We start from the raw sequence: 72,089 nt of genomic DNA, 5'->3' as shown, positions 1-72,089 counted from the left end.
TCTAATTAGCTGTTGTGGTTTGCAATAAAGGTGTTGAGTGGCCGCTGTGCTCAGTCTCTAGCCCTCATTCAGCCCGCAACTCCCTTCCCCCACATGGCCTTCGACTACAATGTAGTTGGTGTCGCTTCTCTGAGTTGACCTTTCCCCAGAACGTGAGGCCAGCCTCGAAGCCATGGAGTCAACCTCCTGGTACTTATTTCTACAGTTCTTGGGTGTTAGTCTCCCACTCTGTTATTCTATATACCATAGATGAGTGCAATCTTTCTATGTCTGTCTCTCTCTATCTGACTCATTTCACTCAGCATGAAACTTTTCATGCCCATCCACTTAACTACAAAATTCTTGACCTGCTTTTTTCTAACAGCTGCATAGTATTCCATTGTATAGATGTACCAAAGTTTCCTCAACCAGTCATCCGTTCTGGGGCATTCGGGTTTTTTCCAGATTCTGGCTATTGTAAACAGTGCTGCGATGAACATACATGTGCAGATGTTGTTTCGATTGTACTTTTTTGCCTCTCTGGGATATATTCCCAGCAGTGGTATTGCTGGGTCAAATGGGAATTCAATATCTAATTTTTTGAGAGTCGTCCAAATTGTTTTCCAGAAGGGCTGAACCAGTCGGCATTCCCACCAGCAGTGAAGAAGGGCCCCTTTTTCCCCACATCCTCTCCAACAGCGGTTGCTTTTGTTCTTTTGGATGTGTGCTAGTCTCTGTGGTGTGAGGTGGTATCTCATGGTTGTTTTGATCTGCATCTCTCTGATGATTAGTGATGTAGAGCACTTTTTCATGTGCCTTTTGGCCATTCGTATTTCTTCCTTGGTAAAGTTTCTGTTCATTTCTTTGCCCCATTTTTTGATGGGGTTGGATGTTTTCTTCTTGTAGAGCTCAACCAGTGCTTTATATACCATTGATATCAACCCCTTATCTGATGGGTATTGTGTAAATATCCTTTCCCATTCTGTGGATAGTCTTTGGATTCTGGTCACTGTATCTCTTGCGGTGCAGAAGCTTTTTAGTTTAATGTAGTCCCATTTGTTGATCTCTGTTTTTACTAGATTGCTTAGTTCCGTGTCACCTTTGAAGATACCTTTATCTTCAATATCGTGGAGGGTTTCGCCGACCTTGTCTTCAATGTACCTTATGGTTTGTGGTCTAATGTTGAGGTCTTTAATCCATTTTGATCTGACTTTTGTGCATGGTGTCAGGTCAAGGTCTAAACCCATTTTTTTGCATGTGGTTGTCCAGTTGTGCCAGCACCATTTGTTAAAGAGGCTTTCCTTGCTCCACTTCACATCTCTTGCTCCCTTATCAAAGATTAGATGGTCATACATTTGGGGTTGTGTGTAGGGATATTCCACCCTGTTCCATTGGTCTACGGCTCTGCCTTTGTTCCAGTACCATGCTGTTTTAATTGTTACTGCTTTGTAGTAAAGTTTGAGGTTGGGGATGGTGATGCCTCCCATCATCTTTTTCCCAAGAATTGTTTTAGCTATCCTTGGACGTTTGTTATTCCATATGAATTTTAGGATTGCTTGATCCATTTCTTTGAAGAATGTCATGGGTATATTTATAGGGATCGCATTGAATCTGTATAATGCTTTAGGGAGTATTGCCATTTTGACAACATTGATTCTCCCTATCCACGAGCAGGGTATATGTTTCCATTTCCTCATGTCCTCTTTGATTTCATGGAGTAGCGTTATGTAGTTTTCTTTGTAAAGGTCTTTTACTTCCTTGGTTAAGCTGATTCCGAGGTACCTGATTTTCTGGGGCACGATTGTGAATGGGATTGCTTTTTTCATGTCCCTTTCCTCTGCCTCATTGTTTGCATATATGAAGGCCATGGATTTTTGGGTATTGATTTTGTAGCCTGCAACTTTACTGTATAAGTCTATTGTTTCTAAGAGTTTCTTAGTAGAGGTTTTAGGCTTCTCTAGATATAGTATCATGTCGTCTGCAAATAGTGAGAGTTTGATTTCTTCCCTTCCTATCTGGATGCCCTTAATCTCTTTTTCTTGTCTAATAGCTATCGCAAGTACTTCCAGTACTATATTGAAGAGGAGTGGTGAGAGTGGGCATCCTTGTCTTGTGCCCGATCTCAGAGGAAAGGCCCTTAGTTTTTCCCCGTTGAGGATAATGCTTGCCGTAGGCTTGTGATAGATGGCTTCGACTATCTTGAGGAAAGTTCCTCCAAACCCCATTTTGGCGAGGGTTTTCATCATGAAAGGATGTTGGATCTTGTCAAATGCTTTCTCTGCATCTATTGATATGATCATATGGTTTTTATCTTTACTTTTGTTGATATGCTGGATTATGTTGATTGATTTCCGAATGTTAAACCATCCTTGCATCCCTGGGATGAATCCCACTTGGTCGTGATGTATGATCTTTTTGATGAGTTGTTGGATCCTATTTTCTAGTATTTTGTTGAGGATCTTAGCATCGGTGTTCATCAGGGAAATTGGTCTGTAATTTTCTTTCTTAGTGGTGTCTTTGTTTGCTTTTGGTATTAGGGAGATATGTGCTTCATAGAAACTGTTTGGGAGAGTTCCTGTTTTTTCAATTTCCTGGAAAAGTTTGAGGAAAACAGGCAATAGGTCTTCTTTAAATGTTTGGAAGAATTCGCCAGTGAAACCATCTGGGCCTGGGCTTTTGTTTTTGGGGAGGTTTTTGATTACCGTTTCAATTTCCTTAACATTGATGGGTCTATTCAGGTATTCCAGGTCTTCTTTCTTCAGTCTTGGGAGATTGTAGGAATCAAGGAATCCATCCATTTCTTTTAGGTTCTCCTTTTTTGTGGCGTAAAGACTTTCAAAGTAGTCTCTAATGATCTTTTGAATCTCACTGGTTTCTGTTATGATGTCCCCCTTTTCATTTCTGATTCGATTTATTAGAGTTTTCTCTCTTTCTTTCTTTGTGAGACTTGCTAGCGGTTTATCAATCTTATTTATTTTCTCAAAGAACCAACTCTTTGTTTCATTGATCTTTCGGATTGTTTTTTTGGTTTTGATGTCATTAATTTCTGCTCTAATTTTTATTATTTCTTTCCTTCGGTCTGGTTTGGGGTCCTTTTTCTGGTCCTTTTCTAGGGTCTTGAGTCGTGAAGTCAAGCTATCTATGTGGGTCCTTTCTTCCTTCCTGAGGAATGCTTGGAGAGCTATAAATTTTCCCCTTAACACGGCTTTAGCTGTGTCCCATAGGTTTTGGTAGCTCGTGTCTTCATTCTCATTTGTTTCTAAGTATCTTTTGATTTCTTCCTTGATTTCCTTCTTGACCCACTCATTGTTCAACATGGAATTGTTTAATTTCCAGGTGTTTGATTTGATTTTCCGTATTTGTGGGTGGTTAGCTTCTATCTTCAGCGCATCGTGGTCTGAAAAGATGGTTGATACAATTTCTATTTTTCCGATTCGATTGAGGTATGTTCTGGGGCCCAGTACATGGTCTATTTTTGAAAATGTTCCATGTGCTCAGTGAGTGATTTAATAAGCAGTTCAGTCAACTGAACTTTGCATTTAAAGATCATAAGCTAATGCCCACTTCAGGAACAATAACTGGCAAGTTTGCGATTGTGCATTTTAATAAACATGCTAATGACCTATTTTCTTTAAGATTCATTGATTTTATTAACTTTGTTAGTGCTCAGGAGAATTAATGGTAATGATGGAAGGTTTGAGTCTTCAAAATTATGTGTGGATTTCAAATCTTAATTTATGTTTCATGGCAGTCAGGATATAATATCTTAACGATGTGAAATATCTTTTTATTGTTGTTTTAGATCACACACATTGGTTTTCAGGGCAGGCTTAGGGACCATGTGGGGTTTCCGGGATTGAACCCAGGTTGTCTGTGTGCAAAACAAGGACCCTATCCACTATATTATCACTCTGCCCCCTGGTATAATTTTTTTTTTTATCTCAAGTGAGGTCATGGATAGCCTGCTTCAATCCTTTTATCCTAGCAACATCAATCAGATCATGACTATGAAATTCCAGGATCACTCTTCACTCATACAACTTTATCCATTAGCTGCAGAATATATTTACAGGTATAATTATGCATTTTTCCCATCAGTGCAAGATGCCTAACATAAATAGGACATGAAAAAGTAGATTATATTTGTCATGGGAAAAAGTTGAAAAAATGCATAATTGTAGAGCAAAGCATTGTTGTTTTGACTTATACCACTCTGGATTATTGTCTATATGTATGTATGTAAAGTATAAAAATGAATTCATACTGCAAATGCAAGTTTGTAATTAATGCCTTTCACTTTGCAGTTTAGTACAAACACCTTTATAAATTTATGCTATTATTTTTAATGCTCTTAGAATATTCCATCACATCTTTATAATGGTATTAATTTAGAGAATCCTCCAGTGTTAGGTATTTTGTTCACATTTTCTCTGTTGTGAGCAATTCATTGATCATCTTAATACATACATCTGCGTATCCCTTTCTCATGCTGATTCAAAGGGCATGTGTGTTTACCAGGCTTTTCATATACTTGTCAAATACCTGTCTAAGACTATTGTATCAATTATATTCCAGCTGACAGTAAGTGAGTGTGCCAGTGCGAAGTTTTGTTTTAATTTTAATGAACCATTGATAGAAAAAATCAGGAATCTTCTTATTTTATTTTCTTTGTGTGCTTTTGAGTTTGATTTTTCCACACGGTAATTTTTTTCAAAAGACATATTCTCTTGTAAATTTTACCTTTCTCAGCTAAATTGTCTTTTTCTACTGGAACATCTTTTTCTTACTTTGTCTTTTTCTAGTCTGCTTTTACACCTTTTTAAAATTGATTTTTTGCTTCCAAGATCAGATATTATCAGGTGTGTTCAGGGTGGAATGGTTATGTACTTTACTTTACTGATTTTTAGGAGGTTTTGTGCTGAATGTTATCAGTTTCTTTGCCTTCCTTTCTTCATTTACAAACAGGTATTAAACTATATATACATTATAGAATTTTGTGGGAAATAAATGAGTTAGTTAATTAGCACATTTGAAGTGGTTAGAATATTGCCTTCCACAAAGCAAATCTGGAGCAAATTAATATGATTATAATGATACATATATCATTGTTTTCATAGCTTTGAGGGACAGGTAACTTTGATTCAAGGGCTATTGTTCATTTGAATACTTTTGTATCACTCTGTCATGATTTGGTTTCTGTTCATCTGTCTCCACTTTCAAGGTAGCTAAAATTAGTCTAATACCAGTTATGTCAGTTCGTTTGATATAAACAAATAACGAAAATTGGTATCAGGAAATTCAGGACTCTTTGAAAACTAGGTGAACACCAACCTCATGTTGGGATTGGCTTCTCTGATTGGGCTGTAGCTATTCCTTGATGCTCAGTTTTGGACATCTACCTTTTGCTTTCAACTTCATTGTCCCTTTATTCTTTCTCAAAACCATGGCACTATCAAGTTCTCTCACCAGTTCTATCTTCCATATTCCCTTCCCCAGCTAGATGGTTACCTGGCACAGAGTAAATGTGGAGTTTGGATTTGAAAATACCTTTTGGGTCACTCTGTCCGTGAGGGACCCTGCTGAGTGTTATCCCAGACTCATTCACCAAAACCAATATTTCTACCCAGTGTGCTTACAAGGAAATTCATGAAAGGGCCTTCTTTCTGGAGAATAAAATGGATTTGACGTTCCCCTAATTTTATGTGTCATTTTAAGTATCTCTCAGCAGTCTCATCAGGTTCAGTCTGAAGCCACTGACTTTATAAGTGGGGTATCTATGAAGAAACATGGTTTCAACTGAATAAAAAGGGTTTATGGTTTTGATCACACATTTACTGTGTATCCATGTTCACTGTAAACAAATAATAGTTCCCTTCAGAGTTAGAGGATGACGGCACCTTGTGTTTGATCAATACTGTTATGTGTAGTTACTGATTCCACCTCTGGCTCTGGCTCAGAATTCTGTGTTTCTTTCTACAATGTTATGAAGAAGGATAGTTTACAAAAAACTGGGATTCAGAAAGGTAGGTAATCTTCTTTCCCCCAAAGAACTTATCTCCTCCTACTCCTACTCTTTTCTTTTCCTCCTCCTCCTCCTCCTCCTCCTCCTCCTCCTCCTCCTCCTCCTCCTCCTCCTCCTCCTTTTCCTCCTCTTCCTTCTCCCTTCCACATCATGATTTATAATCCTGTTAATAATGAGCTTCAGGCATACATTGATCCCACTCCAAACTCACCACCAGTGTCAGGGTCACTCCATCACTCCACCCATATCCTAATGCTTTTCCCATCTTCCCATCTTTCCCATCTCCATCTAGTTTTCTTAACAATCATTTTTTAAAAAATGTTTAAGATAGGTAACTTGGCCTGTGACACAATAAATAACAAAGGGGTGGTTTTGTTCCTTCAAAGCTGAAAAGTCAATAAAATTTTTCATTATATTGTGATTAAAATTATGTTTTAAGGGCTTAATTTATGACGGTGGAGTGATTTCTGTTAATCTGGTGTCCCTTACGACTAGGATGTTAGCTATTGTAGTGCACTAGAGGGATCTCTTTCCATTAATATTAAGAATAAAATGACTGATAGTAGTATCTCTGCCCTAGTGTGCTCTAGTATGGCATGAATCATAATATTATCTTCAAATTGCAGAGTTTTGGACAAACTAGAAATGTAAAGATCCTTTTAATCACATTTTTCCCCCTCAGCTACTTAGATTTCAGACATTAAAGTTAGTTTCATTTTGGAACTTACATGCTTTAGCTTGAATTGCTTCTTCAGTGAATTAAGGAGATTTTTTTCATGATAAACTCCAGCTTCTTAAGTATTACTGTGCTTTTAAAAAATTAAGCTCATAAACCATTGGATGACAAAAAACATCTAGGTCTCTAGGAAAGAAACTGCTATTTTGTTTTGTTTTCTCAAAGAAATCCATCTATTAGCAAACTAATATTTAAGGCATTTTTCAGTTCTACACCTCAATCCCTCATCACCATTATGAATGAAGAGGGAACAAAATCCAATTTCAGGTGCCAGATGGGTACCACATGAATGGCAGTGATTTCAGCATAGGCTCTAATTAGAGCCCCTGAGCTCTGAACAGCTATAAAGTAATCCTGGGAATCATGGTGAAACACAGTGAGTTTTCTTGCATTTTAGGGTTCTCTGCTTGTCCTTTCTTTACACTCAGGGCCTTTTAAATTTGCTGAGGAATCTGCTTGCTTTTTAGAACTAGCAGCTGGGGGTGGGTTTACATGAACTTTTTCTTGGAAAAGTGACAGAGTTCATTCATTTCAAAAGATTCACTCAATGTATATTTAAAGAAGCAGTCTGAGGGAAAGGGATTTCAAAGCTCTGAATATAAGGTATATAAAATGTTCATTTGACCCTAAGGAAGGCCAAGGAAAAGTATGGATCTCCACACAAGAATTGATGAGTCAGTTCGGTAGTACTGTTGAGTGCCCCCCAAATTAGGCTCCTCTTAATCTGTGCCAATGCAACTGCAGGGAAGAAACCATTTTTAATATGTTATTTTTTATATTTTAATGCTCTTCAGCCTCAGTAAAATGTGAATCTTATTAGACAACAAGAAAACAAATATGGTGCTTTCTTGTTTAAGAAGAGTATTCCAGGTAAAATAAAGCTAACAGTTAAGGATCAACTTCTTTAAGCAGAGCCGCTTAGCAAGTGCTGACTCATCAGTCCATGTTCATCTGCACAGACTGCACAGAGTTGGTCCTGGGAGTTACATTTACCCTGGATTTGTGCTTGGCACCCAACAGTGTTAAATAACTTCCTTAAGACCACACAAAACAGAATTTGAATCCAGGTATGATTAATTCCCCGAATAGTACAATAATTTATCTTGCTTTTTGTCCCTCTCTGTGAGCAAACATCTTTAAAAGGAAGTGGAATTTTTTAAAATCTTAAAAATGAGATCATTTAAAATGGAGTGAGCTAAAACTCTCTCTATATGAATGAAAATGGCTGGAAAAGGAGGACACTCTCCTGGAGGGGTTGCCTTGATCGGGACTCCCACACAGAGTCCAGGTTTAGGACATGAGAAAGACTGTATTGCAAATGACACTCCCATGACAGAGAGATGGCATAATTTCTGCCTTCGTAGATCTAACTTCGCTGCTTTCCCAGTACTGACTATAATAAGTGGTAAAAGAATAAAATTCTTGAAAAGAAAAAAAAATGGATTTTTTTCCAGCTTCTTTTCTGTTATTTTCATTTCAGCCTATTATGAACTGCATTTTCCATCAATTAAAGTTTGTTCCATGGCACTCACCAACACAAGCAGGCACACACACTTTAAGCTGTCTGCATGCTAATGACACACTCACAGTGGGCTCATTTTCTTGAAGGACTCTAATGGGTTGTCAATTCCTAAGGGCCAAAGAACTCATTGGTTTGGGTTTTCATTTCTCTGCTTCCTTGGTAGTCTTAATTTCCTTGTTTATGTTTCTCTTAATTAACATTGAACTTTAATGCTTTGTCTTGTTTTTCTTTTGCTTGCAAAGGCTTTGGGCAGGGACTCCTTGGATAGCAAAACTTATTCAGGGAAGAATGTTACTTTGAAGATGCTGAGTTACTTTTTTCCAGGATAAAAGTGGTTTAGTTGAAATCTTATTAGAAAGCCTCTCACACACCTGCCTTAAACCAAGCACTGCAGATTACCCTGCATTGTGGCCCTTCATTTAAAAACTTGTCTTCTTTAAATTCTCATTGTGTCTTTTATCATTTTATCATTTAAAACATTGGCATTACTGCCCTTCCCTCCTTCCTGATGCACCCCCCCACCCCCCGTGGGAAGCACATTTGCCTTGCATGCAGTCAACCTGGGTTCAAACCTAGACATCCCATATGGTCCCCCAAGCACCCCCAGGAGTAATTCCTGAGTGTAGAGCCAGGAGTAACTGCTGAGCACTGATGGGTGTGACTTGAAAAGAAAAGAAAAAAACATTGGTATTACTAATAATGATAGATATAATACAAATTTTCTTTTTCTTTTCTCACTCAGAGTTGATCCCAGAAATGCTTGTCCTGAGACTTGATGATTCAGAGTTCAGTGCTTGGAGCTGTGCTTGGGGCAGGCAGATTGTATTTCAGCAGCCATGCAGTGCAGAGGATGGAACCCTGGCCTCTTGTATTGTTGGTAGACATGTGCTCAACTCCTAGAGATATTGCCACCAACCCTTATCACTTTTCTTAAAGGGGCTATTCACAATGTTAATTTTACAGGAAAAAAGTATTATTTTGATTATTAATTGATAAATTGAAGCAATCAAAGAACAAAGGAGTGTGGATCTCTACCAGGAGTACCCCCTGAGAGCAAACCCAGGAGTAAGCCCTGAGCACTTCTGGGTAGGGGCCCCCAATCAATCAATCAATCAATAATAAATATATAGGGATGTTGATTTTAAAAGAGAATTCAATGAATGTGACTCATGATGCTTATAGATGCTAAGTTTGCTTCTATGGTTTATATTGAGGAAGCTATATATGAGAATCCAGAATGTATGATAATAATATGTTTATTCTCTCTTCTCTGACCCCACTATCCACTCTCTGCCTGTCTTGCTTATCTCTCTCTCTCTGATATTTCTGTTGTCTTTATTGGAGAGATAGGATGGTTTGGATTATAGAAATGAGTTGTTCTCATGGGGCAGCGTGCTGAGGATGATCTGTGATGCATGATTTGCAGACAGTTTGTGTGATGTGTAATAAAACTCACAGTTTCCAATGACAGCATCCTATGATCATTTTTCAAATTTAAAGCTAGGCAGAGACCTTAACTTAAGTATCTGATATGAGACAAGCACTGAAAAGGGAAAAGAAAAACTGCTTCCATGCCTCAGAGAACTCCACCTGCTTTGTGGAGAGTGAGCCACTTCAACAAGAGACTTAGCTGGGAACATCTTGCTATGGGTTTGTTTTTCCTTATCATGACTCACTGGCTTTTGTCCCTCGGGCTCCCAATCCATTACTTAGAACTTAGTTGGGAATGATACACGAAGCATGCTCCTTCCATCTTGGGCTTCAGGCCAGCCAACGACACACCAAGATGTCCTATGATTCACAAAATAAAACTGTTCCAGTCACCTCCTACTGCCCGGGACTGGAAGGGCACCATAATGAGGCAGTGGGAGGGATGTGGTGAGGAAAATTCTAGAAAGAAAGCCTTTTTGATTTCCTTTCTAAGCCACTCATCCAATAGTGAGCTGTTTAATTTACAGGTATTTGATTTAGTTTTCTGTTTGTGTGTGTGATTTATTTCTAATTTTAGTGCACTGTGGTCTGAGAAGGTCGTTGATACAATCTCTATCTTCTTAATTTTATGGAGGTATGTTTTGTGACTCAGCATGTGGTCTATCTTGAAGAATGTTCCATGCACACTTGAAAATAATGTATATTCAGCTTTTTGAGGATGAAGTGTCCTGTATATATCTAAGTCCTTTTCTTCCATTTCTTCCCTCAGATGAACTATGTCCTTGCTAAGCTTGAGTCTGGTTGATCTATCAAGAGGTGATAAAGCGGTGTTGAAGTCTCCCACTAGTATTGTGTTGCTATTAATGTCTTTCTTAGAGTCTATGAGTAGTTGTTTTAAGTACTTTTCTGGTTCCTCATTAGGTGCATATATATAGTATTGTTAGTTCTTCCTGTTGTACAGACCCCTTTGTCAATAAGAAATGACCTTGACTATCTCTTGTGACCTTCTTCAGTCTGAAATCAATGTAGTCTGATACTAGGATGGCTACCTCAGCTTTTTTATGGGAGTTGTTCGCCTGCAGGATTGTTTTCTAGCCTTTGACTTTGAGCCTCTGTTTGCTCTGATTGTTGAAATTGAGCTTCCACAATATCACTTCTGGGCATATATCCTGAGGATGCAAAAGAGCACAGTAGAAATGACATCGGTACCGATATGTTCATTGCAACACTGTTCACAATAGCCAAAATCTGGAAACAACCCAAGTGCCCTAGAACAGATGACTGGTTAAAGAAACTTTGGTACATCTACACAATGGAATACTATACAGCTGTTAGGAGAGATCAAGTCATAAAATTTGCTTATAAATGGATAGACATGGAGAGTGTCATGCTAAGTGAAATGAGTCAGAAAGAGAGGGACAAACATAGAAGGACTGCACTCATTTGTGGAGTATAGAATAACATCACATGGGGCTGACACCCAAGGACAGTAGATACAAGGGCCAGGGGGATTGCCCAGAGCTGGAAGGCTGCTTCATGAGCGGAGGAGAGAAGGAAGATGGAATAGAAGACGGGATCGCTAAGAAAATGATGGCTGGAGGAATCAGTAGGGATGGGAGATGTGTGCCGAAAATAGATAATGGACCAATCATGATGACCTCTCAGTGTCTGTGTTGCAAACCATAATGCCAAAAAGTAGAGAGAGAGTATTGGGAGTATTGTCTGCCATGCAGGCAGGGGGAGGGTGGGAAAGGGGGGTATACCCGGATATTGGTGGTGGGGAATGTGCACTGGTGGAGGGATGAATGTTTGATCATTGTGTGATTGTAACCCAAACATGAAAGCTTGTAACTATCTCACAGTGATTCAATAAAATTTTTTTAAAAAGAAAACCTTGTATCTTTCCTTACTGCAGCAGGAAGTGAAAACCACAGCAAGATATTCACAATTATTCCAACCCCTATTACTGAGAAACCATGTAATTGTAAAAGTTCTCTGGCTTTCATTTAAGGTGAGAGTTGTGTTTTTGAGAGCTGTAATGATTTCAGGTAGGGAGAAGGGTCACAAATGGGATTCTGGGAAGAAATAGAATGTGTTTGCCACTAGACCACTTAACTGGTTTACTTAAAAGTCTAGCCAAAATGAGAGTTGAAAGAGTGGATATTGGGGCATTCTGTACCCATCAAAGTGAAGAATTAGCCATGGGAGTCGAATTCTGTGCCTTCATTTTACAAAATGTTAATTATTTTATAATTCATTTATAGTGAAATTGAAAGCGACTTTTGTTCTCTATGTGTTATCCTTTGTACATTATTTATTTAACAAGCATTTCAGAGTACTTTGGGGATGTGAAGGTCTATAGCCACAAGAACAGAAATCTGGCCAGATGTATAAAAGAGATGAGAGCTACTGCTTTCATGTTCCTTTACAAACTCTGCTTGGTGGGGGGTGAAAATCAGTATATGAAATGGCATTTGAATAACTTAAAGCAAAGTGCTCACAAGAGCAGAATAACTCAGAACAGGCTTTGAAGCCATTAGGAGTATGAATCATATGCTGTCTCCTCTGAGTCCCACGTCAGCTATTCTCGGTCTCTGTCAGAGCTTTAAGTGCATTTACTACTTGTCTATCTCCCCCACTAGTCTATGAGATCCTCGTGGTGAGAGATGTTTGTTATATTTATCTTTGCATCCCTGGATCTTAGCATAGAGCATTGCATACCACCAGTGCCTAGTAAATGTGTGCCGAATGAAAAAAAGGAACAGCTATTACCATGGGGGGGGGAGTGGCGGGGGGAGAAGAAGGGAATAGAATGATAGTTTTGTACAGAAATCAACTACAAAAAATATTTGATTCCTTTTATTCTAGAGATAAAATGTGTTTTCCTCTTCATAATTCTAGTCAAGGGAAATAGTTCGATTTGGCAAAATTCTGTAAAATGTACTGAGTCTATGTTTTGTTATGATTATATTTACAAATAGAAATGTTTCCTACCAGCCAAGGATAAAGAACCCGGAATGGCAGTGGCTCTAAGATACTGGTAAACAGATCCTTTAAGATAATTTGGTGAATGCACTGTTGGGCATACACCTGAGTATGGCTCCACCTAGGTCTGTGCTCTCAGGTTTTTTCAGAAGGTTTTATGGCAGGAGAGGGAGCAGACATTGGTTTAGACAGACAGTGGCAGCCTTGGGGTCCTGAAGATGTTGGGTAAAGTTTTAAACTTCCAGAAGGAACTTGGGTCATATTTTTATCCTCCTTTTCATGCCTTTGTTGTTGTTGTTGTTGAGTGTAATTGGTCCACACACCTGGCTTTGGTGCTCTCACTTTGCTGTGGTTTTTGCCTGAGGCTCATGTCAGGTTGCAATGCCCTGCTCTTGGTCTCAAGGTTATATTCCTCTAGTTGTGGTACTTGTTCTTAAATTGTCAGGTTTGCACACATGTGCTCTGTACTCACTAATTCGGTTTTACAATCTGAAAGTTTATTTTGGTTTTATTTAGTTGATTTCTTTGTTTAATTACTTTGTAGACTACACACATGTGACTGAAATCATGCAGTAGCATTCTCTGACTTACAGTCATACCCTTTTGGTTCACCCATGTTCCTGAAGGGAATTTTACCTTTGAAAAAACTTTTAATTGAGTGGCATCTTGTTGTGGATATATTCAACAACTTCTTTACTCAACTGTCAATGGCATTTGGGTTGTTTCTACTACTACTTGGTTATTGTAATTAATTCTCTAATGAATATGGGGTGCATGTATCTCTTTGGATTAGGGTCTTTGTGTTTTTTCAGCAAATAGAAGTGGGATTACTGAATGATATTTTTGAGTTTTAACTTGTGATAAAATCTCCATATTGCTCTTGTGAAGAGAACTATATTTGGCAATATGCATATGCAAGCTTTGTAGAGAAAGCAACCCAAGTGTAGAAGGCATAAAAATAATAAGTGTAAAACTAGACTGTTATGGATTTAAGGGTAGTGAGGCAGAGTAACGTGGTTAAAGTTTAATAATTATGTCAAATAAAATGATTGATAAAAGAATTATATTTACGTGGGAAAGAGTATAGATTTATGGAGAAATTTTTTTGTTTAAATAAGAAGAGAGACTATTTAGAGCCTGAGGGGAGCTAGTTAGAGTTAGAGCAAATTGTGCAGGAAGAGAGAGTAGGTAGAAGGCAAAACTCTACATGGGAAGAAAAATTTCCTTACCTTCTCTAGACGGTAAGGAAAAGTGAGATGGTGAATGAGAGTGAGAGTGAATGTAAGACAAGAAATTGAGGTTCAAATTTTGATGGCCTTCTCAGAAAGATATTATGAAGGATCTTTAAGTCAGCTTTTCTCTATGTTTTCCAACTGTGCGTCCTTCTGGACCTATTCCTTCCTATGATCCCCTATCCTATTGGTTGCCCTCCTACTGTCCTGTTGTGCACTCACCCCCCCTACCAACACATAGAATTTTCATCTGTAATCACCTTGAAATATTCTGGGAGGAGCACTCAGAGGGTCATATGGCTCCAAGTTGGGAAGTGCTGCTTTGAATAATTCTGGGGGCACAAGACTTACTGAAGTTAAACCTAAATGAAAAATCTATTGTTCATTTTTTTGTTTTTTAATTAATGTTCCAAAGTTATGACAGAAATTTTCCCTCGTTGTATTTTGTTCTAGTTTATGAAGAATATGAAAACATTTTATAGATTGGTTTCAACACTCTTCCCTTCTGATTTAATTCATTATTTGTATTTTCCTGAATTAATGTGTTTTGTATTTCTGGAAACTACTATATTGCAACCTCCACAACTGATTTTCTTGGTAAAATGGAACTTGAGGATTTTCTTTTGATATTTATCACCTCTGAGTCTGAAGGAAGAAGGGAGGTCAAATGACACTCAAATAGAGGATCAACAGGGCAACAAGAGAGGGAGTTTGATTGTATTGTTCCTTTTCAAGTAACCCTTTACTCAGTATATAGATCCCAGGAGGCAAAGTCTAACACCATGAAATAGCAAAGTTGGACATTCAAGAACAAGCATAATAAATAAACAAGCAATACAACATCTTGGATCAGTCATATGAAACAAAAATTCAGCACTTAGGAGGAATTCTGAAATAAAAAGAGATAGGGATATATATTTTTAGTAATTGTAATATTTGTTCAATCTGAGTTAGGTTTAATTTTTCCTCAAATGTTGAAAATTTTATATGAGAACTATAAACATACTCTCAATAAGAATTGTATCAAATACAATCAGTAAATTTTTCCCATATAATTTTTGTTTCTTTTCTGTTATCATACTAACCTTGAGACTACTACTATTTAGATTTTATGATTTAGAAATAAAATATCAATAAATATTGGTCAATCATGTCCCATAACTTTACAACACAGCAATTTTTATTCCCTCTCACTAAAATACCCAGAATCCCCGGCATAAAAAACTCAGTAAAAACTTTTCACAGAATCATGTTCTACATACAACTTCACTGTCATCCCATTGCTCATCAATTTGTTTGAGTGGGCACCAGTAACGTCTCCAGTGTGAGATTTGTTACTGTTTTAGGCATATCGAATACGCCATGGGTAGCTTGCTGGACTCTGCCATGCAGGCGAGATACTGTCAGTAGATACTTGCCAGGCTCTTCGAGAGGGTCAAAGGAATCAAACCGGAGTCAGCTGCATGCAAGGCAAATGCTCTACCCGCTACAACTTCAATCCGGATTCTTCTATGTATTATTATAGCAGAAGCATTTTTCATGCAATGAAAATACTTTGTAAAAATATTGTTGTAGAATATAAGAATTCTCATCTTGTTTAGTTATTCCCTTAGCATCTAATTGTTTCCAAATTTCTATTCTTGCCAATAGCATTGCTACAAACACCTCTTTGTATAAAGTGCTTTCCATATTTCAGGTTACTTCCTGAAATACTATAAAAATATTTCACACCATAATAGCTTTTGGTGTTTATCATCCCCCCCCAGAGCTCCCTTAAGATTGATTCTTCTTTGATGCAGATAAGCAATTAATGGAATGTGTATATCATGAAATATATACACCATTATCAGTTATTTTGCTTATGTATTTATTTATTTGGTTTGGGGCCATGCCCAGCTGTGCTTAAGGCTTATTCCTCATTTTGTGCTCAGCGATCATTCTTGGAGGGCTCAAGGGGCCATATGCGGTGCTGGGGTTCTAAACATAAGTGGTAGCTGGCAAGTGTCCCACCTGCTATACTATCACAAGGCTCTGTCAGTTCATTTTATTTTAATCTTTGGTAATTTGTAAGCAATATAAATAAATTTTGTAATTTTAATTTTCACTTGTTTGAACATTGGGATAGAATATTTACCCAATATATAATTTTATTTTCAACCTTGCATTACTATTAATTTTGAATTTAATTTTTGTTTGTTATGGAGTCACAAAGCCCATGGTGTTCATTCCTTACTCTTGGCTCTGGGCTTAGGGGTGAGTCTTGGAGATACTCAGGAGACCATATGCGGTGCTGGTGATCAATCCCAGGTCAGCCAAAAGTGCTTTACCCACTGTCCCATCTCTTGGCCAAAAAAAGATGTTTTTCTTATGGATTTATAATTTTATTTTAAAATGTTTCATTAAATACTGGCTAAACGTCCAATACTATGCTAAGCCTTGTGGATAAGAAAAAATTCAAAATGTATTGCTTTCAACACTTGGAATTTTTACTTTATAACTATATAAATTGTGGCAAGAAAAGGGTCTTAAGGTCAGAGAAGTAACAGGGGACTTTTGCCTTGCAAGTGGTGGACTGTTGCTAGTTCATTTTTCAGCACTGCATGGTACCCTGAGAACCACTGGGAGCAATCCCTGAACACTGCTGTGTGTACCTCACCCTGGCAATGCCCCCAAAGGAAAGACTTTAAAATATATTCGTCTTTCAACCCACAGAAGCAAGTATCTGAGAGAATAGAAACTCTGAGAGACTAGAAATATTTGTAACTTGAAACAGCAGTGGAAGTTGTGATTGGAAGGAGAGGATTTTGCTGGGTTCAGAAGAAAGGAGAATGCAACATTTTAAGAGCATAGTTAGATGTGGAAATAAATTAGCATGTGATAGGTGTTGAAGGGATTAGACTCTTCAGGTTTGGATGGACAGTTTGTGTTGGGGAAAAAATTGTGAATCAAGGTCAGATGAAATGTATAAAGCACATATCATTTTGCTCCTGTGGTTGAAACATATCGCTGTAGCTTTTCTGAGTTTAATGCAGAGGTCCTTGAAAGGGCCTCCAGAGCACTAGGTATAATCTGATTAGTCTTCTCCTTGAGTAGAGTATTCTGACTTTAGCAAAAATTGGATTTTTGAACTTGGCAGCACACACTGAAAGATGCATCTGGGTTGGCCTGTAAGCAAGTTTTAGGAAAATCGTTCATAGGCCACTGCATCTAAACCATCTTTTCTCCCTGGATTTGGAAAGCTTGACTGTGTTAGTAGCTAGATGGTGCTTGGGGGAGGGAAGACCCAGAGGTAGTGTGTAGACAATGATTTTACACAGATTAAGTGCATTTTCCTGTGTCATTTACACCACTTCTATAATAAACTTTCTACAGGTCAGATTCTGTAGCTTCAAAGGGAAGCTCAGTTAAAGATAGCTTTCACAGGGAACACGGGAGAAAAGAAGTCATTAAAAAGTATGAACCTCTGTATTTATGTGTAGAGCTAAAGCAAGTCCCTGTCTCTTAATTCACAACTTTGGGGGCATAAAAATAATCAGTGGCTTCCTTGCTCTGTTCTGCCCTAGACTTAGGAATCGGACACTGGGACTATGTCCCTGTTAATTCCTCTGTGCATGGGGTGGGAATTCCTTTGTGCAGCGGGCATGTGAAAATATTTGGCAATAACTCAAACATCCCCATGAAAAGTGTGCTTTTATCCCCTTAGTTACTGCTTTCTTTCACATTTGAGTGTTTAGTTTTGTATTGCTACCTCTTACTTTCTTTCCTGCACTGCTTTTGTTCACTAATCCTTTATAAATTGAGTTTATTTTCATTGTTATTCTTTCATGGTCCTTTATAATGAGCCAAATTTCATTTTAAAATATATCTGCCAATCTAGTCATTTTTTTCTTGTTAGATCAGAATCCAGTCAAGAAAGAGACTGCCCTTGGTTTTGATTTCATATCAATCTTATGAAGCCCTAGAAAGCCACATTTGATAGACTAAGTGGGGAAGAGAGTAAATTAGAGATAAATTTAATTGCTTATCTTTTTATTTTTCATAGGCAGTTGCACCCAAATGGTACTTTCCTCCTGAATCTAGAAAGTTCTGGGGTTATTTAAGAGATGACTACAATGCCTGCCACATACAAGATGCTCAGTGTTCTTTAAATTAATATGTTTGAATGGCTTCATGATTCACTAGTCACCACATAAACTGGATTAATGTTCAGAACAAAAAAAATAACTCCCAAAGCCATAAAGAATAGAAAATGTCTCTGAAGCATATAATACACTAAATAGCCTCTCTAATACTTTTGCATAATTTTTACTCTCTTTCACTTATATTTATGTCATCAGGAATTCACAATATATGACATTGAAGTAAAGAGAATTATCATATATTTGTGGGAAAATTTATAATTTCCAGAAAACTTTGAAATATTATCTAATTAATTTCCATAACAATCTCATGAAGTTGGCTCTGGAAATAGAATCTTCACTTTACAGAAAAGCAAAAGCGACTTGTGGGGAAAAAAAATGAGAAAGTCCTTTCCTGATACCATATACTGGTGTACATAACACAGTGACAGTAATAAAATGTATTTTCTGTCAATGTCCCAGTTCGGCACTTTTCCACTCTATAAACCCTTAATCTCTCGGAAAGAAGTGTCCTAATTCCTTTATCCTTGCAGTGAAGCGGGAAAATATATGCAGGTGCTGAACATTCTAGCGCTATCTATCTTTCAGATCTGTTTTCATTTTGATTTCTAAATCATTCTCCCTGCAGGAGCTGACTGTACCTTCCCCTTAATTAACTTTGATGTGGAAAGTCCTTTAGTAACAAAGTTCCACGGTGAGTGTTCCTTCTCTCACCTAGTTTTCTGTTTAGTGCACCTGGAGGGAAAAGCGTTTCTATTTCCTCACGATGAGGAAAGAATTTGTAAGAACAAAGATAACTGCCTTACTGAGAGTAAACCTTTTTGATCAAACAGTCTTTGGTGTAATCATAGCTTTAATATTTGCAGAGGTTACCACTTGTTGATAATTAAAAATGCGTCACTTTAAGCAACTGGCAATTGGCAGAGTACAAAAAAAAAACATGGACTTTGGAATCAGACAAATCAAGTTTGAATCCTGGTTCAGTATTTACTAGGCAATTTACTTAACTTCTTGGAACTGATTTCCTCTTTTATGCAATGGAGATAACATATTAACAACACACATCTCACGCTTTATTGGGAGAATTAAGATAGATGATACTCATTCTTACAGCAGAAAAGGGCAGAAGTTGTGGGTTGCGGGTCAGACTGGCACAGCGCCTCACCTCTTCAGTAACCCTCTCATTTCCTTCTCCCCACTCCTCCTGCCAGTACTCTATATACACATGGAAGCAGTTTTCTTTCTTTCTTTTTAATTAAAAAAAAAATAAAAATGGAATCATCGTGAGCTACAGTTACAAAGCTTTCATGTCAGGTTTCAGTCATACAATGATTGAACACCCATCCCTCCATCAGTGTACATTTTCCACCACCAATATCCCCAGTATCCCTCTCCCAGTTTATCTCACCCCTTCCCCTGCCTCTATGGCAGGCAATTTCCCTCTTTCTCTCTCTACTTATGGGCATTATGGTTTGCAATACAGATGAGAGGGCATCATGTTTGGTCTTTTATCTAGCTGCCTTCTCCCCCAGCTCATAAGGCAGGCTTCCAACCATGGAGCAATCTTCCTAGCCCTTGTCTCTACTGTCTTTGGGTGTTAGTCTCTTATTAAATATTTTATATTCCACAAATGAGTGCAGTCATTCTATGTCTGTCCCTCTCTTTTTCACTCATTTCACTTAGCATGATACTCTCCACTCCCATACAGTTAAAAGCAAATCTCATGACTTCATCTTTTCTAACAGCTGCATAGTATTCCATTGTATAGATGAACCAAAGTCTCTTTAACCAGTCATCTGTTCTTGGGCACTCAAGTTGTTTCCAGATTCTGGCTACTGTGAACAGGTGTCATTTCTACTGTGCTTTTTTTGCCCCATGGTGTCAATTCTGTTGCTTTTGGCCACTGGGGAATCCCAGCTGGAAATTAGGAGGCAGATGAATACAATTAGGCTTATGCATTTATCTGCTTCCTTTCCAGGTTACCTGTGGGGGAGGGGAGAGCAGGAATGCAGAGAATAATGACCATTATCTGGGTGCACACCCTGTGATTCCTCTCCTGGGTCTGGGGCCCTCACCTCTTCCCTTGTTGCCTTGGCCCTGAGGGTGGTTGACTTCATCTTTGATGCTTCTGCCCACTGTAACTTCTTTTGTGAATTTCTCTACCTACTCACTGTGAATCACCATGAGACACACAGTTACAAAGCTGTTCATGATGGTATTTCAGTCAGTGTCCAACACCCATCCCCCCACCAGGGTACACTTCCCACCACCAATAACCCAAGTTTTCCTCCCTCCCACTCCCAGCCTGCTTCTATGGCAGACACACACACACACTTTCTCTCTCTTTCTCTCTCTCTCTCTCAACCTCTCTGTCTCTGTCTCTGTCCCTCCCTCCCTTCCTCCCTCCTGTCTGGGCATTACAGTTTGCAATACAGATACTGGGAGGTTATCATATTTGTCCCGTTACCTATTTTCAGCACTCAGTTCTTATCTAGAGTGATCATTTCCAACTATCACTGCCATAGTGGTTTCTTTTCTATCCCAGTTGCCTTCTCCCCCAGCACCTACTCGCATCTGAGACCCTTCCTAAATCACCTCAAAGTGATTCTGTTACCTGCTTACTTCTGGGAACTATGCTGACGCATTATTCATGACTCTCTAGTTGAGAGAAGCTTATTTGCCTAAGTCTGTTTTATTTGTGGAATTTGGCACTTTTAAAGGAAAAATAGGAAAATTGTTGCCTGAATATTGAATATTTGGTGAATATTAAGACAAGAAAAAAGTAGTAATCATGGATGATGATGATTATGATGATAGTGATGATGATCTGGGAAAACCTTATAGAGTTTGAGCTGCAATAAGTGTCACCGAGAAGTTAAATTAAACCTAATACAAGTTGTTTCCAAGCTTCAGTCTCTTTTAGCAAAGCCATACGGCTTTCTTGGTATACAGACTGAGAATCATCCTCCTATTAGCAGCCATTTTTCAATTACATTTATTCCCATAGTCACATATCTAAAGTTTCTAAATTCCTCTAAAAACTGCCTCCTCATGACAATTTAAATGAAGTCAAAGCAAATTTGTTAAAAATCTGATGATCCCAGCAAACTTTTTCAAGTCAAATCCATCATTTCTTTGATTTGACAGATGAGTTCATTTAAAATCATTGAGTCACCAGCTCACTAGGGTCGGCTATTCTGTGGTTGTCCCTTAGGGCACTCATTAAATAGTGATGAATAATTAAATATTTTGGATGAGGTTTTGTCTAATAGTCTGTAACTTTTCCAAGACATTCAGCTAGAATATTTTTTCTTCATATGTATAGGATATTTAATCCATATTTATGTGACTTCTTTTTAAGTTTTAAATTGATCTAGCTTGAACAGAATGATTTCACACTTTTCAAGAATAAATGCAATGTTTTGCATATAATTAATTATTAAAGCTTACTAAATTCCTGAATGTATATGAGCTGAGAACTTTGGTTTTGTGATTCAGCTCTTTCCTCCAAGGTTATCCTGAAAAAAATAATTATATGTACTCCAAGATTCCATATTTATGCTGGATACATTTGACTGTGCATTTTTCTCAAGACTTAGGGAAGAATTTTCCTTGATCTCAGAATGCCATTTTGCTTCTCAATCCCCCTTGTTCCCATATTACATCTAGGAATATTCTTGCAATAATAAGGAACACCTTTGATTCTCACTTTATCTTGTAGTCATATGATCTCTGTTCTCCCTAAAAGTAGGTCCCATTGATTTTCATAAATCTGGAATAGCAACTTACATGTGCTCCAAAGCAATCTTTAAACCTGGAATATTCATTCTTCGTAGTTGAATGAGGATCTGTTTCCTGTGTGGGGGATAATTCTCCAGGGGGCCTACCAGACTGTTGTGTTCCCTAGTGTTCTCATCTCTTATTAAAAAATGTGAATTTTATATCATATATGTATATATGTATATAGTCTTTTTACTTGTACAGATAATTTAAATTTCTCTGTCCTTTGACATTTTCCTATTATTTTGGTAAAATTCACTCCTTGTAGAACTTGATCACTTGCTTACTCTTTTGTTTCTAAAGATTAAGGCTCAGAAACAAGTCTTTTGAAAAACTCAGAACAAATCTAAATGATAGTGTTCATAGTTATTACTATCAGTGTGCACCTCCAATGTCAATCTACATCTATAATGTCAGAATGTCTTGTGACATTATTCTCAAGCTGCTTTTCCTCATCCTTTTTCTCTGAGTGTGAATTCTTACCTAGGGCACGTCAGCCCCCATGAAAATATGCCCTATGAATATGTATATCATGTTTAGAGCTAGCTAATTAGAAATGAACACAGCATGTATAACTAGTCTGTTTACTCTTCCAAAGTTAAAACAAAGAATCCCTTTCTTAGTAGACACTAAGTAGACACTGGAAAATGAAGATTAGGTAAGGAAGGTATCCTCCATTTCAAGTGCAACTCTGGAATATTTTTTGATATAATAGCTATTACTTAACTATGTAGTTTATTCCTTCCAAACAATTCCTCCAACTTATTTGAACCAAGAGGACAGAGATTTTACTAAATTTCTGAAGTTATTGGAATGGAGTCAGTGTACTGTGGATAATTACTAACAACCAGGAGGTCATGATGGTTTAGGACATATGTAAGATTTCTTTCTAAAGATCAGAGGGGTGTTAAATAAAAGTAAGACTCCTCCAACTATAAAAAATGCTACCCTAGTGATCCCTAAATAGAAACTAAAGGCATCCTTAGTTGTACCAGCAAGAATCAGCACCAAAGAAGTGTGCATCTTCATTTTTTTATGTGTAGGTTGTGGCTACCATACCTTTTCCTTTTTTCAGTCACTAGAAATGTAGACTTAAATATTTAATGGAAAGCAGATGGTGCTGGAAATCTCTAACTTACATTTAACAAAAGCTGTTTGGGAACTGTTGCTTGTGTGTACTTTTAATGCTTTAAACACAGTACTGTTTTAGCCTGTGCTGATGAATAATTTAAGAATCACTGTCCTAGTCTAAGACAGCATTACGAAGTGCACGTGTTAATCATATACTTGATTAAACATTTCCTTCCCTTTCTGTTCAGCATGCCAGTTGGCTTTTGAGTGGGACAGTTGTTGCAGTGAGAGCAGTGACATTGGAGGCCACTATTGCCTGTTTGAATTACTTGAAACACCATCATGAAAAGAAATACCTGCGATTTACTTTCTCGGAGCAAAAGTGTAAGTACTTTGGATTTTCATTCTCTTTTCTGAAAATGTGTTCTTGCCACACTTACTGTTTTCTTTGGATTTGAATACTATCCTTTATGATCAGGAAACTCTTCGTTGTCATTTAGTACTCTACTTTACTGCAGTTTATTGGCAAACGAACCATCATTCGTCTATATAGTTTGGTTGTCACTCCCTGGAAGTTTTCTTTCAGTTAGTTTATATTCCTTAGCATTCACTCATCTAATCCTACTGGCCTGATATTGGACACTGGCTGTTCGAATGCATACTGAAAATAAGTGATTAAAATTTGAATCTGAAGAAATTCATCTTTAATATAAAACTTATGGGCATGTCTTGAAAGATAGTGAACTTCTACCACTTGGTACTTCAATCAATTACTTTCTGAAAGTTTATGTGCTCAGTGAAAAATGTAAATTCTGGATCAGAGAAACCTCTTCTTTATTGGTCATGTGTCTCTTGTCTCTTTATTCCGCCATTAAAAATGTTTTAAGTGAACATCTCATGATCTGAGAGAGGTTAAGAATCTTCCCTATTTCCTAGAGTTCTTTTGGTACCAAATTTGCAACAATTTTAAATTTTGTATTAATGTATGAAAGAAAGAGCACGCAATTCAAGGAACTCAAAGAAATTACTTAAAGCAGGGATGAAAGTAGACTATTAATTTTCATCAGGCAAGCTCTGCAAACATGTTCCTTTGTTCCTTTACCCAAGGGGAAAAGACATCCAAACAGATGTAGTTGTGACGTAGGAACATTCATTTGAAGGCATCAGAAAAACCACAAATGCAAACACATTTCTTTAGCATGAGAGCACTTTGTGTTATAACCAATGATTATATTGTGAGGACCCAGGGCTATTTTTCTTTCTTTCTATAGAATGTCATTAGTCTTTTTAGAGTGAGCATTGTGTGCGTATATAGAGAAGGAAGTATAGTGTGCCCAACAGGGTTTTCAAATAAATAAGGATGGACAAAGAAGTATGCTAGGAAGGAAACTAAACAAACTGAGGTAATGTCCAAATTCATTTCTTTCATTCATTGGTATTTGGTTGTATGGATAATAGCATAAAATAAAGGATCATGGCTTGGAGCCTAGAATTTCTTTTATCCTAATATAGAATTGGTCAGTGTAAACGGAAGTGACCTGTATACAATTACCAAACTGCAAACAAATTTTTCTCTTAACTTACTATAAATTAAATATGAAAGCAAACGATTCACATAATGCTTATTTTTCATTAAATTTCAAGACACATGATATAAAAATATCTCAAGATCAAAGGAAAACTAAAATAAAAGCATCTTATTAAACAACTTGCTTTTCTTGGTGGAAAATTTTCTAAAAGTGTATGATTAACTAAGTTGTGTTTTAAGGAAGTGTAAGTATTTAATGATACTGGGAAATTTCCTTTATGTATTTTTCTCAATGAATTATTTTTATTTAAGTGAAAAAACTATCACTTCCCATGTTAAGGGAGACTGAGTTGCCTATGTCCAAATGCCAGTAGTAGAGCTCTCATTTCACTGATATGTAGCTTCTTGAAAATCTACTGGCATAAAGTGTTTCCACTTAATTAATTGATTTTAAGCAGGAGATTACTATCTTTGGGGAGAAGAGAGATAGACTTTTAATTTTGTAAGAAGTTGGTATTTTAGAGTTTGAAAAGTTCAGTTTGCTCTGGTTTAATAATGACATCCTGTATCTTAAGTCTTTGCCATGATAGAATCCAATATTAAACACTTAGAAGTAAATGTTTCCTGTTTTGGTTGAGGAGAGATTAAGGAGTTAGTTTGATTTAGAATCTGGGAATGCTTTTCCTTGGCATTATGACATTTGAAAGTCCATTTTGAGTGTTAAAATGGGCTTCTCCCTGTTTCTCCTTCTCCTCCTCCTCTACTTTCTCCTTCTTCTGCACTTCTAACAATTCACAGCACATAAGGCTGAAGGGAAAAAAACAAATATCTTTATAAAATCACATTATTTATTTCTGAAAATTTAAATCAATGTTCATGTTTTTTTTAATTTATTTATTAGTGAGTCACAGTGAGGGTACAGTTACAGATTTATACATTTTCGTGTTCATGTTTCCCTCATACAAAGTTCGAGAACCCATCCCTTCACAAGTGCCCATTCTCCACCACAACAATGTTCATGTTTTATCTCCTTATATTTAAGAATTCCAGTAGTGTCCTTCCTAATGACCAAAGCATTGAGTTCTCAGTTTAGAAGGATACAATGAAATTTTCAGTTATAAATGTACACACATATAAAACATTTTACTTGAAGTAAACATTTTGCTAATTTGGGAGGATAATTTATAATGTGGTAGTAAATAAAAAAGGAAGGCACCAGACAAGTGAGGCATGGCCTCAAGTGGTTATTCCCCTTAAGTCTACTGTGAATTCGTAGATTGAATTTCTAGATTTAATCTGGGAATCACACAAATAAGTGTAAAATAATTTTCTGCTGTACCTCCTTCTAAGAAGCAAGAATACTTGAAGCTCTTCTCATATAGAATGGTCTCTAATCTTTCTCCATCCTAGAATGTAAAAATTCCTGAGGCCCATTATTTTGCTTATTTGTTTATCGCTGTATTCTTAGCATAGTTCAATTCACATGACAGAAAAGTATGTGTTGAAGGAATGAATTGGATTAATTAGCCATGATAACTGTGTCCTGAAGCAATGACAGCATGTAATAAACCTGGCTTGTTCAGGGGGGTCAGGGAAATCTTCATCTTGGAAAGATGACTGACAGCTATTAACTGAAGGATGAATTTGTCTAATGAACAAATATGAGTTGAAAAGTTTCAAAGTTAACCTGAGATACAATGAGTCTATGGTGATAGAGGGTGTGATAGCTTCTAAATTATGAACAAAGTCTAGCATAACTAACTCATGAGTGGCAATGATAGGGAGGATTGGATAAAAAAAATAAACACATTCAAGAGATATTTAGAAAGGGAAAGATGATAGGGATTTGGTAAGGTGTTAGATTTGTGTCAGGAAAGAAAATTCTAGTTTCCTTAATAGGGTGGATGTGGTCCATCCACTAAGCTTCAGACCCTGGTGAACAGCAAAGTGGGAAGGGGAAGGAGAAATCCTAACTCTAGGACTGTTGACTTTGGAATGTTTTTAGATGGAGGAGTTGGGAATTAATAAAATAAATTTTATTTAATTTTAATTCAAGAAAATTAAGCAAGCTTATTGAATCCACATGATAGGAAAATTAACTAAATATTTTGATTAATTATTGAATTTATACCTTCAACAGGCTGCTAGTAAAATATAGGAAAGAAAGATTTGCATGGAAATTAGAAAAGAATTCTGTAAGTTTTGCCCCAAGCTGCCTCTACCAGATCTACAGTTACATTTATATACTTTAAATTCTTAATTGTGTACTCAATATATCCTTTATAACTCAAATATGAGATAAGAAGTACTATAATGACACATTTCTAATTTTGCTTTCGTGTTTGAAAAGAAAGACGACATCTTTATTAACTAAAGTGCTTAAAAAGTCTCAAACACTTTCTCTTAGTTCATCATTTTTAAGTAAAACAATATCTATAGAGTTGCTTTAGTCTAGCTTCACAAGTCACAAATCACAAAAGCAGGGTTTTCCTCCCCATTCTTGAAGGTATAATGTACTACAAAAGTTCTATCTTAACTTTAATGTATGCTGAATTCGGGACTTGAAAAATATACTATTTTAAAGTTTTATAGCAATTTTTCCTAGCAATTCATAGTAAACCCAATAGCACCAACTGTATTCATCTAAAATAAATTAAAGTACTTTTGCAGTGGGTAGGGTGTTTGCCTTGCACGCAGCGGCCCGGGTTCTATTCCTCTGACCCTCTCGGAGAGCCCGGCAAGCTACTGAGAGTATTCCACTCGCATGACAGAGCTTGGCAAGCTACCCGTGGGGTATTCGATATGCCAAAAACAGTAACAATAAGTCTCACAATGGAGATGTTACTGGTGCCCACTCGAGCAAATAGATGAGCAACAGGATGACAGTGATACAGTGATACAGTTATTGTTACTTCATAAAAAAATATATAAATCAGACACCTGGTTTAGAGGGTGGTTCAGGACTAAAGTTTCTGACTTGCAAGCACAAGGTCATGTGTATAATCTTCCGTGCTGCCTCCTCATGCCCTGCACCACGTGGCCCCTCTCTTGTTTGTGATCTGCAGCCACATGCAATTTCCAGCTGCACTGTGGCCAGGTGTGTACCAACACTTCAAATTAAAGGGTGTGGAACTCAACAAGCACTGTAACTACAAAGGTGTGTAGTCCCCCCAACAAGCAAACATGTGAGTACTACGACTAAAGTGTGTGACCCATGAGGCGTAATGCAGCTGAGTGTCCCATGAGCACTCTGACGAGTGACCCCTGGAGAGCATCACAAGCAAATTGCTAAGTGTACTACAGAGGAGGTGCATGATCCCAGGTCATCGAAACAATATAAGCAGAAGGAAAGGTTTGGCAGAATATCAGTGAAATAGCATTTATGTCAGAATAAATTTATATTGCAGACTTATAACAAATAGATCTTAATTAAAATTTCTTAAATTTTTGAACGTATGTTATTATTTGGGGGGCAGGGAGAGTTTGGGCCATACCCAACAGTGCCCCTTCTGAACTTCCTGCTGTGTGGGTCTGGGATCATTTTTATTTGTGCTCAGGGGAACATACACAGTGCAGATTAGTGAATTCCAGTCAGCTGCATGCTGACCAAGTTTCTTACCCAATATACTTTCTCTCCAGCTTAACCACATATTATTAACACACTAAATATTTATACTTGGTATAGGGCTCACAAATTTACATGTGAAAATGAAAGAAATTCACAAATCAAAAAATTAAAAAATACAACTTGTGGTCCATTTATTGAGAATTTTATTTTTATTTTGGAAAACACCATGTTTCTAAGATCATAGTCTATTAAAAATAGGATACTAAAAGAAAATCACATGAATAACATCATAACATTTAAGAGATACTTGACTCAGATATGTTCTGTCTCTTTAAAAATTTAGTACTTTCCAGGTATAATGATTACAGATAAGAAGATACGGTAAAATCTTGAGGAGACTGGAGAGATAGTACAGAGAGTAAAGTACTTGCCTTACACATGATTGATCCAGTTTTGAACCCCAGCTCTCTATATTGTCCCCCTAGTCCTCAAGCAGTAATCCCTGTGGGCCAGGAGTAAACCCTGAGCACTGCTGGATGTGGCCCTAAAACTGAAAAAAGCAAAGAAGAAAGAAAAATTCTTGAGTTGGTAAATGACCTCTTCTTTGATGTATTCACCAACAGGAAATGTTATAGTGGAAGACTTCATATTTTATAATGTGAAGACTTCACCTATTTCTAAAGTTTCCAAGCCATGTCGTATTGGACTGGTGTTTCATTTTTTGCAGGTTTTAGCAACATTCTTGTATGACTACTGAGAGTTTTACATTTCTTGGAGAACTTAAGGTCATATCTGTTCTTTTAGGGTACTGTACTGTGTAAATACACCATAAGGGTAGAAAGTAAACAAGTTAGCACAGAAACAAGGTTTTGGTGCCCTAACATTTGAAACTGTCTTCACCATCTGTAGAGGATAGGGGAAATTTTTTCTTTTCTGACTTTGGCGTTAATAGGACTGAGCATCCTCAATTGTGCAACATTATAAATTTCTTTAAAATGTGGTATAAAGGCATCCTTTCTCAAAAACATTTTTAATAAAATGAAGTTCAATGAGTTGTAATTATAATAAAAACTTCATACTGGAAACAACACAAATAGAAAGAATGTTTCATTTTCATTTCCTAACTTGAATTAAAATGGGTCACAAGTTTCTCCACTTGAACTTCCCTTCTTCATCAAAAATATTTTCATAAAGTAATTTAATTTAATCTAGGGCAGTAATTAGTTACAAACATCTATTACAGTTTTCATTTTACTGACATAGCACAGAAATTTAGGGTGGAAAGAGACAAAGTAATTATAATAGAATATTCTCTCTAAAGCTGTCAGAAAATATTATGAAAAGCACTAGAGCAACAACTCTGTTTTTAATTAGGTTACTTTGCTATAGTGGTAAGACTACCCCAGCCCTTTACAGTTACCTGGGTTAACTTTATTGACTCTCCAGTTCAGTGGTTCAAATGGAAAGGAGTCATTTATGGTGCTCTCCAAATCTTGTTGGCAATTCAAGATTTTTGGGTATTTCTCCAATGATATATTGTCACTGTCATCCTGTTGCTCATCCATTTGCTCCAATGGGAACCAGTAACGTCTCCATTGTGAGACTTGTTGTTACTGTTTTTGGCATATCGAATACACCATGAATAGCTTGCCAGGGTCTGGCGTGCAGGCGAGATACCCTTGGTAGCTCGCCGAGCTCTCCGAGAGGGGTGGAGAAATCAAACCTCATTTGGCCGCATGCAAGGCAGTTGCCCTACCTGCTGTGCTATTTGACACAATATAATTTTTTTAGGCTAAATATTCACTTTAGTAGCTTGTACATCTGTTGATTATAATCTTAAAATAACAGCTTTACTATTCTTTGTGCTGAGAATAATAGTCTTAACCTCCCAATATTAGATTCTGGTATTTTTTAATAGTATAATGTGTTTCCATTGACCTGACTTTTTATTTTTAACTGTCTACCTGGCATAAAGGAGCCAGTATCATAAAACGAAATGATCTTGAATGTGAGTTTCAAAAAAAAAAAGAGAATTTTAAAAACATTAATTTATCTTTTATAGTTCTGTCTTTCAAATTTCAACTTTGTGTATATATTTGATAACTATACCGTAGTACCTAAGTGTATCCAGTAAATCAGTGCATGTATTAGGAAGATACATTTAAAATCTCTAATAATAGGGGTGCATATCAAATTGAGAGCATGGGTACAGTGAAAGGAGAATCATTTATGAATTTCAAAATCATAATTCAAGTTTTAAGATTCCCTATGGGTTAGAGATATTACATTATTCAAAATTTTCCCAGATTTAGTATAGAAAAAGTACATTATAATGAAGATGAAAATAACTGTCACATAATAGCTACTTTGTAAATTCCCTGTTGATATTTGTAGACTCTTTATTATATCTTTAGAACACTGAGAGTATATAGCAAAGAAATGAATCATATGTACTAAAATGTAAATGCTTGAAAATGAAGCAAGTTTCTCTCTCTAAATGGTTTCAACTACAGTTTCAATGATCATTTACTCAATCTTCATATCATGTACAGAAGACTCAGATATAAGATGGGTACATAGTTAAACCAATTGAGAGTTTTATTTGGTTTCTATGATTCTATGATTTTGAGTTATTATTTTTCTAATTTATAATAGAAGACTACCTCCCAAAGAATTAGGTCTTTGGATTTTGTCATGTCTTCATAATGTTAATAAAAAACAATTTCTAATAGAGTCATTGTGCAGTTGGCATTGCATTTCTCCAGGTATTCCAGCTTCCCCGCAGATTCCACAGTGCATGTTAAGTATATTCTGTACCTTGATTTTCCCATTCTTGAGTAAATTTAGTATGTCAGCAGGGATGGGGATGGCGGGGGAAGTGAGGGACTGGGGGTGGGGTGTTGTTCTTTTATCTGTTAAGGGCCATTGGATATTTATAACGTCATTCACATGCCACACAAGATATAGACATGCTATAAGCAATGAGAAGAATGCCCATTGGTTCTGTCATGTGTCAGGGCCAGATGCTAGGAATTTTGGGAATTTATAGGGTCTCAAGGCAGTCATTCTTCACTTCTGGAAAGGAAAGGTGTCCTGTGGAGATTTGGGTTCTATGTAGAACCCTGAATGACTGGGATAGACTAGATGTTGAACTTGTAATAGACTTGCTCAAGAATGAATGGAATAAACACAAATTATTCTCTAACATTAGAACTGCTTGAGTCTTTTTGAAGTTTTGTGATAATTCTAGAGCACTAGAAATATGCTCGGGGCTGGAGCAATAGCTCAGCGGGTAGGGCATTTGCCTTGCAGGCGGCCGACCCGGGTTCCAATTCCAGCATCCCATATCATCCCTGAGCACCACCAGGAGTGATTCCTGAGTGCATGAGCCAGGAATAATTCCTGTGCATTGCTGGATGTGACCCAAAAAGCAAAAAGCATATATATATGCTGTAGAAATGAAGTGTTATTTATTGAGGTAGAATTGGGTACACTATATATTATTTAAAATCTTCCTTCCCAAGAATTTATGGGAAACACTAAAAGAGGATTTACTGAAAATGTGACTTCAATGCATTGGAGGGTTCAAATGTTAACTTGAGCTGCCATAATCAAATATATGTTAAGTGGCTTAAGCAATAGAATTTTTTCCCTCATGGTTCTGGAGGCTGGGAATTTTAAAATCAAGGTACTGGTGAGATACCACTATTGCATCACACCAGGTGGCGAAAGATAGAGCAGAATTTTTGGTGTCACTTCTAACAATGATATCAATTTTATCATGAACATCATCTCCTAGAAGTTTCATTTCCAAGTATCATCACTTGTGAGGTATAGATTTTAACATATTCATTATGCCTATAATGAATGTTATATTCTGAAATGTTTAATGGGATAGTTTTAATTAATCACTGTAATGTTTATGCCCAAAGGATGGTGATTGATATTCTAGAGTTCACATGTTCTCTCAGTTAGATAAAATGGAAAATAATCTGGTCAACATTTTTTCCCTTAGCCCTACCTGCTGTGCTATCACTCCAGCCCCTCCTTTAATTTTCTATTTTCTAGATTTTATGTTAGGAAAATTCAGTGATGATATTTTGAGGTTATCATAATATTTTCATAGATCTAGGAGCTAATTTTAACTTAAAATTATCTTTTCTTTAATTACTCTTATTTTTCTTTTTATATATTTTGTTATTAATTAAGTCTATGCAGCAGACATAGGTATCTAAAGAAATTTATTTCTTCAATGGATTTAACAATGAGTTACTTTGCAGATTTTTATAAATTTCAGGTCTTATTTATTTTAAAAATTCCCCTGCTAGTATACTAACCAGATGTGGGAAATAAAGTTAGAGACAAAGAACGAGTGACTTGAACATTTCTCTAATTATAGTAATGTGTTTTAAAATTTGGGGCTATTTAAATATTAAACTGATATTCCCTGAGCTCATGTGTGTCTGTTTTTTAAAAAAATATAAATCTTTCCATCTGGATTCTGGACTGAATGAATTTTAATTATTTGTTTCTTTTTTTTTAATTCTAAGGTATCTTTTATTAAGTTCTCAATTTTCTAGAACTCAGTATCTTTATTGTCTACTAGTTTGGAGATATTTAATATGTCTTCTGCTTAATTGGGTTTGTTAGCTTCTTGATGAAATTGCCCTCTCTTTGACTTAGGATTCTTTCAGATGCTCTCCATTTGGATACAATTGTCACACACCAGATGTCTTTTAATTGATGCTCTCTGTTCTTTAGTTTTTGACAGAATTGTCACTTAGTATTTATTCGAAACTGAAAGCAAGTTCTGAATATTTGTAGGAATTCTCTGTAAAGTTCTTTGCATACTGAATTGAAAGCCCATCTAAACAGACTCTCAGTTTAAGTCCAGGTGCTGAACACTTACATAGAGGAATAGATGCAATTGGCTTTCTAGAATTGTTGTTTTCACATAGGGTTTGTATCTGTGACAGGGACAATCATGCCATCTAGGCCTGATGGCTCGAAGATTTGCATGCAATGGATAAGCTGGGAGATACCATTCATGCAGGTCACAGACTCATGGTCATATGACAAAGTTAATTAAGGGAGATCAATGGATATATAGGGGCAGAAAGAAATGCATTATGTGCAGATCATGACACAGGAAGAGGAAGATGAATTCTATGGTTACATGGGATATGGTTACATGGGTGGAGTGGATGTCACAGGATTTCTATGAGCTAATGCATACAATAAGCTTTACAGACACTATAGATATCAGCACTCCCTATCTCAAACCTCTGGCCACAGGCAATTGCAAGGCCATCAAGCCATGTTAATCACTAGGGAATGTGGGTTTCCCTTGGAAACAACTTGCCCCCATCACGGCCTGAATTCGAGAGGCTTTCCTGAACAAGTCCAACAGCCTGTATATGGTCAAGGAGCTCTGTCAGGAAGAACTCCAACAGGTTTAATTAGTGTTTCCAAGGTTGGAAACCAAATTTATATTTGTCTTAAAAAATTAGTGCTTTAGGGGCTGGAGCGATAGCACAGCGGGTAGGGCGTTTGCCTTGCACGCGGTCGACCCGGGTTCGATTCCCAGCATCCCATATGGTCCCTGAGCACCACCAGGAGTAATTCCTGAGTGCATGAGCCAGGAGTAACCCCTGTGCAATGCAGGGTGTGACCCAAAAAGCAAAAAAAAAAAAAAAAATACAACTGTAAAGCACTAATTTTTTTTTTTTTTTTTTTTTTTTTTTTTTTTGCTTTTTGGGTCACACCTGGCGATGCACAGGGGTTGATCCTGGCTCTGCACTCAGGAATTACCCCTGGCGGTGCTCAGGGGACCATATGGGATGCTGGGAATCGAACCCAGGTGGGCCGTGTGCAAGGCAAACGCCCTACCCGCTGTGCTATTGCTCCAGCCCCTACAGTTGTATTTTTACATTGCTGAGATTTTAGAAGGAAGTGTGCTCTTTTGAAGGTCTTGGAAAGTGCTTACTACCATTTCATTCTATTAATGCCTGGAAGGGAACCAAAAAAGAAATTAGAAAAGTATGAAACATTTTGTAATGGCATTTATTTATTAGGATTTTATTATTCCACATTTTTTATATAAGATCGATTACTGGGGCGGCGGGGGGAGAAATGTGTGATTAATATAAAAGTAATGAAATCCTTCCACAGACTGGCCACCTTATTTACTAAAGCTACCATCACCCAACACACACAGGTCAAAAATGTCACAGGCTAAAAATTTTTATAAAATTATATGGTGATCAAACTTTCGCTCATGTTTACTTATTAGGATTCAAAGAGGATCAGAGAAGAAAATGTAGTTAAAATGCTTTAAAATAGTGCAAGATACAATGCAAAACCAAAATAATATTCTTGTTTGCCTTATTAGAAACAAATTGAAATCAGGATTTTTTTTTAAATTTAATTTTATTATATTGAATCACTGTGAAAAAAAATACAAAGCTTTCAGGTATAAGTCTTAGTCATATAATGATTGAAACCTCATCCCTTCACCTGTGCATATGTTCCACCACCAAGAACCTCAATATACCCCCCACCCAGCCCCCACCTAAGTAGCTAATGATCTTTATTTTATTCTCTATACTTTGAATACATTCAATATTTCAATAGAGAACTCACTATTATTGTTTGGAATTTTCCCCCAACAATCAGACCTGCTGAAAAGGCATCATTTAATAATTTCTTTTCATTGCTGAGAATGAAGATTCTATGAGCAGTTTTGGATTTCTGATATTTTAGTTCAGTTCACAGTCTAGATGCATTTCTGTAAGAAGCCGCTCTGGGTGCCAAAATGGGTTAGAAGACCTCTTGGATCATAGTCTTTAGGAGCAGAGGGTCTGTTTCGAGAGCAGCAGCTCCGGATCTCATCTGGGCCGAGGGCATGCCGGTACCGACAGGATTTGTTTTTGAAAAGCTTAATTTCTTCTGGACTGTATCTCTTCCCTTCTCTAAAAATATATGCAACTTTATTGCCTTAATTATTATTAACTTATTGAAAAAAGTTTTTATTAGAATGATGGCAAAACACAAAATATGTCAAAATTAGTATCAGAAAGTTAAATGTAAATTAAAAGTAAAATGAAGTTATTTATCTTATTTAGAAGTATAGTACAATGTAAATGTACTGGTCAAAACATGACACCGCTAGTATACCAAGAGTAGCACACCACATTTGATTGGGTTTAAAGTAGAAGGCAACCAATCTTAGGGGAAAATATCTTTATATATATATATATATATACACACACATGCACACACAAGGCTCAACCTTTAACAACATGTTACTAATATCGTATAGAAGGGCTTAATGGATCCTAGGTGAAATACAACAATCTTCACACACTGTCCTCTAAGAAACCTCTTTGGATCATCTTTAGCGGATTATTCATAACAAGCAATACAAAATAAATTATTTAAGTTCTGCTTTGGGAGCAGGGTTTGGGGTCTGGGATGGAAATATGGTAGTGGGAAGGTATAATGGTGGTGGGACTGGTGTTTGAACTTAAATGTAATCAAATATTGTGAACAACTTTGTAAAAATAAAATAAATTTGAAAAAACTTGCAAAATAGTCATGTATTGAGCAATTATAAACAAGAGGACAACTTAAAATTAGAGAGTAGATTAAAATTTTTTTATGGTGCTGTACATTTTGGTGGAAAAATATTGTAAAGATAATGGTTAGCTGTCTGTCACAAATTTGCTCTTTCTCCCATTGTGAAAAGCTTTAGCTTAGAAGTGGCGACTGTTGTTTATAGGTCTAATAAATCTCCAAAGAATATCTTTCATGATGTGTTCCCAGGTTCTAGTGCTCTGTATCACACTTTAACACCCTGAAAGAAAGCACACTTTCTTTACAAAATTCAAAAAATTGTATTGACTGCTTCTATTTGGAACTGTGCTAGACTTTAGGTGTCTAACTGTGAATAAAATACACATGGTTTCTATAGAAAATATTAGGTCACTAGATTTATGATTAAAATTATTTTATCCTAAGTAGTGATAAAGCATATCCTTTATATGTCTTTCGTCCCTTGTATGTCTTACAAGACTCATTAGCACCCCCAAGGAGAAAAAAAATTTTTATGGGGTTGGAAGTTAGTACAGGAATTAAGGTCCTTGACTTGCATATTGATCTATCCTAATTCAATCCCTTGCACCCCAAGCTTCCCTAAGAGTTCTCAGAAGTGACCCATGAACACAGAAACAGGATTAGCGCCCAAGCACCACCAAGTAGGGTCACAAAACCACCCCTCCCAAATGTAATTATTTTGGACTAGAGAGATAGTATATGGGTAAGCATTTCCTTAATAAGCTTAGCTGATCCAGTATAACATATGATTATATGTTATTATTATTATTACTTCTATTATTAATTATTATTATTATTCCTGGTATAACATATGACTAGCTGAGCCCTGTCAAGAGTGATTCCTGAGTAAAGAGCCAGAAGTAAGCCAGAAAGAAGGAGAAGGAGAAGGAGGAGGAGAAAGAAAGAAGAGGAGAAGGAGGGGGAGGAGGATGAAAGAAGAACAGAAAGAGAAACCAAATACCAAATAGAATTATTTTATGCTCTTCACTCTGACTCTAAGTATCCAAGTCAATTCCACTTACATTTTCAATTCTACCCAGAAGTTCTATTCCTCTTACACACTGTGCACTTATTCTTCATCACAGCATGGATATTCTGCTCAGCATAGATATTTTGAGCTGTGAATAATACACTGTAATTGCCAATTATGCTCATTGTTACAGAAATACAGATTATTTTAGAGTGGTTGAAAGAGCTTTTTTTTTTTTTTGATAGTCAACAGTAGTGCAAGAATAGCCAAGAGTATAAATGAATATGAATATTAAGGAAAGTTTTGAAAGAATAGTGATTGATCAGCAGCCACTTGATTTGAACTCAATCTCACAGTTTGGTGACAAGAGTCACAACATTGTCACTTAGAGAAATCTTTATTATTTTTTTTCAATATTGTGCTATGCTTGCTGTTTTATTTTTGGATAGTTCCAATTTGGAGTTGAATTCCAAGAGAGTATATCTAAGAAATAAATTAATATTTTCTATTTAGCAATGTAAACCACCAGGATACATTAAATAGGGAGTTTTATTGCATTGATGAGGAACATTGAATTGATGATGAATGTGAGTTCAAAGCGTGGGTGCATTCCATGGCTAAGAACCACCTTCCCAGGCCTGCTGACAAAGGAAGGAGGAATTTAGGAAACGGGCCACAGGCTGGTTGGTAATCCATGACTGTTTATTTCATCTTGCAGCATAGTTATATAGAAATCATGAAGGGACAGGGTATACAAAGGGAGGGTTGAAACATTATCATAACAATAAACAGATGCAAAGCCCCTCCTTCAGGAGATATTCTTCTAGGAGATTAACTCAAGGACAAAATCTCATCCGGGGGTTTAGCACTCTAGATTACTAGGAGATCTGCTCAAGGAGGGGATTCTATCCAAGGGTATATTGTTTTCTCCTTTACTTAGCTAGTAATCCATCATTTCTAGTAATTTTTATGGACACAGTAAGAGATATGTTAAGCTTAAAGATATATTAAGTGTTTCCCTGAGGACATCTTGCTATATATCCCAGACTACAGTCCTCAGGCCAGGTTAGTTTTTCCTAACCCTAGCAGTTACTTCTTTTTGGGTCATGCCAGAGTTTGTTCCATGAGTGTGCTCTTGACTTATTATAGTTCTTTTTTGTTGTTATTTTGTTTTTTTTAGGTCACACCCAGCGATACACAGGGTTTTTTCCTGGTTCATGCATTCAGGAATTAGTCCTGGCGGTGCTCAAGAGACCATACGGGATGCTGGGAATCGAACCCGGGTTGGCTGAGTGCAAGGCCTCAGCCTTGTGCAAGCCTTACCCGCTGTGCTATCGCTACAGCCCCGACTTATTATAGTTCTTATGGCACTTAGCTTGCCCCTTTTTGATGCCAGGGTAGCTTACAATTTGATATGGGTTCATCCAATTTCCTCATCAGGACCCTCCATTTGGGGGTGTTAGGAAGTAACGGCAACAGAGTCTTAAGTCAAGTAAATATGATGGATGACCAGGAGTAAATATTATTCAGAGTCAATTAACTCCCATATTATATAACATCAACTGTCTTTCTGTGTCTATACAAAAAGGACATTGCTAAACCATGCGAAGGACATAAAGGAAGAGAAGAGCAATATAGGATTATTAGTGCCTGATGGCATTGAGTATGCTTTGGGAGCACTGTTGGTGGGAATAACCCAATAAACCTAAGCTCTGTGAGAGAGGAGCCAGGACAAACCAATGTTATCCAACAGATGAATGTTAAATATGATTCCTACATCACTGTCACTATATCACTGTCATCCCGGCGCTCATTGATTTGCTCAAGTGGGCACCAGTAATGTCTCCATTGTGAGACTTTTTGTTACTGTTTTTGGCATATCTAATACACCGCGGGTACCAAGAGTATCCTTCCCGCATGGCAGAGCCTGGCAAGATTCCTAGATGCCAAAGTAAAATTATAAAGAAAAGCATAATGATTGTTGGTTGGAGGGCATTTTTTAGTTGCTACAGAAAACCATTTACTTATAAATATTTCTAATTTTTAACTAAAGCCAAGTATCTATGTTCAAATTTCTTTTTTCTTTTTGGGTCATATCCAGCAATGCCCACGGGTTACTCCTGGCTCTGCACTCAGAAATTACTCCTGGCGGTGCTCAGCGGACCATATGGGATGCTGGGAATCGAACCCTGGTTGGCCTCATACAAGGCAAACGCCTATCCGCTGTGCTATCGCTGCAGCCCCTATGTTCAAATTTATGGTTAATTTATTTGCTATTGAAATTGCTATCTATTGTTGTTTTTTAAAATTACAAAGTTATTTTAATTGAAATTTTATGTGTTTACATGATTTCTTAAGATCAAGTGCTATAAAGGACAGTAGCAAGAGACCTTGAGGTCCTGAGTCATAATGCTGAATTTGCTGCTTTGTATCTATGTCAACGTAGAAGAATTGGGAAAAGAAAAACATAAATTATTAGGGTATAATTTAATTCTCTCAATATATGATTTCTTCCAAGGGTAAACAAAAAACGGTATTAAAAGTACTTTGTAAAATAAACAAAAAGTCACCAAGCAAAACCTCCAAAAAATGTCATGTGGCATTTAATTACATTTTATGCTCTGGACCAAAAATCAAGGTCTTAAGGATTTTTTTTTATTGGAACTGATTCATTATGAAACAGATGAACAAAAGTATCAGTATCAGCTTTAATTTTGTTTTGCTTTGTTTTGGCAGTTTATGTCTTTCCCTGACTTTTCGCTTTCCAAAAGACAAGATGTCAAGTTCAAGAATAATTAGAGACCCCTGATCGTGCCTTTTAGAATCTTCTGTTTCCCGGTTTGAGTCACATTGCACACATAGAATCAGGGCAGCAGCCTCATTTAACATACAATGACTAGGCTATGATGACATTTTGCTGATGACTCTCTGATGGTCATATCTATCACACCCACCTCTCCTCTCTTACTGGTATGGCAGTTTAGACTTCTATTTTCCAACGTTGCTTCTATGTCAATGATTTAGTCATAGTTATAGCCCTTAACCTCATAATTTAATTCAACAAACAATGTAACGATGCCTTTACCACAGCTGCTCTTCCTCACAGAGTTCTGTGCTATGTAGTATCCCAGAGGATCAGAGAGTGAACACTCTACCAGACTGGGATTTAAACTTTACAAAATATATGGTTTGCGTTAATTAAATACAAATATATTCCAGCAACCCAACTCAAGTGAAGCACCATAGTACTACAATTGTTTGTGATAATAATTATTAAGGAGGTCATTAAATATTAACCAGCAGGATTGCATTCAACATCATACAAATCATATCAAGAGAGACCTATCTGGGGGCTGGAGCGATAGCACAGCGGGTAGGGCGTTTGCCTTGCACGTGGCCGACCCGGGTTCAAATCCCAGCATCCCATATGGTCCCCTGAGCATGGCCAGGGGTGATTCCTGAGTGCAGAGCCAGGAGTAACCCCTGTGCATTGCCAGGTGTGACCCAAAAAGAAAAAAAAAAGAGAGACCTATCTGTTGTTTATAAACAATACTCTCTGAAGGAATATTAAAAATAAACAAGAAATTTGAGGGAAAGATGTAAAATTACTACTATATTTACATCTAAAGACTTCAAAGGTAAAATATATGTTTTGCTTCTTCATGTGTAAATTCAGAAAATGTGTTTTCTCGTCCAAAGTGAATGGATTAGCTGATAAAATTGTCAGAAAGAAGCATGTCCTCCAGTGGAGTTTATTATTTATTCAGAAACATTTGTATGTTCTGAGCTTTGGTGATGGTAATGAAAATCTCATAGAGTAACAAGAGAGAAAAATCAAACAAATAATGGAGTTTGATGTTGGCAAATGTAATAAGATCACTGTAAGTGAAAATTTTCTATTAGGGTTTTCTAATGGTTGAAACAAACAGTCTTTTCAGAGGTTATGAGATGGTCTCCTGTCAGTATCTTTGATCAAACTTCTGTGGTTCATTGTAAATAAATTGTTAGTACCAGACTATGAATATTTTTGTTTATCATTTTAAACTTGTCAGAATTATGGTTACCTGTGTTTAAAATATATGTATATTAACAGATATTTTAATTGACATTGCTCATTTGAGACAAAAATTTAAATTTATTTAGCTTAATTCAATCAATCATTAAAGTATCTGATGCCTTAATTTCACAAATTCTTACCAATATGAGACTTTGGGTGAATCCGCTGTATATATTTTACTCATATGTAAAATAAGGGGGGTAAACTCTATGAAATGAAAGATTTCTTTCAACTCAGTGACTAGAATTTTCTAAAATTCCATCTTTCTCAGAGCAGGATCAATGAATAATTTTCAAATGAGGATTCTTATAGTCAAAGTATTGTTTCTTCTTAAACTAACAAATAAATACTCTTTCTGTCCAAAACTTATACAGGATTCTAACAATGAGTTAAACTGATTTAACCTCTGCCATTCATAGAGAACCACTTTTGTCATTTATTGGTTGCCTTTAAAGATACGTTGTATTGAAATATCACCTTACTGAGAACTGAAGGGATCAATTTATTTAAAAAATATTGCTGTTTTAAGCAGTAATTATTTATATTAACAGTTCATGTTTCCCTGGGAGAAGTAGAAAGGTGGTAATACATTGAGTAGTTGTGATTTGAAGAAACCTTTTACTATACATCAATGAATAAAGCATGGCAAGCCCTCTGCTGGTATCTACCAGTTTTTGACCCCTGAAACTCACCTCTAGTCACTCCAAGCCTATCTCTTTCAGTTAATGCAGAGGCCTCTGAGCATTTCTATCTGGGCGTTGACAGTATTGTGGACAGTATTATTCACACGTAGGCACAAAGTTTGGAGGTGCAATCTAAAGTTCAACAAATTATAGGCTGCAGTATGTAATGAAATTTTAATGAATCCAGGAGATAATGAAAACAAAATAAATAAATTAAAAGGCTTGAAACGGAGTATGGTAAATTATCATTTTCAGCATCCTGGGGCAGATCTGCTACTGAGTTCTTTTCCACAGTCACTGATCTTTGTTACTTTGTTTATTTCACTATAGTGAAATGCCTTTTATTGTTTGTTTTTGCTTTTTTGTATATTACCTGGTGTCTAGACTTTGGACGCCACAGTCCCAGGAGAATACCCTCATTTCTAAGTATAAGTAAACATAATAGTTTACAAAACTACAGTTCTGTCTACAGTGAACATTCCTTTTATAGTTTCATGCAGAGCAATTTAGACTAGAACATCTACATTCCAGGAAAGACTTTTTCAGACCAAAGCAGCCTTTCTCAAAGCTGGAACAAGACTCTTTTTATTTAAAAGAATACTTCTCATGCTGTATGGAACTCTTCCTTTTTTGAAAAGTCTCCTATTAATTTCCATAGAGGTTTAACCAGAAGACATTCTTAGCTACCCTGAATAAGTGTTTTATTATCATTGCATAATCATTAATATTGGTTATATTTAGAGTTTTTCATATATGCAAATCTCATTGACGTGAGATGATATCACAGTTTTTGGTTTTGATTTGCTTTCACCAAAAATCTAGTAGGAAAATGCTGTGTGTGTGAAACTTTCATCAGTAGTTTTTAAAGCACAATAACTTTATAAAATGTAGTAAAAGAGGAGGAAAGTAATACTTCTGATATGCTCTACCCAGTTTTTTTTTACATTAAGAATTTACAAAATATTAGGGTTAGTACCCAGAGTTCCCTTCCTGTAAAGATATTGAATGCATTGAATCATTAATGATTCAGGTAACTGCTGAAATCTCGCAAAAATCTTATCACTTCTATTCCTAAAAAAGATAACCTCATTTTAATTTTCAAATATTGAGGAGTTTCAGAGGGGATAATCCAGCTTCTGGTTTAAACTTAGAGAAGAGAATCTTAGAGAGTGCCACCCCACCCTTTCAAGAAAGATAAAGCTAGACAGACTGCACACTAATGGCTTTTTAAAAATACATCAGGGAATTGAGGTTGAAGGACCACCTATCAACTCCAAGTCATGAAAGAAAAAGGCATCTGCCAAGAAGGAGAAAGAGAATACTGCACTGCCATTTGTTTGCATGAGTGGAATCAGCAAAATAATGTTCCTGAATGTGAAGGGCTGAATATAAGCCAATGTGAGAATATGGACACGGGAGTGGAAGTAGAAGGTATAAAGGGCTATCTGATAGGTGTTTTCTACCCAAACCTTGGCAGGTACTCTCAGACAAAATTGGAGAAGAGAACAGCAATCACTCTGGAAACCAGATTCACTTCCTCCACAGAAATAAGATTGAGTTTGTGAGGGGAAGGACAACTAACATGGGTGCATTATGGTAATTGGGTAAAATGGGAAGAACGAGAGAAAAAATATCATAGTAAGTGGGACTTGAATTCTGCTAGAATATATGTGTTACTATAGTTGGAGAAGGGCAAAATCACTTCTGAAGGTCACATCTGTGACACACAGGGAACCACTGCCTACCTAATACTGAGGCTTAGTCAGAACATTAAGAAAATTATTTTTTATTTGGGGCTTTTTGGGTGACACCGGCGATACACAGGGGTTACTCCTGGCTCATGCACTCAGAAATTACTCCTGGCAGTGCTTAGGGGGGGCATATGGGATGCTGGGAATTGAATCCGAGTCAGTCAAATGCAAGGCAAATGCCCTACCCACTGCACTATCACTCCAGCCACCCATAAATTTTTTATACCTACCTCTCTTTGGCATCCTAACAAGCACTAATTAAAATTAACTGTTGGATATGGCTGAAAGTTTCAAGAGACAGATTCTTCTTGGCCCAGCACAAAGGGAGGACACTGCTGAGGGTGAAGCCCCTTCCAAAATTGGTGCTGGGATAGTATGAAGATGATAGTTATAGAAAAAGAATTTTCTACACACAATGCCAAGTCTGGTTCAATCTTCAACACTGCATATGGTTTCCTGAGCACAGAGCCAGGAGTAATCCTGATTGCAATTTGTTGTGTCCTCAACCACCCAATCCCTGTAAAAACAACAACAACAACAAAAAAAAACAGAACAAAACCAAAAAATGGTGTGGGGAAAACTGGTTAGCCACTGAAAAAGAATGAAATTCACACCATGCACAAAAGTCAATTGAATACGGCTTAAATACTTAAGTGTTGATTTCAAATTTTTATAAAGAAAACAGGCCAAACACTCCATGATATTGGCTTTTCATGGTGTCTTCAGTGATTCAACTCCATTGGCAAGGAAACAAAAGCACAAATAAACCAATGGAATTACATCCAACTAAAAAGCTTCTGCACTGAAAAAATCTATTACTAAAACAAAAAGATAGCCTATTGAACAGGAGAAAACAGTCCCATACCATACTTCTGACAAATGACTAATATCCAATATTAATAAAGCACTCAAGCACAAAATACAAACAGCCCTATCAAAAATGGGAAGAAGAGTCAAACAGTCACTTGTCCAAAGAAATATACAGAGAACTAATAAAAAATGAAATTCTCAGCATCACTGATTATTACAGAAATATAAAAATTTAAAAATATAAATACTCTATGATCCATCAGTTTCACTTCTAGATATCTAGCAACACTAATTCAATATATATACACGCCCACACCAATGTATATCATAGTGCTCTTTACCATAACCAAGTTATTCAAATAATCCAGGTATCTAAGAATACATGAGTGAACACATAAGTTCTATGATATATACACAATGAAATGCTATGCAACTCTCAGAAAAAAATGAAGTCTTACTTTTTGCTACACTATAGATGGAATAAGAGAGTATCAGGTTAAGTCAATTTGGCCAGAAGAATAAAGAAAAATACTGAATAATCCTACTAATAGAGAGTTTATAAAGTGACAAAGCAAGGGAATAGACAATAATATTAAACCTTTAGGCTTACAACAAACTGAACTTAGCTAAGGAGAGTGTGGAAATCCAGGAAAGAATGAGCCATGCTGGAAGGATATTGGTACTTGACCCCGGGGGATCAAACCCAGATTGGCCATGTGCAAGACAAGAGTCTTACCTACTGTGCTATATCTCAAGCCCCAAATATTTATAACTTTATAAAAATAGGTAAATATAAACCAAATTTCCAAAGCCAGAAACAAAAAGATCCTGAGGGCAATTAGGAGATAAAAAGGTAAATTGTCTACAAAGAAACAAGAAATTATTCTCATAAATTATGTAGGCAAGAAAAAAGGAGTGGAATGGGGGTAGAGTGATAGTATAGTTGGGAGGGTGCTTACCTTGCAGGCAACCAATCTGGGTTTGATCCTGGCTTTCCATGTGGTCCCTGACCACCACCAGGAGTGATTCCTGAGTGCAGAGCTAGGAGTAAACCCTGAGGACTGCTGGGTATGGCCCATAAAAACCAAAGAATAGGGGCTGGAGTGATAGCACAGTGGGTAGGGCGTTTGCCTTGCACGCAGTCGACCCAGGTTCAATCCCTGGCATCCTATATGGTCCCCCAAGCACTTCCAGGAGTGATTCCTGAGTGCAGAGCCAGGAGTAACCCCTGAGCATCTCTGGGTGTGACCAAAAAAAAAAAGTAAAGAAAAAAAAACAAAGAATAAAACAAAGGGGTGGTATGCTTAAAGTACTAAAAACTATTAACCCAAATTTCTATACCAGTAACATCTCTCATTGTGAGACTTATTGTTGCTGTTTTTGGCATATCCAATACACCACGGGTAGCTTGCCAGGGTCTCTGAGAGGGGCGGAGGAATCAAACACGGGTCGGCCACATGAAAGGCGAATGCCCTACCGCTGTGCTATTGCTCCAGCTAAACTTGGAAGGGAAACTTTAAAATAAGTTAAAATATATCTAAAATGTTTAAATTTATGTTAGATATCAACTGCAATTAAGATAGAATACATGTATTAATGTGACCAATAATAACTTATCATAGAAAAGAACAATACATTTGAAGATACTGCTTGAACATTTTTGGTTTATTTTTCACAAAAAGTTAGGATTGACAGATAAAAATAACTGTCATTTTTATGTTATTTTTATCCTCATATTATGGATATTCAAGATATGCCTCAGACTTAGTGAGTTTGTATGATCACAAAGCTAGTAATTAAGAAGCGTTAGGTCTTCTGACTCAGAGTTCCTTACTCTCACTTTCCCACTGAGACTCACATATGTTACTGTGTAGGCATTACTCATATGCTAATGCATCCTCACACCATGTGTCGACTGAAAATAAGTTTATAAGCCAAAATACAGCATATCCATTCATATCTGCATTTATAACTGTATATACATTTGAATAACACTTATATTGCGGACTATAGATGTCTTTGCATTCTGCAACATGACAGAAAATAGATATATTTTATGTTTGAGAAGACACTCTAATTGTGATTGGAGGATTCCAGCTTATTAGAAAAAGGATTATGTCACAAAGGAGATAAATTATTTTGTAAAGTGAAACACTAGCATTTTAAATTTTGATCATTTAAGATTAATATTTTATTGTAGCTGAGGTACCATGGTTAATAGTAATGCTCACATTTATTCAAGCTTATGCCACTCAGAATTACTATCTTTTTTTTATTTTTTTATTAGTTTATTTTTAATTAGAGAGTCATCGTGAGGGTACAGTTACAGATCCATACATCTTTGTGCTCATGTTTCCCCCATACAAAGTTTGATAACCCACCCCTTCACCAGTGCCCATTCTCCACCACCAGTAAACCCAACATCCCTCCCCCCCTCCCCAGTCCCGTCTCCCCCCACCCCACCCTGCCACTATGGCAGGGTATTCCCTTTTGTTCTCTCTCTCTGATTAGGTGTTGTGGTTTGCAATAAAGGTGTTGAGTGGCCATTGTGTTCAGTCTCTAGTCTGTATTGGCCCACATCACCCTTCCCCCACATGACCTCCGACCACATTTTACTTGGTGGTCCTTTCCCTGAGTTACCCAGAATGAGAGACCAGCCTCCAAGCCATGGAGACAACCTCCTGGTACTTATTTCTACTATTCTTGAGCATTAGTCTTATAGTCTATTATTCTATATTCCACAGATGAGTGCAAGAATTACTATCTTTTCGACACCACTCGAATGCCAATGACACCGCTCCTCTGGGGTCACTTTTAATTCACTTCTTTGCTCCTCTAGGGGTCACTTTTAATTCACTTCTTTGCTCCTCTACCCCCCATGCACTCTCATACACACTTGTTAACTCCAGTTTTGTATTTAAAGTGCAAGGACTCTTGCAATTAGATACACTGGATTCCTTTGTTTTTGCTTTTTTTTATCATATCACAAATGACTAAAATTGCCATGTCCTTCTTCCTCTGACTAATTTTGCTTAATATGCCCTCCTCCAGCTCCATCCAAGCAAAAGGTAAGACTTCACCTTTTCTTATGGCTGAGTAGTGTTCCACTGTGTATATATAGCACAGGTTATTTAATTACCCATCTATCACTGGGTTCTTGAGTTGTTTTCAGATACTACCTATGGTTAATCATACTATATAAGCATAGGTATACATATATTTTTAAAATTAATGTCTGTTTTCTTGGGACAGATGCCAACAGTTAGAATAACTGGGTCATAAGGAGTTCTACTTTTTAATTTTTTGAAATAAATTAAAATTACCATTTTCCATTGTGTCTAAAACAGTTTATATTCCCATCAATAGTGAAAGAGTGTTCCTTCCTCATTAGATTCCCACTAGCACTAGCTGTTCATAGTCCTTTAAAAATGTGTGCTTTCTCACTGGTGTGAGATGATTTCTCATTGTATTTTGATATGAATTTCTTCGATAATAAGAGATGATGGATACTTTTTTATATGTCTTTTGGTGCCTGTATATTTTCTTCAAGGAAATGTTTATCCATCTCATCTCCCCATTTTTTGATGTAGCTGGTGTTTCATTGTTGAATTTTATGTCTTGAATATCAACTGGCCCATGATCAGATGAAGTGTAACTAATTATTCCATCCAGTAAGATGTGTTTTAAATTTAGCCCTGGAATCTTTCAGTGTACAAAAACATATTTAGTTTGTTATAGTTCTAGCATTTTTTCCTTTTGTTATCTTTGCCAATGCAGTTTATTCATTGAAGGTACTTCTGAGGTAAATTTATTAGAGTATGTTTACGATTGTGAGACTTGTTGTCTTTACTATATTTACTATCTTTACTGTATTTTAATCACTGGTTTTATGTTTTCTGGTCTACAACATTTATTTTTTAATCCATGTTTAACTTTAATTGTGTGAGATATGGGTACAGATTCACTGTTTTTCAAGTGGCTATCCAATTTTTACAACAACATTTGCTGAAGAAAATTTTCTTGCTCTACTTGCTACTCTTAAATCTTTGTTGTAAATTAACTGCACTTTTTGATTGTACTCTATGCTATACTTTTGAATCCTTAAGTCTATGAATTTGAATGATTCCAGTACCATACTGTTTTGACTTTCATAGCTTCATAGTAAAATTTGAAATTAGAAAATATAATGCTCCCCATCTTTTTTTCCCCTTTCAATTTGATATGGCTCATTAACACAGCGGGTAGGTTGCCTTGCATGCAACTTACCTGGGTTCGATTCCTCCATCCATCTTGGTGAGCCCAGCAAGCTACTGAGAGTATTCCGCCCACATAGCAGAGCCTGGCAAGCTACCCATGGTGTATTTGATATGCCCAAAACAGTAATAACAAATCTCACAATGGAGATGTTACTGGTGCCTGCTCAAGCAAATCGATGAACAACGGGACGACAGTGCTACAGTGCTACACGGTTCCAAGAAGAATATGCTAATGTCATACATCTTTAAAGAATGCCATTGGACTTGTGAGGTATATTCCACTGAACCTGCATAATGTGTTAGGCAGTATTCTTAGTACTATCATATTTTTAAATTTCATATCATGTTGCTTGAGAGATACAATTTTGAGAGAGATAGAGTGCTCTGGAAGACTCTGGGGAAAAAAAAATATGTCTGTCTGAAAGTCTTAATAAGGATTAAACCATGTCCTTAAAGGCGAAGCTTAGGGGAATAAACCACCAATAATCTCCAAAGTAAAACTGGCCTGGTTAAAGTCATCTTACTTGCTTTGATTTTCTTTTTGTTTTGGGTCCGCATCCAGCAGTGCTCAGTGCTACTCTTGGCTTTGCATTCAGGGATCATGCCTGATGGTGTTCAGGGCATCGGGTGCCATGGATTGAACCCAGGTAGAATGTATGCAGGGCAAGTGATTTACCTGTGGTACTATCTCTCTGCCCCTAAAGTCATTTTAGAAGTACTAGTTCAACTGATTTTTTAAAATATTATTTATATTATGCTTTTCTCTCAGATGTTTTTTAAACCTCTGTTATCACAGTATTATATAAATCTAATCCCAGAATGTGAGGAGGAGGCTGTGTCTATAATTGAGACAAAGAAAGAGCTCAGAACAGTGAGGAAGCAATGATGGCCATAGAATAGAGACAGTTACTCACAGAGCTGTGACAAATGCCAAGTAGGTGAACTGGACTCATTGAGTTTTATTTTTTGGTATGTCCAAAAATACTGGAGAGGACTGAGACTGCATAGTTTTCTGGGAAGAGGATTTTGTCAATTTTATTTGACTACTGGTGTCTGAGGGCTGGAGCAATAGCACAGCCATATGTAGGGCATTCGCCTTGCACATGGCCGACCTGGGTTTGATTCCTCCGCCTCTCTTGGAGAGCCCAGCAAGCTACTGAGAGTATCTCGCCCATGCGGCAGAGCCTGGAAAGCTACCCATAGTGTATTCGATATGCCAAAAACAGTAACAATTCTCAAAATGGAGACGTTACTGGTGCCCACTCGAGCAAATCGATGTGCAAAGGGATGACAGTGATACAGTGATACTTGTGTCTGAATACTTAGCGTCATTAAACTATTTTGGTACAAATAGTTTAGCATAATGATATATTTTATAAAAATGTCTAATGACTTTGTATCACTGTATCACTGTATCACTGTCATCCCGTTGATCATCAATTTACTTGAGCGGGCCCAGTAATGTCTCCATTCATCCTAGCCCTAAGATTTTAGCAGCCTCTCTTTATTCGTCCTTCCCAATGGTGCCATATTAGAGGATGTTCGGGGTCAGGGGAATGAGACCTATCATTGTTACTGTATTTGGCATATGAATATGCCACAGGGAGCTTGCCAGGCTCTCCCCAGTGTAGGCAGTAAACTCTTGATAGCTTGCCAGTTTCTCCAAGAGGGAGAACTAGGCTACCAGATGTTGCGCAGGTGGAATGAGTCCTTGTGTTTCCAGGAACTTGGTTTTATAGTCTCTGGATGTTGGCTGTTGATGCGATTACACGTGTTTTTGGGGGGGAGGGGGGAAGCTTCTGGGTGTGACTGCCTTATCATTATCATTATCATCATCCTGTTGATCATTGAATTTCTCGAGAGGTCTTAGTAACGTCTCCATTTGTCCTAGCCCTGATATTTTAGAAGCCTCTCTTTGCTCGTCCTTCCCAAGGATGCCGCATTGGAGGCTCTTTCAGGATCAGGGGAATGAGACCCAGCATTGTTACTGGTTTGGGCATATGAATACACCATGGGGAGTTTGTGAGGCTCTCCTACGTGGGCAAGAAACTCTCAGTAGCTTGCCAGGCTCTCCTAGAGGGAGAAGTAGGTTATAAGATGCTTTGGGGGGCTTGATTTTAAGTCTAGATGTTGGCCATTGGTGGGATTTCATGGCACCAGGGGCAGTCCCTGGGTGTGACTGCCTAGCTACTGGAAAATGGGAAATCTGGGCAGAAGAGGCCCAGTCCTGATCCAAGCAGGCTTGGAGGTCTCAGCCCTGGCTCCCATACACCTTGGTTCCTCTGCCAGTACCTTCATGCATGAGGCTCGTCCGAACATGTGGAGAGAGGCCTTGATCACGGATGTGGCTAGGCTCCGGAGTCTTTGACTGTGGGAGCTCTGCTCGAGGTGGTGAGGGAAGCTGGAGCCCACCCCTTCCGAGGGGCCCTGGGGACGACAGACAGGCTCTCAGGTAAGAGACTCTCTGTGTCCCTCTCTTCCAGAAGCTTGGTTTTTAAGTCTTTGGATGTTGGCCATTGGTGGGATTACACGGCTTTGGGGGCAGTCCCTGGGTGTGACTGCCTAGCTATTGGAAAATGGGAAATCTGGGCGGAAGAGGCCCAGTCCCGATCTGAGCTGGCCTGAAGGTCTCTTGACAGCAGGCAGAGAGTCTCTTGCCTGACAGCTTTTTATATATGTGTATAGTATATACACATATTAATATATATGTATATTTATTATTTTTTTTTGTTTGGGGGCCATACCTAGTGATGACCAGGGGTTACTCCTAGCTCTGCTCTCAGGAATTACTCCTGGTCATGCTCATGGGGTGCTGGGGATCAAACCCAGTTTGGCCACATGCAGAGCAAGCACCCTACTCTCTGTAGGCTCTGGCCCCTTATTTAATTTTTATCTAATCTTCAAACCACAGCACTCATTCTATTTGGCATGATTATTCATATTTGATTGATGCAAAACAAGATGCAAAAAAGGTTATACTCTCTGTAAAATACCTGAAAAACAACTACTTGAAATGATAGCAAAGAATATGAGGAAAATGTCAAAAGTTCTATTTAGGTTTTAATAATAAAAGTAAATAGTCAAAATATTTTAAGACCTTGAAGTTATTAAATACATACCTCTTGAGCAGAAATGGATTTTAGACTCACTGTGTAGATATTTGGGGTTGGAAAATATTAAGTTTTTCAGTTTCTTTCTTATAATTTTAAATAGATTGTAAGACCATGTAAACAGCAATTTCTCCCAGATAATTGGCTATTCAGACCATATGGCCTTTTGAATGTCTTTTCTCGATATTTCATTTCCAATTAGAGCATGATCTTTCAGATTTGAGAGGATTTGTCTAAGTGGCCAGATAGATTTTCATCCTTCCTGGATGAAACAGATTTTTCAAGGACACACGAGTTGTTTGAATTATAAGCTTTTATTCATATTGCTCCTTTGGTGAATTAATTCTAATTTTTATACCAGATTGATATATTTCTCTAATTTAAGTTTTATGTTTTGCTTAAATAAAACTTTTGTTGTTTCTAGGACCAATGTTTAATTTCTTTATATGCTTTATTTTCAGAGCTAAAACTGAAAATTTACAGCTATCTTTGTCAGGACTCCTCTGCACACAGTGTTCATTTTTTTTTAAAACTGTTTTGCACAAAATACCCCCAAGAATAAATTGTTTATACCTAGAGATATATATTTAAAATAAAATAATTTCTACTTCTTGCTATATTTTATTACCATACATTTTAAAAAGTACAACCAAGTTTGATTTGTAAGCACTACTTTTGCTTAACCTTTTTGTCTAGCTGATACACACATTCACAGATGATACATTTTTCCATCTGAATTGATGGAATTGCTCTTTGTTTCAAATTTCACCGTCATTTAATTTCTGAAGGTAAAGTAATTTTTTAGTATCTAGAAAAGAATTTCCCAACAACATGATCCAAACTGTACTGCAGGTTTTATATTTCAAGTTTTGATCCCAATACTTGAAAATATTTCCATAATTAGACTGCCATTTTTTCCCTTTTTAGGGTTTCTGTTTTTATCTAAGCTTTCCAAGATTGTTTAAATCCTTTAAAAAAATCAAACAACTCGATGACTTCTTTTATTATTTCTATTAAAATATAAGGAATTAATGAATCTGACATAATTGTCCACTCAGAAATTTACGTTGAGGGTCTGAAGAGATAGTACAGTGAGTAAGGTGCTTGCTTTGAATATGACAAAGCCAAGTCACATCCCCAGAATCCTATATGGTCTCCTGAGCACCTCAAGGAGCAGTTCCTGAGTGCGCAAGCCAGGAGTAGCCCCTGAGAATCACTAGGTGTGGCCCAGCCTTCCAAAAATTGATAGTGCATTGCAATTTAGTAAGATATCCCCTTCTGTTAATTCATCTATTATATTATTATGTATCATCTATATCATCATTTGCCTTTCCATAATGTTCTGAAGCATTTTAATTCTTTCATCAAGTGCTTTTTGTTTGTATGGAGACTTCATTGTGATAATTCTAACACAAAAAAATTTTATGGTGCTTTTAAAAGCTTTCAAAGTGTATTTCACAGAAATTGCATTAGTTAAGATTCATATTAGACTTTTAGACTTTTAGGTTTGGCTGTTATTTTTTTAAACATAGATAAGAAAACTCTTTTATTAAGTAATAGGAATAGGAAAGGCATTTGAACTGAATACTTAAAAATCCAAACTCTAAAATCTTTGCATTCTTCCTATTTTTGTTTAAAATAAGTACAAAAGGAGAAGGCATAATAATACAAAGATAAGAAAAGCAATAGGGAGTCTACTGAGGAATAATCTTTCTGCTTTTCCCCTCTTTTCTTTTATTTTTTTCCGTATGTATCATGTTACACAAAGTGCAGTCATATTAGGAGTTTGTAGCACATAACTCCATGTATGAAGAGCCTATGTAGCTTGCCTACATAGGAGGGAAGTTACAAAACATAAGAGGTATAAAGAAATCCATAATATCTTACAAGGGAGAGTGGAACTTAAGGAGAAAGATTAGTCATAAAAGAGAATTATTTCCAGGGAGAGTGAAAGACTGGATGATAGAAATGGAAGAACTGAGTCATCAAATTCTTACTCACAAAGATAACCATCCCAAGCCAGAATTCTCCCCTCTACCTAGGACAGCACTCTCTTAACTTGGTTTTAATCTTATAACTGATAGATCTTAGTTCTGTTGATTGTCAGCTGCTGCTTTGCTTTGTTCATATCTTTAGTCATTGCCTGTTTACTGTGATGTAATCAGGATTGCTTGCAACTGTAAATAGAAAAGACATCTCTACCCAAGTCCTTTGTGCCAATTGCAAAATCTTCTGCACCATAAACCCTAAGCATCTGTATAGTGACACGTTCAATAACGAAGTGGATGTGAACCCAAGATCTATTTTACAATAGATGTCCTTCTCCTCTCTCAAGTTAAATTTGCTCTTCTGTTCTCTTCCCTTCTCTTGGTTCCAGTTGCTACCATGACTGTGGGTTTGGTTATGGTGCTCGTACACTTGGCTGTGATTCTTACTGAGGTTGCACATCTGCTTGTGCTACTCACACACCAGGCTGTGGGCTGCACATATTTAGGTGCAGTGATTACATGCATGCTTGCCAAGGGCCACACTTCTTTAATTTTGTTGCTTTGCAACACATTTTAGCTGTAGTTGCTCTCCACAGTCTCTGTGGTGCTTATACATGCACTTTCTTAGGGTCACATTCCCCCCCCTGGAGCTCGCCCATCTTTTAGTAATGGTAGTTGGTGGATGTCTCACACTTGTTGTGGTACTTGCTCACACCTAGTACCACACAAACTGCTGGGCTAGAGATTGCTTGCCTTGTTGCAGTGCCAGGGGTTCCAGACTCAAAGCCATGGGGATTACTTGCTCAGCACATGTGGGCTACATAGAGTATCAGATGTTCATATTCATGGTTGCAAGGTGTTGTTTGTCATTGTACTGAGCCCACCCTACCTTTAATTTTATTGTTGTTAAGGAATTCCAGCATGATCTAAGAGAGCCAAACTTCTTGGTAATACATTCTCTATTTATTAAATAGGTAAACATAATTTTCTTTTTGTTTCTTAGTAAATATTACAAAATTGATATTCCCTCTCTGCACGTGCATGGAACAATGTCTTTTTAATGAAAGTAGAGTTTTCAAATACAGGGAGAAAAGAAATGAGGATTTTTTTCGGCCATATACAGGAGCTTCTATACAGTCTCATGAAAAATTCCATTTTAATCAAGTATTAAATGTTAAATAGTGCCATTGGGTGGATTCTTTATTATTTGTATATAAAGGATTTCTTTGGAACTGTGGTCCTTAGAACATTCTTCTTTGATACTTAACTACATTAGTTTTTGTAAGTTGGTAATAAATTTATTTTAAATCTCTCTTGGCCCTATGCTTGATTTATTTTTTCACATTAAGAGTGTGTGGAGAACTACTTTTATTAAATGATTTTCCTTAGAAGCAAAGTATTTCAAAAGAGAGGGATAATAGGAAAAACTGGCAAATAAATAGTTATTTAGAAATAAGAAACTTTATAAAAAGACAGCTTTGGGGTATTTTTAGTTAATTTATTTAAATTGCATTTTCATTTTTAGGAAACTGTTCCCCAATCAATGGATCAAGCTAAATGGTTGCTGCCAGAATGTTGCCCCCTCTGAGTCCTTCAGTTCTTGTAGTAGTAAACCCAGGTTTCTTACGAGGTAAAGACGCTATCTTGGGACTAGTCCTCTCTTATTTCCTATTCTATGTCGATATTCTCTCTTCTAGTAGTCTTTGTTCCTCTCCGCTTACCTAATGACTTCAGAAAGAAGGGAGAAATCTCGTGGTACCTATCACTTGTATCACTTGTAGTCCCGTTGATCTTCAATTTGCTCAAGCGGGCGCCAGTAACATCTCCATTTGTCCCTGTCACGAGCTAGTATAGCCCAATGATACCTGCTCGCTCCAGGAACAGAAAGAGCCTCAAATCATTCATTTAGAGATTTGACGAAGAAATCTGATCGTCTAGTTGGAGGGCGGCCATGAGGTCTTCTGATGTCCTGTGGAATCCAGTCGGTAACAGCTCTAGTCCAGCAGTCGTCTCTGAATCGCATTACATGACCACCCATCTGATTTTTGATGCCTTGGCAAACGAGACAGCATCCCTGATTTTTGACTGCCGATGGAGGTCAGAACTCCGGATTCCTTCTCTCACTTGAGTGAGACATGACATTCCCAGCATAGCTCTTTCGATTCCTCTTTGGAATACCCTAATAGCATTCTCATCCTGTTTGCGTAGGGCCCATGTCTCTGAGGCATAAGTTAGTGCAGGAAGAACGGTGGGATCAACATGTCAAATCAACATGTGGTACCTATATGATAAAAAAAAAAGTAGACTTAAAATTTTGGCAGTTCTACTTAGGACATATTTAATAAAGGAAATATCATTGTACAGTCTCATTCTGGTCTGCTGCTTTGGTTGTATTGTTTTTTTTGGTTTAATTTGGGAGTACATCCAACTGCATTCAAGGATTACTCCTGATTTTGTGTTCAGGAATCACTCCTGGCTGTACTCAGGGGACAAAAGGTGGTGCTGGGGGTCAATCAATTTAGTTACATGCAAAACAAGTGCCTTCTCTACTGTACTATATCCCCGGTCCTAGTTAACTCCTTTGTATTTTTCCTTCATTCCTTTCCTGAGCTTGCTTAGCTGAGATATATGCTTAACTGATGAAGACAACTATTAAAATTATTGAAAGAGAACAGACATGGTATTAGTTGGGATTACTCAGTTCTGTACTATCTCTTCGTGATATGGGATAAGATCCACATCTGCTCTGTACTTGGGGAAATGGAAAGCTACATTTACTGTCAGAAAAGACTAATAGAAAATGTTGCCAAAGAAACCAGGGAGGAAAATGGCGAAAATGAATCCTAAACCTTCCTAGTGATAAAAAAATGTAGAAATGGACTCAAGTAGTTTCACAAGAGGCAAATATAGACAAATAGGCAAGACAAGAGAGATGGAAGAGAAAGAATAGAATAGAGTCGTGATGGAGAGAGATATCATTTTTAATTGCAACTATCCAAAACAATTTTGAAAGTCCATAATTTATCTGGCTTTTCAGTTTTAAAATTATGATTAAACCCCAATATATTTTATTCCTCCCTCCTTTAATTAAAAACTGACCTTGAATTTTAGTTTGTTAGGTTTTTGTGCAGCTGTTCCTTGATAATAACACATTGTATTTTTTCAATTTACTTAGATTGTTTAAAAAACAGATAACTGAAAGCCATCTGTTTATGTTTCTGTATAATTTGTTCTCAGGGCAGTAACTGGAATAAATCATTAAAATCCTGCTATCTCATTACTTCAGCAGTTCTACAAAACTCAGGCTGTAATACAGGGTGAAAGGAATACATTAAGGGTGGGGTTGTCTGGTAGAAGCAGTCAATTAACTTACGCCTTTCCCCTTTATGGATGGTTGTCTTCTTTTTAATTCTCATGATAGTAACTATCACAGTTCAATATACATTTTAATCATCACTGCTTAAGCTTAAAAAACATGTTCTTTTAAAAAAAGGTTTAGATTTTTAAAATTGAATCACAGTGGGACACATAGTTACAAAGTTGTTCATGATTGGGCTTCAGTCAGATAGTGACTAACACTGCTTTTTAAAGTGTTAAATCTGTATGGACATAAACTCAGGATAGTAGTTGAACTATTACTAAATTGAAAAAAAATTTCAATTTTTATAGTTCAACTAGAATTGAAAAATGACCCACAAACCCCAGAACAAATATACTGTAATGGCAAAGTAAATAGCTTAAAGAAAAGCAAAACCCAACAATATATTTTTAAATAGATATGAGAATTTTATCAAATTCAGTTGCCCAGACACCAAGAAGACAACACATAAATTGATTATGGAGGCATACTGGAAAAATCTTTCAAAGAACCATAGTTGATTTCAAGGAGCACACAAATCTCTGGGCTTCAGGAAGCATTATCAATGTTATACAGTATGCTAGTCTGACATATATGGAACATTCTTGGGAAATCTATTTTGCTCTCCTTTTCTGTTTCAAAATTGCTGTATTTTTTAAATTTTTCAATTTTTTCCTTTTATTAATGAATCACTGTGGGGGTACAGATACAGGTTTACATATTCTCGTGCTCGTGTTTCAGCCATATACAGCTTGAGTATCTATCCCTCCACCAGTACTCATCCACTGCTGATGATCCCATCATCCCTCCCACCCACTCCCACCCCACTACCCTCCCCACCCCGTCTCTTTGGCAGGGAATTTCCCTCTGTTCCCTCTCTCCCTTTGGGTGTTGTGGTTAGCAATGGAGGTCTTGGGTGGCCAATGTGTTCAGTATATAGTCTGCTCTGAGCACACCTCTCCCATCCCGAGCGGGTCCTCCCACCACAGTTTTGCTTGGTATATTCCCTTCTCTATCTGAGCTGCCCTTTCCCCCAGCATGTGAAGCCGGCCTTCAAGCCATGGAGCAAATCTGGTACTTCTACTATTCTTGGGTGTTAGTCCTCCATTCTGTTGTTTTATATCCCGCAGATGAGTGCAATTCTTTTATGTCTGTCCCTCTCTTTCTGACTCATTTCACTTAGCATGATACTTTCCATGTTGATCCACTTGTATGCAAAAATTGCTGTAATTTTTTAAGGTATACATTTTTTCTCTACTTCTACTTCAATATTATAACTTAAAATTATGGCCTTCATTGTTTTGTCTTCCCTAAGCTTTCAAGGTGATAATCTAAGGTGTTATGTATATCTATAGAAGCTGGGAGTATTTATTTATTAGGGAATAAAAATGGATGTTGTTGCACAGAGATCGTGAATGTTAAAAATGAAGACCCAGCATACATTATCCCAGAAATATATGTTTTATTATTTCAGGAAAATCATTTAAACTCATTGCTTCTCCATCTCCTCATCTTGACATTGGTGTCAGTGGATAATGAATGATTTTAGCAGCCTCTCCCGAGGGAGAATGTGCTAAGTACTTTATCTGTTTCTCAGATAAATAACACCACATCATTTTATTTCTGATGAGGAAGATTGCCAATAGAGATGAATTTAAAGGTCAACAGATACAGTATTGACCAAATCCATAACACACGTGGAAACAAGCAACTTGGAATTCTAACTCAAATTTGTTTCACTAGAGTTGGATTACAGGTTTTCTTGTCTTATTTTTTGATTTTTTCTGAATAATATAAAAGAACTTAATTTGGAATGAACTGTAAAACTGTAGAGAGGAGGGAAGAGAGGTAAAACGGTGGTTCCAAGTTTGCACAGATAAAGACAATGTTGAACAGTTATATTGACCTTCAACTACACAATAAAGAAAATGGCTGCTATTCATCCTCTTGCCATTAGGTGGGGCAGTTGAAGAGTGGGAAAATTGCGTTTTTAATTGAAGCGCTCTATTCTCACTATTTTCCCTCCTCCCAAGTTAAGAGGTAAGAGATACTTTCCATTTCTAAACTCAAAAATCTTGCAGTGGCCAAACTTAGGTTTTATTTTGTTTTTGTTTTTGCGTTGAGGAAGAAGGGGCATAAGGATGATAAAATGATAATGTTGACAAAATATTATATATTTTTAATTAACATCAAATTTAAATTAGAATTCAAAAGTAAAAAATATGCTGAATTAAATTTACATATTTTTCCTTACCCAGATGAGTAAGTTAAGGGTATGAGGTTGGAGGTACAAAATAACAAATACAAGGAAGTCTATAAAGTGAAAATAGGGCACGAGGTATTACAGCCCATTCCTCAGAGACTATCGATTTCCTTTACGTTCAGGGTACTTAACTATTGCCCTCTCCTTCCACTTTCTTTTAGAAAACTCCATGCCAATTAATATACCTGACAGATTAATGGATAATTCATTAAGAAAATCTTTTGTGCCAAGCATATCATGATGAATTTTGATTACTATTGTTACCCAAACTCAGCTCTGAAATGTTTTTATTGACCCATTTATAGATTTCAGACATTTTCAAAAAACTTTTTAAGAAAACTTAGAAAATTTTTGAATTAGCCCTTTAAAGAAATGAGACTTTAAACTTCCACCTATTAATATCTACATTTAGGACAAAGAAGAGGTGTGGAGAAGACAAGAATACTAGGTGCTAGCTGAAACTATTCTGAGGCGTTTGTATTGCATCTTGTTAAAATGGGGAATCCTTACAACCATATCATTGTTGATATAGTAGGTGAGAAATTTGATATTTCAGATCAAAAAGCTTTTCTCATGTGAGAAGCAATGGTATTGTATTTTATTTCAATTTTTAGTTTTAATTTTAAATTTAATATAGTTCCAAAAGGAAGTATTAATTAGGAAATAAATTTGGTAAATATCTGAATAAATTAATGGTTTAGTTAGAGTATTTTCACACTTTTCTCAATATACTTGTTTTTTTTAGTAAATACTAAATAATTAAATAAAGTAGTTCTAAAGCCTGGAATGCAATGCAGCTCCATCTTTGATCAGTTACAGACTCCCAAATAATCGTCAAGTGTTATTTAGAGGAATAAAACAGGATGACTGAATTTTAAATAAATCTGTAGCATTTCAAATGATGCTCATTTGCACAAAGAAATTTGGGGGCAGTCTGTATTTATATAGTGCTGTAAATTTTTTAAAAATTAATTTTTAAAAATTTATTTATTTTTAAATTAGTGAATCACCGTGATGGTACAGTTACAGATTTACACATCTTTGTGTTTCTGTTTCCCTCATACAATGTTCGAGAACCCATCCTTCCACCTATATTGCTGTATTTTTAAATGGAAGCCAATCACTATCACTATCATCCCATTGTTCATAGATTGTTCCAGGGGGCACTAGTAAGGACTATATTCATCCCTGTCGAGTGCCAGTGCAGCCCAATGGCATCTACTTGCTCTAGTAACATGAAGAGCATGTTGTTGTTGTTACTGTTTTTGGCATATCAAATATGTTATGGGTAGCTTGCCAGGCTCTGCCATGCAGGCAGGATATCCTCGGTAGCTTGCGAGGTTCTCCGAGAGGGACGGAGGCTTTTGGGGCGGTCTCTAATCATCCTTATGGGTGTTTCCAGTCTACCGAAAGCAAGCTTTTGGTTGGCTGGCATGTCGTAATGATCCATACCCTAACAAACATTCACTGCCTGCATCTCTAGGCAGCACCTGGGACACCTGCGCCTCAGGTTGATCTTCTTGAGATTGATGGAATGCACCTGGAGGTTGTTGAGCAGCTGGAAGAGCAGGAACCCGTCACTGAGGGTCTGTACCAGGTCAACACCCACGCCGAGACCCAGGTCACCCAGTGGCCAGTGGGCAGCACCCTGTAGTGGATAAGATACTGCGCACACTGCCACCGAGGCTCCATGCCCGTTGGCGCTGCGACTCGGACCAGCCGTGATTCCTCTGTGCCCCACCTCTGTGCCACTTCATCCGAATCTTACAAAACAGCCAGCGATGTCTGAGCCAAATTCTCTTGATAACTTGTTCTTGATTTTACCAATCAAGAGAAAGAAGAGAATTAAGTTTCTACTATGATACCTTTTTGAGTAGTATATTAATTAGGGTGTTGATGAAAATATTGAAATCTTACTGAATACTTAACATACAATAGACACCTATCTAAAGATGTAATTAACTTATATAATTCTCAAAATAACCTTATGACTTTGGTACTATAAACTGTCATGTTTTTCTTTCTGATGTTGATTTCAAAACATCAGATCTTTTTAGAAAATAATCTGGGGTTACTAGTCAAGCTAAATGTTTAAGATGGTTATTTTTTTTTAACTGAATCACAGAAAAATACACAGTTACAAGATTTCAGTCATACAATGATCCAACACTGGAAGCCTGCTTCACGAGCGAAGGGGAGAAGGCAGATGGAATAGAGAAGGGATCACTAAGAAAATGATGGCTAGAGGAATTAGTCGGGATGGGAGATGTGTGCTGAAAGTAGATAATAGACCAAACATGATGACCTCTCAGTGTCTATGTTGCAAGCCATAATGCCCAAAAGTAGAGAGAGAGTATGCGGAATATTGTCTGCCATGGAGGCAGGGGGAGGGTGAGAAACGGGGGCTATGCCGGGGATATTGGTGGTGGGGAATGTGCACTGGTGGAGGGATGGGTGTTTGATCATTGTGTGATTGTAGCCCAAACATGAAAGCTTATAACTATCTCACAGTGATTCACTAAAAATTTTTTAAAAATAAAAATAAGGTTTTTACATTGTGGTTTAAGTACTGTTGCATGGATAACACTTTACCACTTTCTGGAACTTCCTCCTTCAGTGGAATGCTTCCTCAAGCATAGTATTTACCCTCTCCCTGCCCTATCCCACAGCCCTCTCAGGCGGCATGTGTTCTATTGAATATCAGTTCTCATGTTCTTTGTTTCCACTGTCTTTGGGCATTCATTATTTCCCCCATTATGTTTATGTTTCTTTGTACCTCACATATGAGAGAGATTATTCTGTGTAATTCATTTTTCCTCTGACTAACTTCATTCAGCATAATACTTTCCAGGTCCCTCCACATAGCAATAAATTGCATGACTTTATATTTTCTTACGGCCAAGTAATTTTCCAGTATGTATAGATGTACCATAGTTTCTTTATCAAGTCATGGATTCTTGGACTCAGGGATTACTCCTGGTTGTAAACTCAATGATCATTCCTGGAAGGCTCAGGAAACCATAGGGGGTGCTGGGGATTGAACCCAGATTTGCCGGGTGCAAGGCAAATGCACTACCTGCTGTACTATTGCTCCGGTCCGAAAGATTTCATTTTTTCTAAAGGAGTATTTTATAACTGTAACTACTAATTAGTGAAATATGCAACCTAAAAGTTTATTATCTAAGCACTATCAAAACAATGAAAAATCGTGGCTCTAAAGTTTTTGATTACAGGAATAGTTTTAAAAAACAATCTTGTGATGGGAGAGGATGGCCTAGGGTAATAGCACTACAGAGGATTGGAGTGGATTCCTAGAAGGTTTCTTATCCCCTTCATTTTGAAAGCTCCCCAGTCCTCAGCAAGTAAAGAGCTCTTTTGAAGAAAGCAGTGAATATGGAAAAAGGAGCTTTACTCTTTCCTTGGAGCAAGCATAATGTGGGACTTCCCTATGAAGTAGGAAATAGGCTGATGCTGATACATTCCTAGACAGGACTGTGTGCAGGCAGCACCTCGAGCAGTGGCAAAGGTAGCCAGTGAAGAGTCATCAACCTCAGAGAAGCATGTATCAGGCCCCTTGCAAGTAGAGAGAAGAAATAGAAATATGAGGCTGAGGAAGAAAGCACTGGCAGCAGAACAAAACAAGGTGATCTCAAAACCATGGGTGTTTTTATTTTTTCTCAGAGAGGTGGCAAGGCCACGGGACAGGAAGGAATGCTGCAGTGCTTGTGTGAGGTAGAATCCTAGAATACAGCAAAACATTCTGTGGTGAACAAGGGTGGACCCTATTTGAGAAAGGTTAGTCTGGCTTAAAATCCAAAGGCACCCTAATGAATATGAGAAATATTTGCACACCACACATCAGATAAAGGGATCTATAAAGCACTCAAATAATTTAATAACAAAAAATCCAACAACTTCATCTAAAAATGAGGAGAAGGGATGAATAGACACAACCTCAAAGAAAATATATTTATGACTTATAAGCATATAAAAATGTTTTCATTCATACTTCTGTTTAGGGAAATTCAAATCAAAATCATTTGTATCACTTGTCATCCCGTTGATCTTCAATTTGCTCAAGCGGGCACCGGTAATGTCTCCATTTGTCCCTGTCGCGTGCTAGTGCAGCCCAATGATATCTGCTTATTCCAGGCACATGAACAGCCTCAAATCGTTCATTAAGGGATTTGATAAAGAAATCTGACCATCTAGTTGGTGGGCGGCCACGAGGTCTTCTGACATCCTGTGGAATCCAGTCGGTAACAGCTCTAGTCCAGCGGTCGTCTCTGAATTGCATTACATGACTGGCCCATCTGATTTTTGATGCCTTGGCAAATGAGACAGCGTCCCTGATTCTTGACCATCGATGGAGGTCTTAACTCTGAATTCCTTCTCTCACTTGAGTGAGACGTGATACTCCTAGCATAGCTCTTTCGATTCCTCTTTGGGATACCCAAGTAGCGTTCTCATCCTGTTTGTGTAGGGCCTAGGTCTCATATGATATGCCTAGGATGCATATGTTAGTGCAGGAAGAACGGTGGAATCAAAAAGATGTGCCCGGGAGTCAGAGGTTCTTCATTCTCTTAACCACTTCTTCAACGCTTTTGAAGGCATTCCAAGCTGCTCTCTTCCTCCTACACAGTTCTGGTACCAAGTCGTTCCTCATGTTGATTTATCGACCCAGGTACACATAGCGCAACACACCATAAGACACTTAATACCCATTATTCCTGCGCCATATTTAGTAAGTTTAAATTTTGTGTGAACCATGGTAATAACTCTAAGGGTGATTGGAGACTGCCCTAAAAGCCTTCGTCCCTCTCGGAGCGCTTGGCAAGCTACCAAGAGTATCTTGCCCACACAGCAGAGCCTAGCAGGCTACCCGTGGCGTATTCGATATGCCAACAACAGTAACAACAATTGACCTCATTCACCTGTCATCAAAAGAGCCCCCAATATGGCAGCAAATCAAAATAGCAATGAGATATTATCTCACACCGGTGAGAATAAAACATACTGAAATGCCTGGAAACAGACAGCACTGGTTGATTATGGTGAGAAGGAACCCTCATCCAAAGTAGGTGAGAATGTTATCTAATTCGCCCTTTATGGAGAGAAATATGGATGTTTCTAAAACAAGACTAAAATATTACTTCTAGACATCTTCTTCCCAAACACAAAAATCTTACACATCTATGTTTATTGTAGTGCTAGTAAAATAGCCAAGGCACAGAAACAACCCAAATGCCCCGCTCTAGATAAAGAGTTCAAGAAGTTCTGGCATATATATCCAATGAGAAACCATGAAGCTATAAGAAAAGATAAAATCATGGAATTTGTTGCTACATGGATGGCACTAAAGGGAATCATGCTGAACGTAATGAGAAAAAAAAAGGGTTCGAGGAATGATCTGTCTCATATGTGGGATTTTAAGCTAGACAGTAAGGAGCAATAAATACACCAAGGCAACAGAACTGAAGAGTTGGTTCAATAAACTGAGTTTTCAGAATATGGGGGTGGAAATTGAATGATAGGGGCCTTTAGGATTCTGCTGGAAGAAAGTGTATAATATAGTGGTGGGTGTAGTACTGACAATGTACGTATTAAACTATCATTAAGAGTATTATAAATCATGGTTTCTCAATAAAGATCAAAAAATAAAAAAGATGGATGGATCAGTAGTACAACAAGTAGGGCATTTGCCTTACATGTGGCTAACCTACGTTTGATTCCTGGCATCCCATATGGCCCCTGACTACTGTTAGTATTAGTTCTTGAGCGTAAAGTCAGAAGTAACTTCTGAGCATTACTGGATGTGATCCAAAAACCAAAAGAAAAAAGAGCAATTATCATCACTTACTATCAGGGAAATGCAAATTGAAACAACTATGATTTGTGAATGGTGTATGCATAAAAAAATGGAAACAACCAGTGTTCTCAGATATGTGATGAAAATGGAGTCCTCATTCACCACTGGTGGAAATGTCATCTGATCCCATCTCTGTGGAAAACAGTACTGACTGAGATTTCTCAAAAGAGTTAAACAGAGCTTTCATATGATGCAGCAATTCCACTTTTGGGCATATATGCCCAACACAAAAATAATTTGAAAAAATATAAGCACACCAATGTACATTGCATTGTTTAATACAATAGACAGGATATGAAAACAACCCAGATGTCCAACTGGGTTGAATGAAGAATGAAGAAAAAAATGTAGTATACATACCTAATGGAATTCCATGCAGTTGTAAGAAAATATGAAATCCTGTGATTTACTGCAATGTGAATGGTACAAGAGAGTATCATGTTAAGTGAAGTGAAGCAAATGCCAGATGATCCCATTCACCTTTTGTGTATAGACAGATTTAAATGTAAACAATGTGACTTGTTATATACATATATCCTTATCTACATTGGTAAAATGTAGACAAGGGAATAGACAATCCTTTGGCCTTGAATTACAAATCTGAGAATATCGAGAAGTGGCAAGGTAGTCAGGGGCGACCAGGTCAGAGGGTACATAGAGATAGAAGTGGTGGGTCATGAGTACTCTCTGGCGCTGGGGTACAGTAACAATGTACCACAAATCCATAAGCTTTGATACTGTTATAATCATGTTACCTAAACTATAATAAAATTTGTTAAAGAAAGAAAGGTCAGTTGTAGCAAATAGTGCATGCTGGCTGTCAGGGATGTCAGGGATCTGCAATGGAGCTACATCAAGTGGTGTCATTTATGCATAAATATTCCAAACTTCTGTAGGAGACAAGGGTTGGGAAGACACAGTTGGGAAAACACAGAAGGTCTATGATGATACTGTAAACACTTGATGCTGTGAAAGACCAGTGAGAGAGAGAACAAGAGAGCTATCTGTCTTCTACATTTAGGCATCACAACTAAAGTAAACCTATGCACTTAAAATGTTGCCAGTAGTCCCCTTTTATTTGGATTAGGCATTATGTTTTCCTTGTGACCTTTAAAAAAATTAAATGCTATGTGAGGACTAATAATAGAACAATAAAAGCTATGTGCTTTTTTTATTAATATTAATGGGTGAGTCTGGTTATTTTTCAAAGGTGTGTAGAGTATTAATGAGTAGTTACTGGAGGAGAGGAAATTGTACACTTGCAATTTCACTGTATCACTGTATCACTGTTATCCTGCTGCTCATTGATTGCTTGAGCAGGTTCCAGTAAAGTCTCTTTCTTCCTGTCATGTGCTATGGTGTTTGCTCGCTCCAGGAACATGAAGAGCACATTATTGTTACTGTTTTTAGCAAATCTAATGTGACAGGGTAACTTGCCAAGCTCTGCCATGCGGGAAGGATATCCTTGGTAGCTTACCAGCCTCTCTGAGAGGTATGAAAAATTAGTAGGGAGTGTCTTATGATGTGCGGCCACAAAGTCCAGGAATATGTTCACTCATATGTGAAGCTCAGCCCAAGTGTGTGGAAAGTGGCCTGGAGCATGGCAGCGGTTGGGTTGTGGAGGTTGGCTGCTGGGGCTGGGTCCCTTGGGGTGGGGAGGGCTCTCACCCGCTCCCCTCTGGAGAGCCCCAAGTGAAAACAACCTGGCGTGAAGTTGGGTGGTATGTTTATGGGGGGCTCATTTTATGTTCCCTTCTGGGAGAAGCAGCTGTGAATTCTGGATGGTGGCCGATGAGGAGATTTTCTGGTGCGGCAGGAGGTGGCTTATGGCTGTGACCCCTGGGTCGTCTGAGACTGGGGGAAGCAGGCAGAGAATCTCTGCTCCCAGGTCCCATTGCAATTTAAAAATGACAAATAAATGAGGACTTTCTTTGTCATTTTACAATTTTTCCAAGAGACTGTATGTTTGGGTCAATGGATGTGATCTTGGTTAATACATTCTCAACTGGAAGACTGAATTTGGGAAGAGTTTATGTGGCTGAGAGTGAGGTAGGAATATGAGTAAGAAGTGATGTAAAGATGGGATAGAGAAATGGGATAGATGTACATACATAACAAATGCATGTACATCTTAGAATATTTACTTATGCACACAAAGTTCTGTGCTTTAAAACAAAAACAATTCCTCTACAGGTGATGAATAATGGAAAAATAAGATATATGTATATAACAAGTCACTAAAGACACATATCAAGTTTATTTAGATAAGTTTCTAATAAAAATTTTCAGTTGAAAATTACACGATGCCACCATTTTTTTTAACCAAGTGCAAAAATATCTTAAATTCTAATCTCAGTTATTCTTATTGGTGAAATATAAACACCATTTACTCCTTTATATGTTCCTTCACTGACAATATGTGAACTCATTTTTCCTATCAAGAAACCATGGTAGATTTAAATTAAACTCTAGATACCTCTCATAATTTTCTGAAACTCAGAAAAGAGCATGGCTGATTTGAGAGAGACAAGGTTTTTGAAAGCAAAGTGATTGTAAATAAATTAAAACTTCATGGATTGTAGTGTAAGAAATATACAAATGACACTCAAGTAAATTAGAACTGGTGAGGACTTGGATAATTAAAGTATTTTCCTCATAGCTTGTTTGGCAATGAGAAAGCAAGGGTATTTTGCATCAGTTTCTCATAATTAAGCATACTGCTTATAGTCCCTGTGTGGAGAAGTCATTCTTGAGTGTGCTACATGAAGGGCTCAGAGACAAGCGATGATCTTCTTGTCATTTTGAAAGAAAATGTATTAGCTTCTTTTGACCAAGAATTATTATGATTCCAATGGTTCAATTATAAGGAGTGACTACTGGGAATTACATGAACCAAGCTTATTTAAATAATGGTTCAGGAAGAAACATACGCTACTACTAAGGAATCATGATAGAACAACTGTAATCCCATAAGATAAAGCAAGTTGAGAATATTCATCTTTGTTTCAGGTATGAATCTGTCATTATGTAAAAAAATGTAGTGCTTCTCTAGATGCCTATTCTAGCTTTGAGTATTTCATGATTCTCACTCTCACTCTTACTATTTCAAGTTGGGAGGATTAATTTGTTCATAAAGATGAAGATGGCCTTTAGATTGATTCTTTCATCAATCAGATTTAAGAGGACTGATTTAAGTTTGTGTGGTTGAATGGGTAAAAGTGAGGGTTTGAATTGAGACATAAGAAATGAATTTTAGAGTGAACGTTGGATGAGAATCCTACATGGAAGCGAAATAAAATGATTGATGGTCAGAATCAAACTAGAAAAAGAGCTTATTATTGCAAGAGTTGAAGCGAATGAGAATAGTCAGAAGTCCTCTCACTGCCACAGTCCCTAGAAATACCTGTCACTGTCACTGCATACCTTGTCCTCTTTTTACCCAGCCCTTCCTGCAGAGAAAGTGTTGAAGTTTTCTCCTTGGCAGTGATAGCAACTGAAGGGAATGCTTCACTCTTCTTAGGCACCTGGCACATTTGATACAGAATTTATATTTGTAATATTTTATTCCATAGAGCTAAATGGTTAATTGGTCTGTGTATGAAAATAAATAGGTCTTTCATCATTCCTCCAAATGTGAAGAATCATGGCCAATTTCTCCTCTCTCAACTAAATTGAGATTTAGTGTCGAAAAAAAACCCCATACTTCCTTTGCAACCTGAAAGGCAATCACCATCAGAATTCTGGGTGGAGGTATTTGGTACCCTTGTCTAGGTTCAATCAGTCATCAATCCAGTGTTTGTAGAGCTCCAAGGAGAAGCAGATAAACTTTAAGCTCAAACTGCTGTAACATTCTAGTGGCTGTGCTGAGTCAAGGAATTAAGCAACACGTTTCAAAATTAGAATATTGTACATGCTCATCAAATATTTATTCATCTCATTTTGACTGCCTAGTTTTTCCATATTTGACATAACCTTTCTTATTATTCTATTTAATATGAGAGCAATACTGATTTGGGATTATATGTTCACAAATTACATATATGTAACCAGTAGTGGGTTTTGACTTTTGTGAACGTGGGACAATGTTTTGTTATATTTTAGTATATCAGTCATTTTCCTTATTACTCAGTGATTCAACCTTGAATTTTCATTTGAAGTACCTTAGCGACTTTAAAAATACCCTAATTTTTAAAGTTATCCTAGGGTGTTCCCAGGTCAATTATGCCATAAACTTTGTATTAGAATTCAGGTAGCAGCATTCTTTAGAACTCTACAAGTTTTTAAATTGTAATTTATAAACACTACTCTAAATGTTTTGAGGATGAAACAAATCAAAATTGGTAGTGGGTAAAAAATACACGTGCATCAAGCACATCAAATTATTAGCAGTTCTCAAGAAATGTATTTTTAAATAGTCTTATAAGAAAAGAACTTTATAAATTAGTTATAGAATATTATTTTGGTGATCTATCTCTGTTGGTAATGTGAAGCAGGTTGCATATTAACTGTCTGGAGTCTGTGGCATTATTTGCAAATATGCCAGAGAATGCACAGATGTATAAAGGTTTATATATACAATAAACTTCACTTGTGTGAGTATAGAAACAGCTTTAAAAAATAGCCTCTTGTTAAAGAGCACTATATCACTGTCATCCCATTGCTCATTGATTTGCTCGAGCAGGCACCAGGTAACGTCTCCATTGTGAGACTTATTGTTACTGTTTCTGGCATATCGAATACGCCATGGGTAGCTTGCCAGGCTCTGCCGTGCGGGCGGGATACTCTTGGTAGCTTGCCGGTCTCTCTGAGAGGGACAAAGGAGTCAAACCCATGTTGGCCATGTGCAAGGCAAACTCCCTACCCGCTGTGCTATCACTCTAGTCCCTGTTAAAAAGAATTTCCCCAAATTAGCAGATAGAGGAGTCTAAGTTCTAGTTCAGGCCATTACTGAGAGATTCTCTTATTTACAAAGCCAGTGGGAACTGAACATTTATTATCTTCACGAGACAATGAAATGTAAGATATAGTGATTCTAGTTCAGCACTTCCCCTGTACATTTTATTACTTTTCATTTTGTAGCCAGTATCCTAAATCAGAATCAGTAGCTTTTGCCTTGTTAATGTCATGTGCACTGCATTCCATTTGTTCTTACCCATACTCTTTAGCCCAATGAGTTGAGGGTCTCCACTACCCATAAAAATATCACAACTCATAGAATACCTAAAAGTCAACTATTAAATCCTGTCATAATAAAAATATTTAAGCAGAAAATGAATGAAATATTTAGTTAAAATAGAATGAAGGTTAAACATTTCTAAAAAGTTTCTACTAGTGCTCCGATACTATGTAATAAGACTATCTGCATCACAAAATCCTGAGGCTTTTACCTAAAAGCAATGTTGTCCTATTGCGATTTCATTATAACACATTTTCTGGAATACCTTAAAATATTTATCAGGCCAGAGAAATAGTAAAGCAGGAAAAGTGCTTGTCTTGCATATACTCTAACCAGCACCTCATATGGTCCCCTGAGCTCTACCAAGTATGAATCCTGAGCACAGAATACGGAGAAAGCCTTGAGCACCAGTAGGTTTGACTTACAAAAGCAAATCATCATCATCATCATCATCATCATGTTGTTGATCGTCGATGTCGATTTTCTCAAGCAGTCTCAGTAATGTCTCCATTCGTCCTAGCCCAGAGATTTTAGAAGCCTCTCGTTACTTGTCCTTCCCAACAGCAATTCATTGGAGGCTCTTTCAGGGTCAGGGGAATGAGACCCATCATTGTTACTGGTTTTGGCATATGAATATGCCAGGGGGGCTTACCAGGCTCTCCCACGTGGGCAGGGAACTCTCGGTAGCTTGCCAGGCTCTCCAAGAGGGAGAACTAGGATATAAGACCAACCGGAAGCTTGGTTTTATAGTCTCTGGATGTTGGCCATTGATGGTATTACACAGTGCTGGGGGCAGTTTCTGGGTGTGACCACCTGGCTACTGAAAAATGGGAGATCTGGGCAGAAGAGGCCCAGTCCCAATCTGAGCAGGCTTGGAAATCTTAGCCCTGGGTCCTGCACACCTGGGTTCCTCTGCCGGTTCCTTCATGCATGAGGCTCATCCAAATGTATGGAGAGGGTCCTCAAGCAAAAAATTCTCAAAAATTTCTTCCTTCTATTGATACCATTTTACTTATTTGTAATAGGGAACATTCATAATACCTCCATAAGAGATGGTTTGTGAAGAGTAAAATCATATATGCAAACCCTATTATGTAGTAGGTGGGTTACTTTTTAAACACTTGTGAGAACTGTCTCTTTTCTCCCTCTCTCCATCCCTCCTTCCTTCCTTCTTTAAAAGAGTCCTCTGATATTCCAATTTGCTTATGTGACTATTGTGGATTCTTAATACTTGCTTCATTATGAAAGTGAAGTTTCATAATGAAGTTGGGTACTGGAAAATAGTACAGCAGGCAGAATGCTTTCCTTGCATGTGAACCTGAGTTTGGTTCCCAGCACTTCATACTGTCCTCTGAACATTGCCACGAGTAAGCCCTGAGAACCACTGTGTGCCCCCACCTTCCAAGAAAAGGAAGAAACAAAGTGTTTTCTTTGCCAGCATTTATTTTCAGTAGCAGTAGCTTCCTCCTCCTCCTCCTCCTCCTCCTCCTCCTCCTCCTTCTTCTTCTTCTTCCTTGTCCTCTGCCTCTTCCTCCTTCATCTACCTCTTTTTCTTTCTTCCTGCTTCTTCCTTTTTCTCTTCTTCCTCCCTCTTCCTTCCTCTTCTTCCCTCTCCTCCTCTTCCTCCTCCTCCTTTATACCCTGTGATGGTCAGTAGTTACTTCTGGCTCTACACTCATGATTACCCCAAAGTGTTCAGGGGATCATGAAACTGGGCAGCCATGTGCAAGGTAAATGCCCTATCCACTGTACTATGGCTCCACCACCAACTGTAGTACTCTTTTAGAGATGCCTAGTGATATCTTTCCAGGTGGTCTTCTTATGTATTGCTATCGAAAGGGGAAAATAAAATCTTGTCACTATATTGTCATTTCTGTCCCCTCAGATTACTGTTCTGAGAAATGCTGATGTGAGACACATTGAGCCTGAACTCTTCATTGGGGCTTCAAATGGGAAGATCAGTTTACAGAGAAATAAGAAAGGGAAACTGACATATCAAAGGGCATATAAATGAGGACTAAGGACTCCAGAGGTGGTGTGGGGAAAAACAGTCTAACTGCCTTGGTTCTTGACATCTTTCTAGTTTGGATCTAATCCTACAGAAGGCTTAGCTGCCTCGTTAACCTTAAATTATTTTTGAAAATGCTATACTCTTTAACAAAAGAATATAGCTTTATTTCAGTTTCCTTTC

The sequence above is a fragment of the Sorex araneus genome, chromosome 1 (genome assembly GCF_027595985.1).
Source record: "Sorex araneus isolate mSorAra2 chromosome 1, mSorAra2.pri, whole genome shotgun sequence".
Classification (NCBI taxonomy): Eukaryota; Metazoa; Chordata; class Mammalia; order Eulipotyphla; family Soricidae; genus Sorex; species Sorex araneus.
Note: the sequence above shows the minus strand (reverse complement) of the source record.